The 61846-nt window shown below is 34.0% G+C and overlaps 13 protein-coding genes and 2 long non-coding RNA genes across 26 annotated transcripts in view; 4 read left to right on the top strand and 11 right to left on the bottom strand.

Annotated features, from left to right (window-relative positions):
• Positions 1-2188: 2188 nt before the first annotated feature.
• On the bottom strand, positions 2189-6447 carry LOC123192644 (probable inactive receptor-like protein kinase At3g56050). 4 transcript variants are annotated; one of them, XM_044605270.1, is made up of 10 exons: positions 6150-6447; positions 5888-6026; positions 5396-5467; positions 5172-5315; positions 4940-5083; positions 4317-4668; positions 4146-4233; positions 3498-3688; positions 3287-3419; positions 2189-3047 (listed from the first exon to the last, which is right to left on the bottom strand). In XM_044605270.1, exons 1-10 carry the CDS (start codon positions 6241-6243, stop codon positions 2449-2451), a joined length of 1956 nt encoding a protein of 651 aa, XP_044461205.1. In that variant the 5' UTR covers positions 6244-6447; the 3' UTR covers positions 2189-2448. The 4 variants fall into 4 exon arrangements, with proteins under 4 accessions (XP_044461205.1, XP_044461206.1, XP_044461207.1 ...); XM_044605271.1 differs by having other exon boundaries at positions 5888-6023; positions 6150-6446; XM_044605272.1 differs by lacking the exon at positions 4146-4233 and having other exon boundaries at positions 4253-4668.
• Positions 6448-7730: 1283 nt separating this feature from the next.
• LOC123193709 lies at positions 7731-8533 on the bottom strand. Its single transcript, XR_006497122.1, has 2 exons — positions 8132-8533; positions 7731-8035 (listed from the first exon to the last, which is right to left on the bottom strand). It is a non-coding gene; the product is annotated as an uncharacterized LOC123193709 (long non-coding RNA).
• Positions 8534-9402: 869 nt separating this feature from the next.
• Positions 9403-11288, top strand: LOC123193535 (peptide-N4-(N-acetyl-beta-glucosaminyl)asparagine amidase A-like). Its single transcript, XM_044606566.1, has one exon. It carries the CDS (start codon positions 9403-9405, stop codon positions 11143-11145), a length of 1743 nt encoding a protein of 580 aa, XP_044462501.1. The 3' UTR covers positions 11146-11288.
• Positions 11289-11540: 252 nt separating this feature from the next.
• Positions 11541-16149, bottom strand: LOC123193534 (probable methyltransferase PMT23). Of its 2 annotated transcripts, XM_044606564.1 has the most exons (8): positions 15456-16147; positions 14699-14848; positions 14231-14501; positions 13927-14037; positions 13554-13725; positions 13004-13258; positions 12132-12326; positions 11541-11979 (listed from the first exon to the last, which is right to left on the bottom strand). In XM_044606564.1, the coding sequence occupies exons 1-8, from the start codon at positions 16089-16091 to the stop codon at positions 11775-11777; spliced, it is 1995 nt and encodes a 664-aa protein (XP_044462499.1). In that variant the 5' UTR covers positions 16092-16147; the 3' UTR covers positions 11541-11774. The 2 variants fall into 2 exon arrangements, with proteins under 2 accessions (XP_044462499.1, XP_044462500.1); XM_044606565.1 differs by lacking the exon at positions 13927-14037 and having other exon boundaries at positions 15456-16149.
• Positions 16150-16574: 425 nt separating this feature from the next.
• Positions 16575-19776, bottom strand: LOC123230357 (eukaryotic translation initiation factor 2 subunit alpha homolog). Its single transcript, XM_044656548.1, has 7 exons — positions 19173-19776; positions 18059-18115; positions 17891-17977; positions 17666-17812; positions 17432-17536; positions 17076-17174; positions 16575-16921 (listed from the first exon to the last, which is right to left on the bottom strand). Exons 1-7 carry the CDS (start codon positions 19554-19556, stop codon positions 16766-16768), a joined length of 1035 nt encoding a protein of 344 aa, XP_044512483.1. The 5' UTR covers positions 19557-19776; the 3' UTR covers positions 16575-16765.
• Positions 19777-20638: 862 nt separating this feature from the next.
• LOC123230356 (multiple inositol polyphosphate phosphatase 1) lies at positions 20639-25505 on the bottom strand. The gene is made up of 11 exons (XM_044656547.1): positions 25120-25505; positions 24531-24618; positions 23767-24060; positions 23290-23448; positions 22884-23024; positions 22710-22766; positions 22205-22343; positions 21539-21643; positions 21243-21433; positions 21056-21097; positions 20639-20963 (listed from the first exon to the last, which is right to left on the bottom strand). Exons 1-11 carry the CDS (start codon positions 25230-25232, stop codon positions 20802-20804), a joined length of 1491 nt encoding a protein of 496 aa, XP_044512482.1. The 5' UTR covers positions 25233-25505; the 3' UTR covers positions 20639-20801.
• Positions 25506-27576: 2071 nt separating this feature from the next.
• On the bottom strand, positions 27577-29846 carry LOC123230358 (ferritin-2, chloroplastic-like). Its single transcript, XM_044656549.1, has 8 exons — positions 29414-29846; positions 29222-29305; positions 29080-29140; positions 28892-28979; positions 28268-28329; positions 28070-28135; positions 27899-27962; positions 27577-27787 (listed from the first exon to the last, which is right to left on the bottom strand). Exons 1-8 carry the CDS (start codon positions 29740-29742, stop codon positions 27735-27737), a joined length of 807 nt encoding a protein of 268 aa, XP_044512484.1. The 5' UTR covers positions 29743-29846; the 3' UTR covers positions 27577-27734.
• An 817-nt stretch (positions 29847-30663) lies between these two features.
• LOC123192918 (DEAD-box ATP-dependent RNA helicase 18) lies at positions 30664-34669 on the bottom strand. 4 transcript variants are annotated; one of them, XM_044605625.1, is made up of 12 exons: positions 34278-34662; positions 33918-34112; positions 33764-33805; positions 33340-33600; positions 32968-33047; positions 32755-32860; positions 32526-32639; positions 32342-32440; positions 32159-32248; positions 31861-31967; positions 31631-31774; positions 30664-31452 (listed from the first exon to the last, which is right to left on the bottom strand). In XM_044605625.1, exons 1-12 carry the CDS (start codon positions 34536-34538, stop codon positions 31182-31184), a joined length of 1770 nt encoding a protein of 589 aa, XP_044461560.1. In that variant the 5' UTR covers positions 34539-34662; the 3' UTR covers positions 30664-31181. The 4 variants fall into 4 exon arrangements, 3 of the variants coding, with proteins under 3 accessions (XP_044461560.1, XP_044461559.1, XP_044461562.1); XM_044605624.1 differs by lacking the exon at positions 33764-33805 and having other exon boundaries at positions 33876-34112; positions 34278-34660; XR_006496961.1 differs by lacking the exon at positions 33764-33805 and having other exon boundaries at positions 31222-31452; positions 31861-31990; positions 33876-34112; positions 34278-34669.
• Positions 34670-35853: 1184 nt separating this feature from the next.
• LOC123192919 (RNA-binding protein pno1-like) lies at positions 35854-37892 on the top strand. The gene is made up of 2 exons (XM_044605628.1): positions 35854-36006; positions 36850-37892. The coding sequence occupies exon 2, from the start codon at positions 36866-36868 to the stop codon at positions 37511-37513; it is 648 nt and encodes a 215-aa protein (XP_044461563.1). The 5' UTR covers positions 35854-36006; positions 36850-36865; the 3' UTR covers positions 37514-37892.
• A 620-nt stretch (positions 37893-38512) lies between these two features.
• Positions 38513-41960, top strand: LOC123192515. Of its 3 annotated transcripts, none has more exons than XM_044605097.1 (7): positions 38513-39076; positions 39618-39673; positions 40042-40095; positions 40236-40291; positions 40540-40596; positions 40872-41295; positions 41602-41960. In XM_044605097.1, exons 1-6 carry the CDS (start codon positions 38831-38833, stop codon positions 40940-40942), a joined length of 540 nt encoding a protein of 179 aa, XP_044461032.1. In that variant the 5' UTR covers positions 38513-38830; the 3' UTR covers positions 40943-41295; positions 41602-41960. The 3 variants fall into 3 exon arrangements, with proteins under 3 accessions (XP_044461032.1, XP_044461033.1, XP_044461034.1); XM_044605099.1 differs by having other exon boundaries at positions 38519-39076; positions 39618-39659; positions 40228-40291; XM_044605098.1 differs by having other exon boundaries at positions 40872-41960.
• LOC123192516 lies at positions 41356-42387 on the bottom strand. The gene is made up of 2 exons (XR_006496891.1): positions 42280-42387; positions 41356-42145 (listed from the first exon to the last, which is right to left on the bottom strand). It is a non-coding gene; the product is annotated as an uncharacterized LOC123192516 (long non-coding RNA).
• A 1199-nt stretch (positions 42388-43586) lies between these two features.
• Positions 43587-46892, top strand: LOC123192576 (protein trichome birefringence-like 33). The gene is made up of 6 exons (XM_044605171.1): positions 43587-44017; positions 44105-44321; positions 45539-45710; positions 45806-46005; positions 46084-46242; positions 46337-46892. The coding sequence occupies exons 1-6, from the start codon at positions 43834-43836 to the stop codon at positions 46674-46676; spliced, it is 1272 nt and encodes a 423-aa protein (XP_044461106.1). The 5' UTR covers positions 43587-43833; the 3' UTR covers positions 46677-46892.
• A 2584-nt stretch (positions 46893-49476) lies between these two features.
• On the bottom strand, positions 49477-50666 carry LOC123192654 (abscisic acid receptor PYL4-like). Its single transcript, XM_044605285.1, has one exon. The coding sequence runs from the start codon at positions 50425-50427 to the stop codon at positions 49828-49830; it is 600 nt and encodes a 199-aa protein (XP_044461220.1). The 5' UTR covers positions 50428-50666; the 3' UTR covers positions 49477-49827.
• Positions 50667-55694: 5028 nt separating this feature from the next.
• LOC123230338 (dehydration-responsive element-binding protein 2A-like) lies at positions 55695-58072 on the bottom strand. Of its 3 annotated transcripts, none has more exons than XM_044656522.1 (2): positions 57721-58072; positions 55695-57249 (listed from the first exon to the last, which is right to left on the bottom strand). In XM_044656522.1, the coding sequence occupies exons 1-2, from the start codon at positions 57744-57746 to the stop codon at positions 56148-56150; spliced, it is 1128 nt and encodes a 375-aa protein (XP_044512457.1). In that variant the 5' UTR covers positions 57747-58072; the 3' UTR covers positions 55695-56147. The 3 variants fall into 3 exon arrangements, with proteins under 3 accessions (XP_044512457.1, XP_044512458.1, XP_044512456.1); XM_044656523.1 differs by having other exon boundaries at positions 55695-57225; positions 57721-58071; XM_044656521.1 differs by having other exon boundaries at positions 55695-57288; positions 57721-58070.
• A 2532-nt stretch (positions 58073-60604) lies between these two features.
• Positions 60605-61846, bottom strand: part of LOC123192675 (laccase-12-like) — a 2465-nt gene continuing 1223 nt past the window's right edge. The window contains exons 5-6 of the mRNA XM_044605309.1: positions 61066-61846; positions 60605-60979 (exon numbers count right to left, since the gene is read on the bottom strand). The exon at positions 61066-61846 is cut by the window's right edge and continues 176 nt beyond it. Coding sequence (XP_044461244.1) covers positions 60849-60979; positions 61066-61846 — 912 coding nt within the window. The 3' untranslated portion in view covers positions 60605-60848. The remainder of the gene's footprint in view (positions 60980-61065) is intronic.

The following is a 61846-nucleotide window of genomic DNA, read 5'->3' as shown; positions in this document are numbered from 1 at the left end:
GTTTTTGCGGAAGCTAAATCACGGTTTGTTAATGCGATTTAAGTTACCAACTAATTCACGCAATTTAGAATTTTGGATAAAATAAATTATGATAATTACAATTAAAATATGAGAAAACTCAAATAAATTTATCATAAGTGTGTGAAATGACGAGTTGAGATGACAAAAAAAATAGATAAGACATATGAATTTTTATGTGATTCAATCTGATGATCAAAATGTTTATATCTATCGTATTTTTACTAATCTTAGTATAATACAAGAATGATACAAGATGTGTGTAATGTATTTTATCCATGCTTTAAATTAATGGGAGAAAGTTATATTTATATCAACAACATCTTCATATTAGTATAATACTAAACAATTATTATAATGGCTCTATATGAGAATCCATATGAGACCTTCTTTTGATAACCATACGAGAACCTTATTTTTTATAATTTATAGAGTTAAAGTTGTTTTTTTGTTAGTTTCTTGAAGAAATGCTTAGGGTTTGGATCCATTGTAAGCTTTAACTTGAAAAACACTTAGTTGGTGTTTGTTGGTCGTTGTATTTGATTATATTTAGAGAGTTGATTTTGAGGTACTTAGTTTGACCGTATAACATTTACCCCTAATTATTGAAGGGAGAGAAGGACTTCAAAAACTTTGAGAATCCCTTATCATATGAAGATATCATTTTATCTTTTTAGATTGCATAAGATAGTGCAATCATAATTGTAAGTTTTAACTGAAAAAACACTTAGTTGGTGTTTGTTGGTTGTTGTATTTGATTATATTTAGAGAGTTGATTTTGAGATGCTTAGTTTGACCATATAACATTTACCTTTAATTATTAAACGGAAAAAAAGACTTTAAAAACTTTGAGAATCCCCTATCACATGCAGGTTTCATTTTATTTTTTTAAATTGCATAAGATAGCGCAATCATAATTCCATATGTTTTAAATAGTATATCCATTTGTCAAATATGATTAAATATACATTATTTGTATCACGGGATAACTAACATGTGTTCATAAATACTTTTCTTGTATAAAATGAGGAACCTAGAGTGCAAATTTCCCATAAGGTTTTCTTCTCTTTTTGAATACTTCAAAAGTTGTCTTTGACTATTTTTACTTGAATATGATGGAAAATGAAGTTTGAAGTACGAAGATTCTATAGAAGAAGAAGATGGAGAGAGTGGTCTTCACAATGATTTCTTTTTTTTTTTTTTTTTTTTTACAGGTTGCATATATTTATTTGTCATTGCATTTGTTCTTATTATTCACCTCCCCTAAAGTAGTGGTGATGTCATTCACTATGATGCATTTGTTGCGGTATAAAGTATTAAAGAAAAGCTCCTCTGAGTATTCACCTTGGTAGGCAAAACGCAAGGGAAAATGAGAATCTAAATCGACAAAGAGAAAAATGAGTGAAAGCAAATGGTTAGATAGGTGAAAAAAGTTGTCAAATAGTTAGTAAGAAAATAGAAAGGAGACTGAAAGTGAGACATTATAAAATCAAATGGGTAACAGAGTTATCCTAAAAAATAATCGAAAATTACGTCAATACTTTAAGATTGATCAAGGTGTTGAAAAGATGATAATAAATATGTATGATGCTAAAAATAACAAGTGTAAAAAACAACAATACTCACAGAATAGAATCTTAAAAAAGAAATTAAGAGTTCAATTTTGATAACCCACCTAATGGATATTTTAGTGTATTTGGAGAGAACAACAAATACGAGATGAGTCAAGGATGAGGACAAAGACAAAGGTGGAGGATATATATATCCAAAGAATTGAAATAATGAAGATAGCATAGATTAAAGAGCAATACTATGTGTACCTACTTTGGGTACACAAATATATACACACTCATATGTGTCATCATATGATTGGTTATTGTTTTATTCTTAATTCAAAATCATCCAATCAAATGATGACATATATAAATGTGTATACATTTGTGTATCTAAAGTGAGTACACATAATTTTATTGTAGATTAAATGCTTTGACTTTGATCAAGAACATTAAAAAAAAAAAAAAAACTTCTGCCACCAAATCAGTCTTCTCTGAAATCTGATCGTCAGATAAATTAATAGGCAATTACATAATCTCTCTACTTTTCAAACTTAGTCATGGTTGAAATAGTCAATATTATTAAGACGAAGTCCTCTACATAAAAACAACTGAAAGATTGGCATTATGTTGATTGATCATTTCAACATATGGTAAGTAAAATAAGAATGGTGTAATGTAATTTTCTTATACATTTTCACAGACAATTCAGAGAGAGAGAGAGAGAACCCAAACAAGGAAGATTTACCAAATTTCCACGGATTTGTACAACTAGCATTTCATTGGCCTACAATAGATACAAGAACTATCGACCTAGAGTCAACAAAGAGGAGGATAAAATTTGAAGTTCTCATACTTACAGTGAAAATTTCATGTTCTAGACTGCATCTGTGGACAAAATCTCGAGCTCTGCCCACCCAAGAGGAGAAAGCCTGGGGATTGCTACGTCTTGAGTAATTCCAGTAATATCTCTGAGTCTTGCAGTGACATCTCTCATTGATGGTCTCAGTTTTAGGTTGGGATTGACACAAGATTTTATCAATTCACCGATATTCTCCAGCTGCTCCACTTCAAAAGTGTGTAGAATTGGATCGACTGTACTTTTAAGGGGCTGATCCCCTATCAGATAATCTGAAGCCCAATCTTCAAGACAACCATTTTCTACCATGTACGGCATCCTGCCCGTCATCATCTCAAATAATAATAAGCCAAAGCTGTACACATTACTTTTTAGACATTCTGATGGTGTATCTGAAAGCTCTTTTTTAGCTGTTCCCATTTCAGAAGCAGCTATCTCATTCTGGAAGCTGAAGTCAGACAATTTGGCTGCAAAGTCCTCAGTGAGGTAGACAGCCGAAGAGTTCAAGTTGTTGTGAGCTATGGGCGGGTTTAGCTGGTGCATATACTCTAGGCAGTATGCTGTGCCCATTGCAATGCGCATGCGCATTCCCCAGTTTAAGTGCTCGGACTCTCTAACTGCAGGACCCAAAAATATAACACTCTAATCAGCTGAAATAACGGGTTATCAAAATCACATTACAAGTAATTCTGAGAATAATGCACCAACTTATTTTTTTATTTTTTCCACTATCTGTGTAGATTCCATGTTTATTAACAAATAATTTACCATCTTCAGAACAACTAGCACTTCTATTGAAATGTAAACATGGTTTGCCCATCAAATTGCCTAATATACAGCACAATCAACCACTTACTGTGTAGATGTTCAAAAAGAGTTCCATTAGGAGCATATTCAAACACCATCATTCTAGTGAAAGTTTCCTCTTCCTCGCAATACCCAATAAGGTTGACAAAATTCTTGTGGTTCACTTTTGATAATGAGACAATCTGCAAAACATAACCATAAAAATATTTAGAACAATCAGATAGCATAAACACCACTTTGGCTTGTTCATAAAGTACTACCTTCTTCCTAAACTGTACTTCTAAATTCTTTGACCAATCCTTGGCTGATGCAGCTTCAACAGAGACAACAGATATTTCAACTCCACTGGACAATGTCCCTTTGTATACCATACCAATTGGTGAAGAACCAATTACATTACTGAAATCTTCACAAGCTGATTCAAGCTCAGATCTCTTAAGCTTTGGAACGCCTGAAATGAATATTGAATTATCTAATTACACAGGCACAACAACATCAACATGATAAAAATACTAAACCAAGATGCAGGGAAGAAAGATGCAGTTCTCCTCTCTCTTTGCTTGTAATGTACATGCAAGCTGGCAAGCATTTACTGTATATACTTCTCCCAAGAATGAGCATATAGACCGGATCTAAGTCAGGTGGACAATTTCAGTATGCAAATTAGAATTTTTGAAGAAATTTAACCAAATCAGAGAGCAACTAAAAACAATTTTTTAGCTCCCGAATTCGAAATGAAATCAAAGACCACAACCATTTGACTTGTTTTGCTTCTGGCCCTAGAATATCTCCTTGTGATTGATAACTCATAAAACAAGTGAGGCTACTGATCTATGGAGAAAGATGAATTGCCATCTCTGGTCTAGGATATATTGATAGGTGCCAACCATTGAAAAATACATTTCAACCTTCTGAAAGTCTCCTCTTTTCAGCCACTGCTCGATTGTTTGTGTTCAATTGATTGGCACCAGAGATACCCTTATAAATGATTTTCACCTGAGAAAAGAATAAGTACCAGTTACAAATGCTTTCTGAAGCTGTCCGCTCAATCCTGTGGTCCAAGGTTTGACAGTAGATACCTTGTGACTTCTGTAGAGATATATGACTATGATTAAAATGAGGAGCAATATGGTGCCCCCAATGATTCCACCCAGCATTGCAGACTTTGAATAACTCCTTTCTGATTTTGAGGAGCTTGGAAATGATGAAGGAATTAGGGATGGAAGAGGAGGTGGGGAAGGAAGAGGAGGTGGAGCAGGAAAATCGTTAGTGGTATTATCTGATGGAGTAACAGAAGCAGGTGGAAGAGGAGCTTTTAACGGAGATTCTGCAGGAGGTGGTGCAGTTCCACCATAAGTACCACTAAAATCAATTCTGGGTACATCTTGCAGCAGTATCCTACGAACAACATCTTCATTTTGGACATTATTCCTAGCAAAGACAAAGGGATCATTAGCAAAGAGAGAGAAACACAGAAACATAATGTAACTAACATTAAGAAACATAAAGAAACAACATATATTAGTCATTATGAGGTCTTATGCACAAAGGAGGCACTTACGTTTTCAAATTCATGAAAATTAGAAGAAAAAAATTACACAGAAAACACTTCGATGGTGTAAGAACAATGCACTGATGAACCATAATTTGGGATAGCATATTAACCTCGAAGGAATTAATCTCAACTCTACAGCCAACATACCAAGAAATGAATCTTCTGCTGCAAGATGATCCTTTTTTGGCAGCATGAGACAGGAGCGCTTCATCTACCTGACTTTCTGATATCATTTGAAGTCCATAAATTTCAGGAGATAGGCCACCAAGAAGTTCATTGTTGTCCAGTAAACTGTAATGCGAGAAGAAAATTGAATCACTATGCATAATGAAACAAGGTGTCTGTAGCAATAATTAACCATTAGATATTATCAGCCTACAGGATTGCCAGTGACTCATTGATGCCAAGATCAGATGGAAGTGGTCCACTAAAGTTATTGTAGCCCAAGTCCAACACCTCCAATTCCTTCAGCTGTCCAAATCCTTCAGGAATAATTCCAGTGAAAGAGTTGTTGCGCAAAATACTGAAAGAAGACACTGAATCATTTCGAGCAAGAGAAGAAGGCACATCATCCTCATGTAACCACTAACTGTAGCTACTTACATAGACTTTATATGAGTCAATCTTCTGAGCTCAGGTGCCAATGCTCCTTCAAGGCGAAGATCTTTCAAGTTCCTGCATATTAAACACATTCATCTTTATAATCAATTCAAATATAAAATAGGTGTCCATTAAAATTGCAATCCCTTTTATTTACACGCAGAGGTTTAAAATTTAATAAGATCCATTTCTTAATAAATTCTTAAAACCAAAACTATTCTAATTTTTCTCCTTTCAAGTTCTTACCCACTACATTTAAGATCTATTTTATTATCTCCATCAATTACCCAAAATCATTTACAAATGATAAATAACGAACAAAGTTGATCCTAAGCACAGCCAACTCTGATAATCAGCAACCGTCCGTTCGGTTAAGTAAAAATATGAGGACATGAATAAAAATTACTAAAGAAAACTCAAATTCTTCTGCACATTTCTCCGAAGCTGACCCTTAAAAAGAAGTTTTCCAGAAAAGAAAAGAACAAAATTACTCACAGAATGACAACTTTGCCCTCAGAACACTCAACGCCAAACCAAGAACAATGGTCCTCCGTACCACTACTCTTCCAATTCCTTAAAGCACCAGACGGATCACTCACCACTCTCTCTCTCAACTTCAACAACGCCAAACCTGCTGTGTTCATAACAAAACGACATAGAGGAAATCACAAACTTTCCGCCATTGTCCCGAGAACCAAACAGAAAATAAAAAACAAAAGAAAAAGAAAGAAAGAAAGAAAAACTCGTGATCAAGCACCTTCATCATTCAACGACCAACACGAACACAGACTACGAGAAACGAGAACAATAAGCAAAACTTGTAATCCACCGAACTTCCAATGCCCGTCCATCGATCAAAACTATAACAACTAAGAAAATGAGAAATGAAATAGCAGAAAAACTTAGCAGATAGAACGAAAAAACTAAAGCTTGAAACACTTTCTGAGAATTGTATATAAAACTGAAGTCATGTTGGCGTGGTGGCGAGCTAATTTAGACTGAAACAGAAGAAGCAGTTAGAGTTTTGAAAACGCAAATGGTAGTTTTATTTTATTTATTTGAAGTGGTTCAGTTATAAATTAATATAAGATTACTGCGGTGATTAAAACGACAAGTCGTCCTGTCCTGGATAAATTGAAAGATGGTGCCGGCTTAGATTAGACTATTGAACAATTCGTCTTCGTAGTTGTAGTACCAAGTCTACTGGGCCACTTGGGCTTGGAATCAGTATTTTTTAAAATAAAAGTACGTGAGCGTATAGGTAGGTGGGTACAAATATAACGTCTAATCTATTTATTTATGTATTAAAAAATATTATTTATTTATTTATTTTTTATTAGATTGCTTCCTACCTACCCTGATTATACGAAATCAGATCTCTCCATTCTCCTTCTCAGGTCACTAAAAGTTTATTGTAATAAAATTTGTAAAAAATAAATTTGACTTTTTATTTATTTATTTATTTAATTTTGAGAATATAATATTATTCTCCGAAAATAAAGCCTAATTCCGCTCTTGTAATTTTTTACTCTCACATCAGAAATTTATTTTGAATCCAGAAAAAGGACAATTGGAAAGGTGTTTGTACGTGGGGAAATACACTTCTCTGGGACGCTATTATTTAACAAAAATGGACGGTTAAGATTGTCCAATTTTAGTTAATTATATATTATGTAGGCCGAATAACCATTACCCACCCACCTTTGATGAAATGACTTTTTTATCCTTTAAATTTGAGAGACAAGTGGCGGTGAGAAATTAGAGGGGCATTTTGTTTACTGTTCCTGTTTATTAAAACTATTACTTCATCTAATGGTGAGAAATCTTTTGAATCAAATTTTTTTAAAGTAAATTTAATTTTGATGATCAATCATATAATTATTAAATTAAATAAATAAAAAATTCGTATTTTTAAAAGTGCATCCCTCCAGTCTTCACAAAATTCAGAACTTTGAACTTAGCATCATTTTTCTGAAAGATGCGTGCTTATGACCTGCCTTTTACGCAGTATAAATATGAACAGAAGGAAAAGGTCATCAGTTGATTTTCCTAAAATCGGAACCCAATACCTTCGGTGAAGCTTCATCGAAATCATTTATCTGGATTTGAACCAGAGCGATATGTAATTCCTTCTTGAAAGTTTCTTAGGAATAGAAATGCTCTATAGCCACACTGACAAACCTAATCACTAGGCCGCCGGTCTTATTCAATCCCATTAGAAAGGAAAGAGTAAACGTTTTTTATTTTGCCAGTATAGTACTGTCATAAAACAGGAAAGAGTGTTTAATGAAGTTAATAAGATACTTTTGGCCATGGACGGGAGATAGCACAAGGTATGGGAATTAATAATTAATTAATTAATTCACATAATGAAATAGAGACCAAGAAGTACAGTATTTATGTGCTGAAGAAGCTGAACTTTTGAACCCAGATATAACTTGTAAAACTTACCCAAAATTCTGTTGTTGCTTCAGAATCACTCTCAAGTCTTCTCTCCCTCTCTTATCCTGTTTAATATGGTTAATTCAAACTGAAGAAACAATCAATTTAACAAAATTCTGGGACCCTATTATTCAATAAAAGTGGACGGTCAAGATTATAAATGGGCACCGCCCTCCAACACAAGCTCTTGCTCTGTCATTACTGCAAAAACAGAAAGCAATAATCCTTGAACAAACAAACAAACCCTAATTTTGGCACCACAATTAATTAAACTGGGATGTTAACTAGAGATCATACCGGTCTTCACAAAATTCAGAACTTTGAACTTGGCATCATTTCACTGAAAGATATGTGCTTATGAGCTGATTCCTGCAACGATCATATTATCTGTCTTTTACTGAGAGTATAAAAAAGAACAGAAGGAAAACGGTATCAGTTGATCTTCCCTAAATCGGAACCCAAAACCTTCTCTGAAGCTTGATCGAAATCATTTATCTGGATTTGAACCATAGTGATATTAAATTCCTTCTTGAAAGTTTCTCAGGAATAGAATTGCTGTATAGCCACACTGACAAACCTTATCACTAGGTCACCAGTCTCATTCATTCCCATCAGAAAGGAAAGACTAAATGTTTTCTATTGTGCTGGCATAGTGTTGTAATAAAACAGGAAAGAGTGTTTAATGAAGTTTATAAGATATTTTTGGCCATGGAGGGGACATAGCACAAGCCACAAGCTATGGGCTACTCTGGTAAGTCAGGGCTGATAATGAACAGAATGACTCATCCATATATTCCTTGTTGTCATATGTGTCTACAGAGGCCACAAGAATCTGGATACAGAATGATCTTGATTATTGTAGATACCTTGCAACTCCATTTTCTGAAATTTTTACTCTGTTTGTACATCATTTGGAATCTATTAGATGGAACTTATTTCAGAAAAATAAAATCAAATCAAATACTGCAAACTTAGACCCCTTTGGTTGGAGAGGCAAATGACCAGACAAGTGAAGCTTAATCCATTTGAATATTTGAATCGTTACATTTGGTTGGGCTGACCCGATTTGTTTAGAACCCCATAAATATCTACTCGGTTTATCAATTTAAGTAATTAACAATTAATTGATTCACGTAATGAAACAGAGACCAGGAGGTACACTATCTATGTGCTGAAGAAGCTGAACTTTTGAACCCAGATATAACTTGTAAAACTTACCCAAAATTCTGTTATTGCTTCATAATTACTCTCAAGTCTTCTGTTATTGCTTCATAATTACTCTCAAGTCTTCCCTCTCTCTTATACGAGGTTTTACCTATTTCGTGTAATTAATTTAATATTGAATAAATAATTAAATTCAACAATTTAACCAAAATTTTATTATAATGTTAAAATCACTTTCAAAACTTTATTGTTTTTATGATCGTAGGTTTCATATTTAGTATAATCGGTTTAATTCTATATTATCGATTTAGGTTATATAAAGTTTTCTCATAATAAAAAAAAATATTGAAAACTTTTTCTATAAAAAGCCCACCAAATTTAAACGCCAAACCACACGAACAAAAATGCATGTTCATATTCTACCTTTGGCTCTCTTCTTCCTCCTCTCCTCCTCCTCCTCCTCCACTCCCCACCACCTTCAACGTACTCCCCCCCGGGAGTATATTGAGCTTACTCACCCTCTTCCACCCTCTGATCGCGTGACTCCCGCATGCACTCGCAATATAATCGATCACTCCTTCACCAGCTTCCTCAACAAACGTCCCTTCACCATCCCTTACTTTCCACCCTCCGATTGCCCCCACCCCTGGTCACACGTCATCCTGGAATTTCACGCCATATCCAAAGGTCAACAGTACGCCCACATCGCCGGGTTGTGGCTTGGCGGCTCCGAGCTGCTTCGTACCAGTTCAGCCGAGCCTTGCAAGTCGGGTGATTTCTGGAAAGTACGTAAAGACATAAGGAGGTACTCTTCTCTCCTCCTACAATCCAACCTCAATGTTACCATGATGTTTGAAAATATCGCTAACGACGCTGTTACCGGCGCCTACCACGTTAACGTCAATCTCTTTTTTGTGAAAGATAAACTAGTTTCTCTTGCCGCTCCGTCTACCCTCTCCATCCATAATTTTAATCTAAACTCAGGGCTTGAATCCGATAAATATAACGACCCTCCTGCTGATTTGATCATTCCAATATCTCAAGAAGACGGTGACAAGAGAGGATTTTGGTTTCGCGTTGAGAAAGAATCGGATTTCCATTACAGGAAAGTTAAGTTCCCGCGTAATACTTACAGAGCAATCTTGGAGTTGTACGTTTCATCTCATGGAAACGATGAGTTTTGGTATTCGAACCCTCCAAATTCTTATATAGAGTTGAATAACTTAACGACTAGTCGTGGTAACGGGTGTTACAGAGAGGTTTTTGTCACAATTGATGGGAGGTTTATCGCCTCAGAAGCCCCGTTTCCAGTTATATTTACTCATGGTGTTAATCCATTGCTTTGGGCACCGGTGGTCGCCATCGGCGCTTTTAGTTTGCCTTCTTATGACATCGATTTGAGCCCGTTTCTGGGTTATGTTTTAGATGGAAAGAGACATAAGATTAGCATTGGAGTTGATGATGCCATTTCGTACTGGCTCACGAATGCGAATTTGCATATTTGGTTAGACCAAAGCTCGTCTGAAGTCGAAGCGAGCTCTGCAGTATATCATTATCCAAATCTGAGCCTTGAAACTAACGAAGGTTTCGAGTATCTTGAAGGAAAATATCAGGTTACAGCTCAGAGAAGGACCATGTTTGTGGGATGGGTGAAGTCAAGTTTAGGCAATTTGACCACCAGAGCTGTGAGGCAGTTCAGGTACAAAAATCACTTAAAATTTGACAAAAAAGGAGCTTATAAATTGGTGCAACAAAGGGTCAAGGTAAGGAGATCAGTGGAGGTGAGAACTGAGACCGGTCGTTTGGTCAGCTATGTTCATATTCGGAGACGGTTTCCTCTTGAACTGGCGACTCTAAATGTGGCTAGATCGAAGAAGAAGGATAAATATGTGCTTTATACGAATGTGAGTCATTCGTTTGTGGAGCAACGTTCGATTGGGAAGATTAAGAGTTCTGTTAATAACAACCAAGTTTCTAGTGGATGGATGGAGATTAATAAGGATCAGAATTCTGTGAAATCTGGTGAAGGCTTGACAGAGCAGAGCTACGGTTACAGAGATGAATCTGGATGTTATTCAAGGAGTGTTTCAGCTAGTAATGGCAAGCTCATAAAGGACAAGACCGTTCCATGCTTGTCTTCATCCTAACATATTGTCTTTTAGATTACGGTTTTCTGGTTTCTTGTTGCCAGTCTAAATAATCTATGTAATAATTTGAAGTTTATGTGTATCTCAGTTACAAAATAGTGAATGTTTCTTGGATTGGATTGGACCGTCCCTTCGATACTAAATCACTATACCAAGTCAAATTAAAATATTGTCGGAAAAGTATTCGAACCCTTACTCTTAAAACCTCACTCTTTTGTCGAGTAAGCCATCTATCAAGACAAATGTTTCAACTATTTAGCTTAAACTTCCCAAAAAAGTAGCTGATTACAAAGCAAATGAGCCAGACTTTGGTTTTTACGAATACCAGCCATAATGATATCTTCGTTATCTTCAGTGAAGCTTCCACGAAATCTCACTAGTTTGGATTTTGGACAATAGTAATTCAGTAATTCCTCGACGACGTTGCTAAAAATTATTTTTAAAAAATGGATTTTGTTATTTCTTCATACAAATTGTCCCAAAAAAAAAAAATACAGGGAGAGCATATCACAAATTTATATGTAATTGCGAACTCTTACCATTGATAAGGAAAGGGATAATTTCTCTGTAGTTTTACCTCAACGTGTTGAAGGATTATCCCGAGCTCATAAGCAATGTCATAAAGCCATTCAGGTTTTGGGCTCGTCATCTGTTGGACGCCAGAAACCCTTCTTACCAACAAGAAATTGGTCTTGAGAAACATTCACTGACCAATGAAGTGACAGAAAAATTGGCCTAAGCTTGTTAATCATGTCCATGGTGTCTTGAACCAAAAGGTATCCACCTGGTCGCAATATTCGATCCATCTCTGCAGCTACACTGATAATGTCACATCTGGAACGAGAAAGTTGTGATTCATTTAGATACCATAATAACAATTTAAACATGCATCATAGCCTGAATTTGCAAAATTGACAGGGAAGCATATGAAAGAACAAAGTAGAAATGTACAGAGGACGAGATGCAACACTTAGAGAAAGGACTACCTTTGTGTTAGAGATCTGAAGAGAAAACTGGAATGTAGTAGATCATATGTTCTAGGGTAGACGCTAAAAGACTCACACCAGTCATGATAGATTCCAATCAGTCCCCTATCAAAGATGGTGGATAGAGTATCTTGAGCATCAATGGGGACAACATTCATCACCCATAAAGGTTGATCGATTAGTGCTGCAGCAAATCTGTTAAAAAGGCAAGATCTTGATATCAGCACAAGGTTAAAGCATGACCAAGTAGCCATAAGACAATTTATCTGACCAATTTCAATTGGTAGCACTAGATTGTTAGAATGGTAATATGAGTTTCTCCTATGTGTATAATTCAGTCATTCATATCAAGGAAAAAACAAGAGAATCCACCTTCTAATATGAGTCACTAACCAAAGACAAATTCAGGCCTTTAGCCACTGCAAAAAATTGAAGTCCTAAAGCTAAACTTATTTGGAAATAATTTCACTGAAAACTAGTACAATTTTGAAATTTGGTTTATTTTCGATGATCTCTCCTTACAAATTTAAAACTCTAATTCTTGGATATATTTTACAAAAAAAATATCACAACAGAATTTGCTAGCTTTCCTATGCAATTTTAGTTTCACTGGATGAAGTAATTCCTTCAACACTTCAGTATCTATAGAGCAGGTCTCAACTAATATGTCAAAAACTAGGCCTACTGTTACTAAATTATAAAGAAAAGACGTGTGACACAATAACACACAAAATAATAACAAGGCAGATAGAAAATGCATGTGTAGAAAACAAGAATAAAGAAATTTAAGAATAACTATATATCAAATCACTGCAACTAAAGGAGAGTAAGAAGCAGCAGCTTGACCAGTTAACAAACTTGATATTTCTTACCCTCCATAACTGGCATTCATGTCCATTACATTCCGCACATTTGACCAATCTATGGCTAAACCCCGCAGATAAACATCTGAGACAAGTGCTGACCAATGTGTACTATCCTTGATATATGTTTCCTCAGCATTTAGTTTAGATAAAAGTCTTGGAGATTTGCTGCTAAGCCTTTGGGGCCAGGGTGCAGGCCATCTGAAAAATTTTCCCTTGCCATCAACTGGAAGTCTGGAAAGACAATTACTAAGGGGTGCATACCTAGCACAAAGAATGGGAGTATTAGAAGCAATTTTAGTATAAAGTGATAATAACAAGTGAATATAATATTACAATTTTAGTATAAAGTGATAATAACAAGTGAATATAATATTACAACCGAACTTATAGGTTTACCTGCTCCTGTCTCAAATAAAATATGAGAATAACTTACCTTTTCTTTTAAATCAATGGCTGCCCAAATAACTCTGTGCACGTGTGTGTGTGCATGTGTGACCATATAGACATGTATGTATGAATAATATGGTGACAGTATATAATATATTCAAACATATACCATGAACTATTCAATTCATCTTTCTTATCACATAAAGGAGGGTAATTTTCTCTCCGTTTTTCATAGCAGGAATATGAAACAGGCTTCTGAAATACTACAAGTCCAATTCTACTTCTGTCAACACCCCTAGCCACAGCTTTCCAGCACATTGATTCCGTCAGATTTACCATAGCTGCAAAAACATGGATATGAACATCCAAGTTAACTAACTTAAAAATTATAGCCCAAACTATAAAACATAACTTATTATTTACTAACCCAGATAATCAAAGGAAAAAGAGATGAATAGCACAAGTCATCAAGAAAAAATTTTGTTAACCATGTTTTGTTCATGTGCTTGAGAGAGAGAGAGAGGGAGCAGATGCTAACATACCCTCCCAAACATTACGATGTCTTTCGTCATGACGATAAACTGGTGTAGCAGACCAAACAAAAAAACCCCCAGGCCTAAGAATTCTATTCATCTCTATTAGTGGTAATCCACCTGCGTTTTCAGCCCGAAGCATCACAAGAGTTTTAGGATATCTATAATGGTTCACAATGCAAGAGAAATAAATATTTGTTCTATAGTATAATACTACACTACTAATATGATGATGGCAATCATGAAAATGATGACAATAAAAACATAGCAAGAACCTCGAAACTTAATGTTAAGAAAGCATAATGCCACATACCATCTCCATACCAATGAACTCTGCATCGTGCACAATGAATCAAATCATATGCATCATCTGGAAATGGTAGCTTTTGTGTTCCAATAACAGAAAGTGTGGCAGGAATGCCACGCTCTAGAGCAAATTGTATTTGGGCATCATGCTCATCCTTTGGGGCAAACGACATGGTAATGACATCTTTGTCCAACAAATAGCCACCAAAGCTTGCAACACCACAACCAACATCTAAAGCAATTCGTACATGCTTCCCCCATTCAATAGTTGAAAAAGTCTAGAAGAAACCAATAATTGAGAAGAGAAAAAAAGAAGGAAAGGGTAAAAAAGAAATATATTTCAACACATTAGAATACAAATCCATGATGACACATCAAGAAAAGAATTTTGCTGCGAAGATGTTCATGCAATACAAAGCAAATGTGACAAAACAAATTTACTACATAAAGTGTACTGATCATCTTTATATCATACCTGTTGTACAAAGTCAATGTAGTGAGTAACTCCTTGCTTGAATTGAGTACCACCCCCAGGAAAAACAAAATAATCATCAGTCTTGCGCACCCAATTTTGGTCTTTCTTGTAATCAACAAGCTTAGGGTGTGGAACATTGTTGTACCAAATCTGTAAAACCACATCAATAATATCATGATATTTTCTAATCTAACGAAAATCATCCCATAAAATTTCCAAAAGTAATCATATGTACTTCTTTTAAAAGACTGAATTCTTTCATTTAAAAGATTAAATTCTCTTTCTTCACTTCACATTTATGAGATTTAATCAATCACTTATTCAAATAACATTTAGCTTTGTTTCTTCTTATATCTCATTTAATTATTAATTTAAACCTCAACTTAACATCATACTTTAACAGAAACAGTATGATCCACACCAATAATCCAGCTAATTTAGGTTTAGAACACTACTTCTGAACTACCTCTGAACTGTAAAATAACATTAATGGTAAAAAATTAATGAAGGACAAAATAAGAAAGAAACACTAAGAAAATTTTCCAAGCTAAACGATAATGAGCTTCTTACCTATTTTTTTAATTAACAAATCTGAGCTTAGTTAATACAACAGCGTAATAATTAAGCTAATTTATGCTTAAAATGCTACCACCATAGATGAAATTATTTAATCCTCGTGATCTATTCAAGAGGAAAGAAAAGACAAAAATCTTAAAAATAAACAAATCTTACCAAAAAAAGTATCAAACAATCTCACCATGTCCCTGCTCTTTGGCCATGGAACCGGAAGCTTATAACCGGAAGGTAATGGCACCAAACATCTAGGACTCGGGCTGGGGCAGTGTCTCTCATGGTGCTCCATCCGTTTCCTTGACTGTAACTGTTTAATCGCCTGATAATTGTCTAAACACGGTATATAATCCACCGCCTCTGGTCTACACATGTTCCATTTTATTAAATCCAAATCCGATTGACCGACGGTAACAGTGCCAGTATTATTACCGTCACTTGTGCTATTGTCAGTAAATGAAGTGGGGACATTAGGGAAGACTGTTGAAAGGGAGGGGTTATCAGACGGAAGTGGTGGTGGTTCTTCTGTTTCAGTGATGGTTTTAGAAACCAATGGAGGAGGTGGCGGTGGTGTTTGTGTCCGAGTGATGGTTGTTGAAACGACGACGTTTCCAGATGGAAATGGTGGTGGTATTTGTGTCTGAGAAATGGTGGCGTTTGGGATTAGAGGGAGTTGTTGAAAGTAGTAGGAGATGAGGGAAGAGGCGGGGCCGGTGGTGGCAGTGAAGACAAAAACGGCAACTGTTATAAGCAGAAGCGAGAGAGCGAAAATGAAGGGGAATTTACGCTCTTTGAAGAGATATTGTACAGAGAATGTGGCCATTTTAGTCGAAATGAACCAGAAGATCCAAGATTTAGATTGGCAGAAAGTTAAGAGCCAAACGGGGTACTGTCGTTATCGATGTGAAGTAAAAGTAAACGGAGACTTTAGCTTCAAATTTCCGTGTTTAAACTGTTAATTAAAATGTTTTTTAGTTCAAATTCTAACAGTATTTCACCTAAACCCTCGACTTGAAAAAATATATAATAATCCCTCAAAATTTAAAAACTTAACATATAAAAATACCATTTTTCTCTTTACCTTTTGATATATTATTATTCCAATAATAATGATAAATTTGAAATTCTAATAGCCAGAGTCGGTGGGATATTTTAAGGCTATAATTCCATGATACATGGGCCAGCATTTTGACTCGAGCCTCTTTACTTTTTCTTTTCAGCCATTATGGTTTGAAAATGAAATGAAAAAGCTTACATGCATGAAAAAGATCCCGGTTCAAACCAGCAATGAAATGCAAACAATAAATGGCAAACATTAAGATTGAACTCTTAAATGATTAAATAATGAGGTTTCCTGAATCCCCTCCTTACTCTTACTCTAAGATCATTTCATAAACTGGCAAAAAGACTCAACAAGACGATTGTTTTGATATGGGTTCCATACATGCGCAAAAAGCTTGTTTAATCGACCAAAAAAACAAAAAATTAATGTATTTGTCACTCTGTAATCCCAGGACCAGAATTTTCCAAATCGACTTCTCCCATTCCTGTGTCTTCCTCTTCTTCGCTATCTTCGTCACCACTTACCTCCTCGTTTTGTTGGTGTAGCTTAGCCATGTGCTCAGCAAGCAATTTGTCATCTCTTTCACTCACCTGAACCAGTGTACCACAAATCAGACTAAAACAGAAGAAATAGCAAGCCCCTTACAAAACAATTTGTTGATAATGAAGGTTTCCATGCTATGCCTTGGAGTAATGCTAATTAGAATCATAAGATTAAATTTAAAATCAAAGAACAGGCACTCACCGCTCTTGGTTCTTCTTTCACAACAAGCTTTCCCTTGTGCTTCTCTATTGCTTCAGTACAAGCAACAATTGCTTTAGTAAGAACTGAGATCCCTTGCTCCTGTCCATCAAAAAAATTATACATAATTACTTTTATATGATAGTGGCTTTCAAACTAAACTTTGCAGTTGCTTCTGTATTGCGGGCAAAGATTTAAAGCAAACTTTGCAGTTGCTTATGTATTGAGGCAAAGATTCGTACCCAAACATCATGCTTCTATACAATTCTAGCCGTCAACTTGACCATTCTTATTTCTTAAACCATATAACATTAGCTTCCACTATAACTGCCTTTCAAGAAAATAATAATTCTGCTAACCTTGTCAAGGGTCTGAGTGGTGAGGACATAAAGTGGAGGTGCAACCAATTTGATTTTTACAGGACAATCATTATTCCCAGCAGCCTCAGCTTTTCGCATGGCATCCTGTAATGCCAAAAATACACCTTTAGTGAAAAATGAAGCAGCAATTTGAAACAAAATTATGATCATTCATATAAAAGTCAGCCAAACAAAAACTGTTGAGGAACCTAAAGATAAAGATCAAAATAAAACCTTAATGTGAAGAACACCATCAAACTGGAAGCACTTCATTTCAATATCAGCTCGAATCTTCAATGGTTGTGGGGTCATTCTTCTCCTAATATTCTTTACTAAAGCATCTTTCACCTCTTCAGTCACGGCAGGAACCACCTTAGTGATCTGTGCAATAAAATGAGGGAGGACCTTAGTCATCAATGAAGCGAGCATGGTATTAAACCCTTTCAAAAGAAAGTTTACCTCCTGTCCATCAGGGCCAGTTTCTTTGACTTCACGGGTGAGGGTATTCAAAACGGAATCAGGGTCAGTAACAATGATTTTGAATGCCTGCATGTAAATAGGTTAAGCAGTTATATCTCCAATTTTAACTTGGAAAACACACCTCAAGAAAGGTGTTAGCATTTTTACCTCAAAAGCATGACCATACTTGCGGTACAAGGGCCAGCCAATATGGATATAAAGATCCTGTGACACAAAAAATGCATTTAGCATTGACCAATCAAAGGTTAAGCATATTATAACTTGGAAACAATTCCAGTGCTAGAACACATGAAAAATCACAGGGAAGGATTTAAGGTTTCGATAAGTCAAATGAACAAGAAATAATATTTAAAATATCTCAACAAGCAACATCAAAGTCTTCATAAGGGTGTAAATGATTCATAGTCCAGGTTGCTCCTTAACTTTTGGTCAAGTGAAAAGAAATTAAATGACACGGCTTTCCTTTAAATTCATAATCTAATTTTTTTCTCACCTCTCTCCCACCCCATGATGATATTCATTGTAATCCACAATTATTAATTACTACAAAATGTTATAAAACCATCATTAGAAAATTTATCTCCATTTTATCTGCTTAATGAGCCCCCATAATTTACAAAGAGAATCCTCCTCCAATCCTTCTTAGTTGGTAAGCAACAAAAACTTAAGCTAGAGCTATGTTGCAACATGAAGGCCTTCAAATGTTCCTCCAGTTGATGTCACTAGGACACCTATGACTGTGATCAGCATAAAACTTCCAACAAGCAACTAACGAAAAAGTACATGATAGGTCACTATGCTTGGTTAAATTTCTCCACCTAGCCACACCACCTGGTCATGATGGTAGGCTCATAAAAACTAAACCAGCAACTAACCCTATCTCATATCGGTTTCTTTTAAAGTATTGTATGTTAGATCAAAGCCAGTAACAAGTTCATAAGATTCACAACGGCAAATCAACAACCATAGTCCAGCCAAAAGCACAAAAGATATTCTTCATTGTACCAAACATTAAATTATTCATCTAAGCATTCAAAGAAACCAAAGCCATATTTAACTTTATTCATAAACTATATTTTATACTAATCCATAATTTACTGAGAAACTCAAACAGGCTTTACACATTTTCCCTAAATAGCTCTAACATTACACATAGAATAATTTTACATTTCTAGGGAATAATATATAAAATTCAAACTTATATAAAATACCCCCCAAAAGACAATTATAGAAAAGAACATACATCAATCAAAATTACTACCTCCAAATCGATGCTCAAAGTCTCAGCCACGTGCCGCATGATAGAGTGAACGAGCTTGCTCTTATTGTACCTCTCTTCACAGGCCTGTATATCCTCTTCGCTAACCCTTCTTTTACTCAAATCAATGTAGCCTTTTTCCTTATCAACACGCAGCACCATCACGGGCTCGATGCGCCCGACCTTGATGAGGCTACTAACGCTACGAATCCGGCGGCGAGAAAGCTCCGAGAAAAGGATCATACCTTCAATGTTGTTGTATTCTAAAAGGGACACATAAGCGCCCATATCGGCGATGTTCTTCACTTGGATCATTACGGCCATGTCCACCTCCGGATACTTAGCCTCGTACATGCGGCACTCGAGATTCGGGGAGTGGCTTGCCATGTTTGGTAGCTCGGAAAGTTTTTCTTTACTCGGGAAAATTCGAGGAGAGTGAAAAATTAGGGTTTTACGATATAATCGGAGAGACTCTTCAAGACGTAGACACAAAGTTGTGTCTAGATATGAACCTTATATAGGATAAAGTAGACAAATTTGTGTGTTGATGGGACTTCTACAACCTACGAAACCGTCGCATTATTCCCTTCCCCACACTCTCTTTCACAAAACCCACAAATATGCTTATGATAATTCGAATGAAAAACCCAATTTAATTAATTTATTGTTTTGTTTTGTATAATAAAGATTTTTTAAGTTAAGAGATTGGAATTCTCAATTTTTTAAGATTTCAATAAAATATAATCCTAATTAAAAAAATGTAAATGAGCTCTATACACTTAATTAATTGGTCATGATTTATTAATTAAAACAATAAGTTTATATCGTAATTTTTATCGGTATTAGATAAGATTAACCTCTTTAATAGAAAAAAAAAATTAAGATTTTTTCATTAAAAAAAAAAAAGATAATTCAGAATATCCAGTTGTTGTTATGCGTTATACAGGCAATTAAAGGCTAATATGTAATTAATAATGCTACCTCTGGGCATGGAGGCCTGGATTAAATCCTGAAGATGAGTGGCAATCTGAGCTTGAAGACATGCGTCTTCCTTGCGGCGGAACATTTTCGAGGACAGCTGATGCGGTGTCAAAAGGAAAGATATGTAATTTCAGTTGACACCATAATGCAATAATCATTCCCCAGTCTTCTCTTTGATAAAACAATTAGATAAGGCTCAAACAATCCTTATTTATTAAGTCAATTTATACTATTCATGTATGTGCCACTCATTTTCTGTCACATAACTTTGCACACAAAAAATTGTATGCAAAATTAGTGTCCTATTTTCACAACTGTAAACTTGTATCAATGAAACAGATTGAGCTGAGGGAAAAAGCACCACGCAGGATCTGTTCTCTAAAACTGTCAAATATACAGCAAACAAAAAGGGGAAATATGAATAAATAAAAACGGCTAAAGTGGTCAACCCAGGCTCAGTGCCCAAACAAAATTTCGGCGCCAAAATATGGAACTGAACAGCAAAGTCTTATTGTGAGAAAATGTGATTGTCCATTCGATAGGGGAACTCTGCTACAACCTAGATGGAGCTGGCCATGACCCAAAATCATGATAATGAAGTGCCAACGGAAAAACATGTCAGAATAACTATAGTTTTACTTCAAAACTAAACTACAACTCAACTTTTTGGGACCGTGTATCACTGTTCCATAGCGACGACATCCAACTGAACAGGGATGATGGCTTACTGGGTTCACTCTTCTGAACTGGTTTTGTCTTTGGATTGCAAAGGGTATCGTAGTCGTGCTTCATATGAGGAGAAACAATTCTTTCCTGCAGGAAAGTGAAACAGAAGCACAAAAGATTAAACATAAGTAAGGATGAATTGCCTTAGATAAACGTACAAGTTTTACAGATGTTAATACCTTAAAAACATCGAATGGGCAGAAATCAGTACCATCACAGCCCTATTCACAAAAGCAAGAAATATTAATGTCAAGCCACACAAAAGTTAGAATAATGTTGAATGTTGAATGTTGAATGTTGAAAATACAAAACATAAAACATGAGAAATAGTAACAATGCAAAAGTAAGAAAGAATCTAGAACTTACAGGCATTGGAATGGGATGTTCATTGTGCAGTACTTGAACAAAGTACTTGTTTGAGAGGTTAGCAGGACAACTATGCAGAACCAGCATATTATTCCCAGCAAAAGGTGCCACAATGCTGCCCCTCCAATTTCTACTCTGTGGAGGTTTTGGAGGGAGTTGCAAGGGTTCTTCTCGTTGTATTTGGTGAAATTCTGAAAAATGTGTTAAGTTCATTAAGAAAGTGGATACACAATTTTATACTCCAACACATCCAAGTATCACACAGGAATTTTGAGTATGCATGTTAAGGTCTTCACCTGATCTTTCAAGGAAAAGCCCAAGCAAACAAGTGAATGGAACAACTGTTTCTGCATGTGCAAATCTAAGTCTCGCCTTTTCATAACTTCCCGGAGCATGTTTTTCTACACAGTTAATAGACAAATTTGAAAAGCCCGAGATAGAAGCAATAGCAAAACACATTCAACAGGTGAACCAACTATTCATGCAATTCTTTTAGCAGAATGTTTCAACCACACAAGTTTCATTGATGTATGACTGGACATATTTTATTCACCAAGTCATCTCCAAATTGATACCAACATTGTTTTTGAGCCCAAATCAGAGGGAAGAGGACTTTTGCTAATTACTAAAAGATCACATTGAAATATACATTTGGTACGAATAGTAAAAACAAAGACGACTATGGAATAATTTTTGAAGAAAGTGAAGAAAAGGATTATTGGGAGGCAATATGGAAAAACAAATGATAATATCACTAAGGCATCCACTATTGCTGGGAAGATTTATAATGATCATTGAAATGCTATCCCAGTACTTTTATACAGTTCTTCATGAGGTTCCCAGAAGATCCTCATCAACCATAACATATATAAAGTCCAAACCTCCTCCTTCCATTAAAACTGAAGGATGTGAAATATTGACAAGCAAGGAAAAAGAGCATATACTTAAAATTTTGATGATACCTTCTTTAGCCTTAATAGCTTCTTCCATCGATTCAACAACATCCCCGAGCAAAGGTGCTCCCATTCGGTAGTTTAATGACTCACCATAACCTTTCAATATAAACACCTCCAAGTCATCTGTCCACTCCAGCAAAGCAATCTACAACATGTTTAAATATTGGCAAGTGAAAAAAAAAAAAAGCAAGAAAATAAAAAATCATTCATGTATTCTAAAGTAGTATTAGTTAACAGGCTTCATGAAAACATTTAATTATTTGACCAAAAAAATATTTATTTTTCAAATCAACCCATAAATTGTATTAATTCAGGAGCAGACATGAACATAAACTTTTACACAATTTTTAACCTAGGATAAAAAAAATTGATGATAGAGATGCAATAATAGTAAAAAAAAAAAAAAAAAAAAAAAGAAGGAAGCTCTACATTAATATGCAAGACAATCAGTGAGCTTACAGATCAGCAACTCATATTTCAATTTCAATCAGATAACATAAAAATTTTATACCTCAGAAGGACTGAAAAGACCACAAGCTTGATCGGTTACATCCAACAATGATGCTTCCTGTCAAAAAATGAAACCGATTCAGATATCAACCCAAAGGTACATCTCAACTGTGTATCCATTGTGGACTCAACAAGCAAATGATTTGTTAGCAACAAAATTTGGAAGGGCAATCACCTGCTTACATAAAAACCAGAGAGAAGAAATATCCTGTCTAGTGAAATTCAGTTCATATCGCTTTCTCAATGAAGAAGTAATTTCATCAAAAGTTGGTTCCTTGAGCTTGTCGACAGCAGGCTCCCGATTTGTCCTAAAATCCTACATACACAAGATTTCTAAAGCAATCAAAAGAAATTTAATTTCTATCAACCAAGACCTAATTTACCAATTTTTAAGGTGCATTTTTTATTATTCACATTTTGTGAAACTTAGGATTTCAAAGAAAGAAAAATGAACACCAAACACTCCCCTTCATTTACAAAATTCAGAATTCGCCTTCAAAACTTCAAACTTAGTTACCAACAAGTGTTCATGGGCAGGTGTTTAAATCCAAACAAAAAAAAACAAGATTACACAAAAATACCTTATAGTTGTCACAACAATCATAAAACCTCAACTTTATATCGCTTGCACGACTTTCACTAGTAACAGCAAATGCTCGATGATGCCCAGGTCCTAGACTTCCTCTCTCACTAAACAGGCCCATGCCAAATGCTACCGCACTGGCAGATGCCCGAGGAACCTATATCATCAGTAAGAATATAAATGTAAGAACAAATAGAGAAAAAAGAGTACAGGAGTGCAGGTAGGGAAGAATATATAACAAAACTAGACCTACATCACTGACGGTTTTTCTATAAAAAATTAAAAATCAATTAAGCACAAGCAAAAAATTGAAAATATAGGGTATACAAAACAAATAAATTAACAAGATTGATAAAAAAAAAGGTAGAAGATAGAGGAATCTCCCATTAACCACTAGTAGACATCACATGGCAGCATCAAACAAAAAATATAAATCTCAATATAAGGCATGGTACATGACTAGAAGATAACTTGCCTGAGTAGCCCTCAGGTTATAGATATCTGGATGATAATCATCGTTGAACAAATCAGGAAATCTTTCCCTAATCCTGATTCCAAGATCATACAATTCATCTTCTCCTTTGCCGATCAATTCTCCACCCTTCAATTTTCCCCTCCAAGGAGACTTCCATCCTCGTAACCAAGCAGGAAGTTTCTCTAGAGACAAATGATTCTTTTCAATCTCCCTCACAAGTACCTCCAAATGATCAGCCAATCTATCCAACTCTCTCATCCGTTTTTTTGTGGGAGCACGAGTACCATGCCTTGCCTAGGACAAAATCGATTAGTTTCTTTTTTGTCATCCAGGTTTATGATAACACAAATAACTTTCATCTTATCACTCATTAATTCAATAACCATTTGACAAGATAAAACATAAAAATACCTTAACTAAGAAGGTACGTTGCCAAACAAAATATATTGCCTCATTATTAGTTTTACTTATAACAACATATCCGTTTTTCTTGTCACCTGTCATGTGTGACTCATGACTCACTGTGCTGAAAGACGCAACCTTACTTAGTGTATTAGCCAAGGCCATCATATCATTATACTCTTAAAGAGGGTTAGGCGACAGTGGTAAGATTTTCTGCTCACAAGGATATAATTATACAAATAACTTCGTTATTTAAGATTCTATGGTGATTCTGATCAGCATTTTATGTAACAATCAAAATGGAAAACCAAACCAACAGATATGGAACAGGAATCAAAAATAAATTTTAGAAGTGAAGTTACCACTAGGTTTAAGTGTATAGGAGTGCATCCATCAGGAATTTCAGAAGGTACAAAGTTTTTATCAGTAACATCTTTTACCACGTTGTATCTGCACAGAAAATTAACAAAAAATTAATGAATAAAACAATTACACAGAACTAGCCCGCTCGTTTCTTCGGAATAATAACACCAAGTATGTGCCTCCACTGAGATTAGTCATCGGTCATATATGCCTTATACTGTATTGCTATATCATTCGTTGATTCAAGGATCTACACTCATTTCTTACACAAAACATTCTGTTCAAACTTCCTTAAAAACAGGAGCAAAATTATATCAAAATCCAAACTTTTGAACACATTTCGCTTTCTCGTTATTTTTGAAGCCAGACAGATGCAAAATACCGCACAAGGAATAGATTAAAGCTTAATTTAGTTCCATTTATGATTAAACTGTAAGAACAATAAATAAAGTAAATCAAGAAAATATGTTAGCCATTGATCACAATTCAATAGTTGAGATGCACATTTATACATTTCAAACTCTATAATCTTATCTAAATATAGGCATACGCAACTTTCATACTTAATTAACACATGAAAGAACGGACCTTGTAACAGTAGAGACGTGCTGCCGAACATCGAAGCCTTGAACGACATCTTTGAATTGCAATAACAAAATTAAGAACATAATCAACATAGAAGAAGCCATGGCTATCTTCATGGTTACTCCGTCTGGCCTTCCTTCGCTTTTGATGCTGCAGAACTCAATCGCAAGCCCTCTAATGAAGAACAGGGTCTGGTACGACGCGGTTTACAGTATCGATGCGAGTTAGCGCTTGATTGACGGTAGATTTAAGGGATGAGGCCACCGTTATTCGCTTAGATTTACGCTTTGACGATGACGCCACCTAACTTTTGCCAGAGCGCCGCGTGGCATTTGCTTTGGAGAAATTGTTGAAATTCCCTACAATGTTTGCGGGCTTCATTCTGAACAAAACAACAGTATATCGTGGGCACGTTAATCTTGAAAAACTTAAGCCGACCTTCGTTAAACTCACCTATTTGATATGGGATTACCCATCAAATAGTGATAAGTTTCATGTTAAGCTTATAAAATTTCCATTTTGATAAACTTACAAATATGATCAACGAATAAACATTATTTTAGTTTATAACTCAAAGAACAAGTCTATGTTTCATTAAGGTCACAACAGCCATATGCCATTACATAACTATTTCTTATTATTCGAGAATTATTCTTTGTAAAATTAACAATCAAGATTGAAATGCAATTATTCTTCCATTATATATAACCTCTTGAGATGGAAAAAATGGAAAGAATTGAGGAATCTCGTACTACCGATATGAGCACTTGAGCATGGTGCTCTATCATAGGGAGAGGAATTGACAAGTGCAAGATTAGAGTCCAAATCATAAATAGAGTTAGTATTGTCTGGCTGGTTGGTAGAACTAAATACGGTATACACGGCAATTGGCTATTTGTAGATTAATTAAGTTATGTTAATTAAAGGTAACTATCTAGCTGTAGATCTCCAGCTATTGCTATTAATTATCAAGAAGCAAGTTTCTTTGGATTGATAGTTCATATCTCTAGCTTATATGTCAAAGCTGGTAATAGGAGATAGACAGCTAAACATGTCAAAAAGGATATGTTTTCTTATGTATGTAACTCTTCCATATACAACTAACCTTGGCTTTTCAATTTTCAGTAATCCTCACTACAGTAACTCAATCTATCTATTTACCAGGTATAATGCCTTTATTAACCTCTCGTTTTGTTCTCTCAATTTACTACAATAGCTAAGATCAAGAAGACGACGAGGAAGTAGTGACACAGTCAAGTCTTTGTAAGACAGAATCAAAGGGCTCACCATTTTTGACTTTGAAATAAGCTCTTTCCTAGTACGATTTTCCACATATGAAATATCATCATCAGTGTAATAGAAAAGCTGTCATGACTGCTTAAGAGAAGGAAACTCAATAGACATGAATTCATACAAACAAGAATCATTAATGAAGTTAGGAAAAACAAAAGAGACCACTAAATATCAATTGGAAACTCGAGTTTTACAGCAGTAAAATGCAACCTTTTACCCTTGTTAAATTTATTTCCGTGGACTTTTACATGTTTCTTAAACACACGCTTTTCCCTTGTATACTGTTTAGACCCCTCAACGTTTTGGGCTTCTCAATTCCTAAATTAGTCATTCTTAAAAAAGATATGTATCATTTTGGCCCATGACACTTTCGAAATATAGAAGCTAGAGCAGTCTACATCACGTAGCACAAGCATAGAATCCCGGCAATTATTCTCAACAATCTTATTAATAATAAGAAAGCAAAATGAAATCAACTCAGAAGAGATTATAAATCATTGTAATTAACTCTGTGGACCAGACAAAAACCAGGAGTCAGAAATATCTGGTTCAAGCAAAAGGGTATTTAATTTGTGTTTATATTTTTTTTTAAGATGCCTATTTAACTATAGATGTTTTGAAAAGCTTTTGATGTAAATTGTCTTGAATATGGACCGACAATGACAATTGAGAGTCTGGGCCTGGAAGAGGACCGCCACTACGTGTACACTTTCCCTTGAATTTGTGACCTGAAAAGATAGGGCCACACTATTATTATTTTTTAAAAAAAAAGAGAGATGAGCATCCAATGGTGGGCACTCAGGAATCTTCTGGTATTATCTAGCAGAGTGTGATTTGAAAAGTATTTGAGGGCCATGTTATGGGTCCCTTTCAGGGGTCACGTCATAGTGGGCTGTCAAATATGGCAAATACTAATTTCTGGGACCTTTACAAGTTAGGCACCAACACCAATCCGGTCCCATTACTGGGGACCGGGAGCCCCCGCATAAATTTGATACTCAAGACTCTTGCAACCCCGAATTTGTTGCCCCCCTTTCGAAGAGCAACATTCTTCCACGTAAAAAGTAAATCAACAGCAGTACGGTAAAAATCACCCAAATTGCTATAGAAAAGGATTCCTATAGACAAAGTGTAATTATTCAATTTCTTAGTCACCAAACTACGATATGCTTGAAAATATCCCATATGCATTTATCTATCAACAATATAATTTTTCTCACAAGCTCCATGCCCAAGTTTTCTAAAATAAGAACTAAAAATAGGAAAAACCGCATAGAACAAGCCTTCAAAATGGTAGCCAGGTACCAGACGAGTTGTCTCCATCATCAAGCAACAGCTTCTGCCTCATTAAGAAGCATTCGGTCGAAGTGCCAAACTCCTGAATCCCACCATAATAATCAATTAGTTCAAGCAGACAAAGTTGATCTGAACCCTTCGATTAAGATGAAGGGGAAATGACCAAAATTAGATAAGAATTTTCGTTTAATACCATGTCCCTTGCCCACTCTTCTCAGCTGAGCAACATATTCTGAGATCTTTTTGATCGCTTCTACCTACATAAGGAAACAATTGAAAGGCCAAACCAATATCATACAACATTCTTTCCAAGCCATAAAAGCAAATCCTTAGAAGAGAACTGAAGGTAGAAGTTGAATTCTACCTGCTCAGTTAAAAACTCGCTTTCAACAAAATCTGCCATCTGCACATCATTGTTTTGGTCGGCTACCTATTGACCCAACATATAAAGCCATGAGATGAAAGTAATATCCACAGGCAGCAACATTAAAAACTTCACTAGGCACTTTTAAACACCATGTTATCAAAAAATTGCACACTATTAAGTCAAGATATGGTTAACCTGGTGCAAGTTGAGGAGCTTCTCATTTGTTAGCTTCTCCAAGGATAATGCAAGCTCCATAGCTGAATCAGGCAAAAGAAAAACAATTAGGATCAACAAGTAAAATTAACCATGCAGTAAGTGCATCACAATTGGAGATCATCGACTTTAATAAATTTATACACATAGCATTACTTTATGTCACCCAAAACAATGAACTGCTTAGTTTGGTTCTTGGCAAGGTAACACAATTGCCTGTTCTGAGAAAATATTCAAATATCATATAAACGCCTCCCTACATGTATCACTTAAATACGCATGAAGATTCATACAGATTGAACATTTCATATATATCCATTAGTCCTATTGGAAAAATAATAATAAATTCATGACCATCGATATAAATTGGCATAAACAAGTATTCAGCACCAAAAAAAATGGTTATAAATGAGATATTAATTACAAATCAGAAGATATGCAGCTCCTTCATGCCATATGCATGATAATATTTGACTAAAATAAATATAAATGCGTTAGGCTCATTGCCCTAGAGTTCAGTCCTTAACTTAATTATACAGAATAGCAAATCAAGTTACTGGTAACTATAGTATCATATAACGTAGAGCTTGGACTGCTAAATCTCACCATACAAAGCGTCTCCCTTCTCCGCGTGATCAAACTCGGTGAGTGGCATCACTATTGACGCCAGCTTCACTTTTCCACCACGTTTGTTCTAATCGTTACAAGATTAATGAAAAATTAGAGAAAAAATCTCTCAGGATAAAGCTAACCACAATTTAAATACAAATCTAGATATGCTATGAATAAAAAACCTGATATTTCATTAGTTTCTCAGCGTGTTCTCGTTCTTCAAGGCTCGATTCCTTGAAAAACCTAATCAAAACGCAAACAAAAAATAAACAACAAAGAAATATGAAAACTAAAAGAACTAGAAGATATTTTAGAAGCAATTACTTAGCCAGTCCCTTAAGTGCCACGTTGTCGCGATCAAAATAAGCAAACATGGCGTGGTACACATACGACACATTATACTCTACGCTGTAACATAATATCACAAGAGATTCAGGATATACACAAAAATATTGAAATAAAAAATAGAACATATTTGAACACAGATGAATTAAAAAGAGAAAGTTAGAAAAAAACTTGATCTGTTCATTAATTGCAGCCTCGCAGAGCTCGTTGTACTTCTGTCTAGCGAGAGAAACTTGAGGTACACTCGGCACCAAATCGAGCTCCTTCTTCACCTCTTCAAACGGCTCAAAAATGACACCGGTTAAGGGACTGTTAATAGCGCTATTAGATGCACAAACGATAAGGCCAGTTCCATTTTTGGCTCGAAGGCTGGAGTTCAAATGGAAGTTCGAAAAAGAAACAGAGGAAAACAGAGGATTCAGAAGTTCTTTGTGTGGATTCAAGAGGGAGAAAGCCGGAGCTACTTTGAGTAACATATTGTTGTTGTGCAGGGCTTGCATTTTCTCAGATTTTGGTTGTTTTTGAAGAGGAAACGATTAGAAAGTGGAAAAAATGATTACAGATTGAAGGAAAGGGTACTGTGCCTGTGCGGTTATGATGGGAAGGAAGATAAAAGGAGGCGGCTAAAGTGGGGGGCTCCAACGATGGAGACACGTGGACGGTGGAGGTTGAGAGGTTCAGATGGGCGCGTGGCGTGCTCGTGGTGAGTTACAAGACATGGCCCTGGTGCGGGCGGTAGAGTTGTTGACTTAGTGCCTTAGTAGTCGCGATACGAGGAAATTGTGACTCAAATAAATTTTTTAAAAAAAAGAATGTTTCTTTTTTCTTCATAATTTCTTGGTCGGTCAGTGATTAACATTTTTGTAATATATGGTTTTTTTTGAAGGTTAAAAAAAAAAAGAAAATATTGATTAATATTTGAGTAGGATAAGATTAGATATATGTATAATATATGGTTTTTTTTAAGGTTAAAAAACAAAGAAAATATTGATTAATATTTGAGTAGGATAAGATTAGATATATGTATAATATATGGTTTTTTTTAAGGTTAAAAAACAAAGAAAATATTGATTAATATTTGAGTAGGATAAGATTAGATATATATATATATGGACTTAAAAACATATTAAAGGGTAATTTAATTGAAGAAATTGTTTAAAAAAAAAAAGATAGGATTCGATAATTATGAATAAGGAAATTTTATTCTTTAAATTTCAATTAGGAACCTTTATACTCTATTTTATTATTCATTCCAGGAGTTTAATCCATTCAAAAAAAAAAAAAAAAAACGTAATATTTTTCTACAATCTTAACATAGAATTAGGGATAAAATAGTGCATGTGCATATTTTAAAACTTAAAATTTTAGTCAATATTTGTATTTCGATTTTGTTTAATTTTTTAAAATGAAATGGAACTAAATTGGATCCTAAAATCTTCACTTGGTAAATTTTGCAAGTCCTTGAAGTTGCATCCAGATCTCTGTTCTTTATCAACTTCAATAACAATGCCCAGTTTAACCAGGGCTAATATTACAATCAACAATTTAATATACCAATTGAAAGAGTGTATAAATATTTTTGCATTCAGTGCCAATGACTAAATGCTGAGGCACCTTCTTGTGTCAAAATCTCAACTTTTGCCGCATATCTCTTATGTCTGACACTCTGACCTAACAACACCATGCATGAAATTACCGGGAAAAAGAAAAGATCTCTCAGCGCCAAAATTTTTTTACTCACTTGAGCCTCACAAGGTAAGAAACAGTAAGTGTAGCTCCGTCTCTAATGAAGTTCGTTGTCAGCAGTTTAATGTTGATGGTATTCATCTGTGTAAGTGCAGGAACCTGACTATTGATGGGTTTAAAGACATCTCTCATTTTGAGTACCAGCAAAACCTGGACAACATCTAACCACAACCTGCTTCGTTTAGAAATGCACTTAAAGTAACTCTTCAGTTCCAGTTAATTTCGCAAATTCACTTTCATCTATATTTCCCCTTTTCAGCTTTTTTAGTAGACGGTAATCCCGTGCCAGCTCATCATCGTCTTCAATTGCCTGGGACGCACGTCTCTGTTTGGCTGTTTTCTTCCTCATAACACTAGATTCAGCTTTTGGTGTTTTGTGGGGTTTCTGAGATTTCGGATCTTGTTGTTGTGCTTCTTTCCTTGCTTGCAGATTCTTCTTCCTTTGTTTCTCACGAGATTTATCCCTAGTTGGAAAATGATTATTTTTAGCTATCATAGAAGGCTTGGTATTATCACAGCACAAGTTGAAAAACACATATTCAAGAGACAAATGGCTATAAGATTTGTTGAAAATCATACTTTCCTTCATGCTCATAATGATGAAGAAAAATATCAAATTGATAAGGGATTGTCAGTTCTTACATATACTTGATGTCCTCCAAATTAATATCCTCAACCGGAGTGAAACCCTCAGTGGAAAGTGAATGGTTCTTTACCTCTGACATTGAAGGAAGCTGCAGTAAGCCATATCCCATAGCCAACTTACCAATCTCAAGTTCTTTCCACCTGTAAGATACAAGAGAAGAAAAAATGTTATAATAAAAAACAGAAAAAAGAAAACAGCTATAGAATAAAAGAAAAGCAGAAGTAACCTGAAAATGTAGGAGCAATGATGCTCTTTATATGCACGAATATAAGAAACAAATGCTCTGAGTCCTTTTTCCATCACATCACGATCTTTTTTTGCAGCAGACCGTATCTGAAACAAGTAATGCAGATCAACTGCCATAAATAAAAGTGAATAACAATGAAGATACTATTTCAAGACAGATAAGCCATGTGTTTCCACCATTAATCCTTTTCTTTTTGCAAACAACAAATCATATCCAGAACAAATACAAAACATGAGCATAACATGTAAAGAGTCTCTAAGGTAGGAATTGTGCTTACCTGAGGAACTACATCAGAAACATTGTCAGTGCACTTTTTCTCTTGAAGAGGAACCCTTCTTATGCGTAGGAATTCTACATAAGCTTCCTCCTGCACAAGGACAGATGATTATTCACCTCCTAATTCTCTCTAAAGGAAACCAAGTATACCAAATACATCAACAAAGAGATACATGAATGACACCTTTGGGGATAAAAAAACAATTGAACTTCCTTGTTTACCCAACCTAGCAGTTCGACCAACTCGATGAACGAAAACATTTGGATCTTGAGGTGGATCATACTACAATAAGTAATGAATAAATAAATCAACATTCATAAAATACATGAATCACAAAAGTGTACTTTTGTGTGTTTTGCAGAGCTACCTGAATTATACAATCAACACCAGGAATGTCAAGTCCACGTGCTGCAACATCAGTACATAGAAGAATGCCACTTGAAAGCGATATGAATGAAGCTAATGCTTTCTCCCTAGCAGTCTAGCAGTGCAAAAAAAAAATAAAAAATAAAAAATAAAATGTCAGAATACAGAATGGACACTACAGAATAGTAATCTTAGAGGCTAACAAACTATTCCAGAATCCAGAATATTACCTGCTTCATCTTTCCATGAAGGGGGATCAAAGAGAGACCCTTCAAAACAGCCAAACGTGGTAGAACAACTCCCCAGTAGTCAACACAAGCACAAGTCATAAAATATCTGAAGAAATAAGGAAACAATTTTAACAAATTATGATAGCTCGTTGGTCCTTAGCTTCAAAGAGATTGCACTAGCCATTCTTTGAAAAATGTCCCTTTAGAACTTACATTATAATTTTTTTAGAATTGTTCTTAATGAGGAGATCAACAAGTTGTGATGGTTTCTTATCTTCTTCACATTCCAAATACTGCAGAATCAAAGGAGAAATCAATTTTAAAGCAAATTACAAAGACTGAATAAGTCTTGAAATTGGCCAAGAAAATGAGCATTCACTATAGCATGCAATCTTTATGGCTTTGAGAGGCAGGAATTTCATAATTCTAAGTGAACTCAAAGTTAAATACATATTGTGGAATTCAACAGAATACATATATATTCTCACTGCAATTCTATGACTCGGTTTAAATTTGAATTTGATTCCAATTCTGAGTAGCCAAATTCAACATAAATGTCCACAAACAAATCCACATGCACCATACCTCAAGCTGAAGGCCTGAAGGTGTTTTTGAAGAGGCTGGTGTTTGAGATGATGCTGAACCAGGCTGTGATTCTGCTTCTGCTCGAACTTCAACCCTCACAGGATTCCTCAGCCCTGCTTTGGACAGCTCTTCAACAGCCTCGGTTTGAGTAGCTGAAAAAAGACCAGTTCTACGAAGCTTTGGTAAACGAGATATTATGTAACTTATCTGTTTCTGGAATCCCATATCCAAAAGTCTGTCAGCTTCATCAAGAATCAAAATCTGCATTGACCAAAAATCTGTAACTCATCTAGTCATCTTCGTGTTTAACAAAAACATCAAGGCTACTTCTGCATAAGGCAAATTCTCAATTGCTTATAGGAAAAATTAAACTCGCTACATCTTGGTATTTAGCATGAAGAGATCAAATTCTTGAGAAAACTACCTCAAGGTTCCTGAAATCTAAAACATCCATACGTTCCATTATGTCATATAAAAATTAAACTCGCTACATCTTGGTATATAGCATGAAGAGATCAAATTCTTGAGAAAACTACCTCAAGGTTCCTGAAATCTAAAACATCCATACGTTCCATTATGTCATATAACCGCCCAGGCGTACCAATCAATAAATTTGCTCCTTCCTCCTCTATCTTCTTCATATCTGATTTCACCTCAACACCCCCCACAAGAAGCATAGCCTTAACATTCGATAACGTAGAAATGAGAGGCCGAGCAACGTGATAAATTTGCGATGATAACTCCCTTGTTGGCGATATAACCATTCCCATCACCTGTATCATAACAAACAACCACAGCTAAAAGAGCGGCAATTAAATTAATAAGAATACAATTTATAAAACTAAACTCTCCAGGTAACAGAAGTTAAAGCGTAATCAGCTCTTAGAGCTCTTCTTAAAATTTGTAACTTTTCTAAGTATTTCAAGCAAGAGAGGGACCTGGTGAGGTTTTGGAGGAGAGGTAGCGCGGCGGAGGATCTCAACGACAGGGACTAGAAAAGCTAGAGTTTTCCCGGAGCCGGTTGCAGCGTCGACAGCAACGTCTTTATAGCTGCATAGCAAAGGGATGGTGGCGGCTTGAACTGGCGTACAGAACTCGAAGCCTGATTGTGTCAAGGCTTCGAGAACGGGCTCGGAAAGCGGAGGCTTAAGATCTGAAAAACGAGTGTCCGTTAACGCTTTGTTGTGGTTAGAGTCCATAGCAGTCGCAGCAGTCCCAGACTCTCAGAGAAGAGCGGCTTCGTAATTTCGTTGAGGCACCGATACCTATTATCACGAACCAAAGCGACATATATCTATGCCGTTTTATTCGATAAAGTGCGTAAATATTCACTAGGAAATTCCAAGAAATTGTAAAAAACAAGAGACATTAATTAATTAACAATAAAACTATGTGTATTCATTTTGGGTATATAAATATGTACACATTTATATGTGTCATCACGTGATTGGATGATTTTGAATTAAGAATAAAATAATAATCAATCATATGATGACACATATGAGTGTATATACATTTGTGTACTCAAAATAGATACATATAGTATAACTCATTAATTAAAACATCCAAGTATATAGTCCAGCAATTTAATTAAATATAATTTATCTTCGTCTGTAATTTTTCAACAAAAACCTCAAATCACTTAAAGTGTCAATTTTTTTAACTCATAAATTCATATTCAAAATCTTTAAAATAAAAATCGAATTCTGATAATTAATCTAGAAAATAAGATTGATACTTACTTGTTTTTCTCTTCTTAAGTTAATGGCTTTTGATTGTGTAAAAAAATTTGCAGAATTGTAAGGTTTTCACCAGTTTTATGTATTTTCCAAATGTTTAGTATACACAACATAAATAGTATATTATCATATAATTGAATCATTAAAAATTAAAGATAAAATAACATCTAATTATATAATAATATATTTTTATTTGTGTATAAAATTATACATATAATTTTATTTTATGGAGTTTAGGATATTTTCACTAGCACTTTTAATGATGTAGATATTAGACTAATAGAAATGTTATACATATATATTTTTAGTATATAATTTAAGTATATAGATTATATATTATCATATGATTAAATATTATTTTATTTTTAATTTAAAATCATCTAATCATACGATAGTATATTATCTATATATATATAAATTATATAAAAAAAATATATATATATCCACTATTTTTATTTACATATTTATTATATATCATAAATAAATATCATTAAAATAGTAAAATATTTGTAATTATAGTATTCTTATGACGAAAGACATTGATAATGCGGATAAAGCAGCGTAAATGGCCTATCAAAGAGTTGTTATGTAATTAATTTTTTTAATTAAAAATTATTAAATTATATAATAATAAATATCAAATATATAATTAAAATGGATAGTCTTAATTTTATTGCTCAACTAATTATACAGTGAACAAATAGCAAGTGATAAACTGATTTCACCATTACCCTCCAATAGTTATTATCAAATCCGGGTCCAGAGGGCTAGGTTAATCATAAAACGTTGTCGTGCCAAAGTAGAGAGCAGTATCACCTACATATAGTTGGAAGCCCTCTGCTTCTAGCCCCTTTCAGCTTTTCTTCTCTCGAGCCTTACCCTGCGCCGTTGGTAGCCGACATCAATCGGAGAAGAAAGCTCGTATCAGGTAAACTAAATCCTCTAGTCTTCGTCAACATCCTCTCATCTTTTTTAATATGAAAAAATCTATTAACCGTTGTATCGCAGTTTTCTATCTTGCTTTTATGCTTCAGTTGGAGCCGATCTCCCTATTTGTTTCTCTGCATGATGGAGGAATGTTGCTTTAGCTTAAAAAATTGAATTTGAGGGCGTAAATTTGGTCTGACTTCGTTTTTGCTTTAGTAATTCATTGATTTGATGGATGGTTTTTATTTCCTTTGACACATTGCATCACGGGATAAGATTTTTTTTTTTTTAATGAATACAATTTTGAAGCCCGTATGTGTTTCTATTTTGCTAGTTTTGGTGATAGGAAGCAATTTTCGACATATTTATTGTTATGTATTGCAAGAGTTATAAATTTTTTATGTGAAGGAACATACTAGGATACCGGCTCTGTGTTAACACTGTGCTGCTAATTGTAAGTGTAGTTATGATAAACAAAGTTTGGTTTCATGTAACTATATGGTACTATATAAAATATTTACCTAAAAAAACAATAATAAAATCCTTTGGGGTATAATCAGAGCTTTTGAGTAATGTTAAGAGTTAGCGTGGCAGATGTTGGGAAGTAAGCGGCTATTCTTTGATTGTTCGCTGGGTTCGTTTAAAGCTGGTTTATGTGTTACTCTTGTTTGGTTATTTTTGTTGGTCATTACTTTTCTTCTTATTTTAATGTTAATAGTGGATTTTCAATTGGAGTTTTGAACATGAATGGAGCCACAACATAGCTAACAGTACAAATTTTTTATTTTTGCTGTATCTATTAGAATTTTAAAGGGAAAATCTGCTTTTGTGCTGTACGTTCCAGATAAATCCTAGCTACCATGGAAGTTGAAACAGTTTCATCTCAAACCCAAAAAGAGTCTGGTTCTTTGCCACCAAAGCCACAGTTTGAGCCTTTGAAGGCGCATGAGATGTCTGATGGTCGAGTGCAGTTCCGGAAGGTTTCTGTCCCACCTCATCGGTATTCACCTCTCAAGAAAGCATGGATGGACATCTACACTCCAGTTTATGAGCAGATGAAGATTGACATACGCATGAATCTCAAGGCTCGTAGAGTTGAATTGAAGACTAGACCAGACACACCAGACATAAGTAACCTACAGAGGTGTGCGGATTTTGTGCACGCATTCATGCTAGGTTTTGATGTTATAGATGCTATTGCCCTTTTGCGTATTGATGAACTGTATGTGGAATCTTTTGAGATTAAGGATGTCAAAACACTTCGTGGTGAGCATTTGTCTCGTGCTATCGGAAGGTTGTCTGGTAAAGGTGGCAAAACAAAGTTTACCATTGAAAATGCCACAAAGACCAGGATTGTGATTGCAGACACAAAAATTCATATACTTGGATCTTTTGCTAGCATTAAAATTGCAAGGGATTCACTTTGCAGCCTCATTTTAGGGTCACCTGCAGGAAAAGTGTACTCAAAACTTAGAGCAGTTAGTGCTAGACTGGCAGAAAGGTTTTGATCATTTTTATTTCTGTTGTCTTTGATGCTTTTCTCTGATTCATCAATTGTTGGATGTTCTATTGTAAGATTGGGTATGAGGAGAATAACTACATAGATTTGCGGCTAGGATTTTGTTCATCGAACTTTAGGAGACAGTAGTTCATGAAATGGTAGTGGAAGAAGTGTTCATCAAGTATCATTATATCAAGTTTGTCAAAGGACCATTGTGAGGATTTATTCCCCCACCCGTTTTTTTTTTATTATGTGCTATTATCTTTGCATTAGTAGTGATTGTATTTATTTTGTTGGATGTACAGATTTATAATGTGTTAAACCCTATGGTTGCATGTGTGTGGTTATTAGTTCAAAATTGAACCTGTTTTTATTCTTTGTTTTCACTGCACTCTCTTGCTTGGAACTTTTATCTATCTAACCCTACCATCATCTAATCAAGGAACCCGATGTGACTTCATTTTGCATAATGATGTGTGCAATGAGTGTTACACTATGAGCACGAAGACGCAGAAATGTTCAATTTTTGAACTTTCCAAGCAACTGGGGAGTGGTAAATTATCCAGTTCATCTTCTGAAAAATTGTAGATGTACTTGTGTTTATCTAGGGAAGACTTTCTCTATGAAGATATATGAAGAATTGTAACAGAAGGTTTAGCAGGGACTAGCAGAATTGATTGGTCTCTCTATCTATTGCATCTTGTATGCCATCCAGAATTAAGACGAAGCAGTTAATATAAGTGGCATTTTTCTCTGGCCTCAGATACCAAACCATCATTAATTAACATTGATGAACGACAATTTCATTACTATGGCCTCAAATTTCTATATACAAATAATAAATATAAATTATTCCTGCAGAGGGACTGTATATATAAAAAAATATGAGTTTAAGTCTTTGAAAATTAAATTTTTGACTTATTTAGTTTAACAGATTGGGTTTTATTTTAATCAGTGTAATTGATTCAATTATTCAAAAATGATATTTGGTTCAGTTTTTCAATGTAACTGATTTAGTTTTTCAAAAGTGATGTTCTCCTAGAGTGTCGATCTGGTTCAGATAAGATCCCTCTTAATCTCAAATTCAAAAGGAGCAATTTGAGCCATATCGTTTCTTTGAATTCTACGAGCACTCAAAGGGGTAATTTTAGGCGTGCCAAAAGTCTCTTGCAACTGTGAGTTTTCTACAGTTTAAGCAGTGAAAAAACAACTAAAACTTAAACAAGTCATGTCGTTAATTGTTTTCTTCGTCAGTGCCATTCCCATCTCGGTCTTCTTCCCGAGTCCTTGTCTTTCTGCAACAATGAGATAGTCATAAAATAATATGTCAGGAAAAAAGGTTAAACAAATACCTCCGAAAAAGAATCTTAGCTCGTTGGTTTCAGTGGTGAAGATGGGAGGCGATTTGTTAAAATGGTTTCTCATAATTCCATTAACTCTTATTCTTCGTCGTGTTAACTCGGTCCCCTCCGTCTGTGAACTCAGTTTCACCGACCATGACAAGCGCATTAACTACAGCTTGGCCACTCCTCTCGCTATGTTCCCTCATGGTGTCCTGAGTGAAGACGGGGTGCGTATTTTCTCTCTATATAGTGTTGTAATTTTGTTTTTTGATCTGGGCAGTTTTTATTTTGCACGAAATGTGATTTCCAGCTAAATGAAATTGGACTCAACGTAACTCGTTGTTTTTGTTATCTTTTTACTTTGTTAGTAGAACGGGAATCATTTGTAGATAGGTTCCCTTTCTTAATGATTAAAATAATTTTGTAATTAAAAATTCTTTTGATGTGATTTGCAAGAGTTATTGGCATAAAAACTATTGCAATTAATTAGTTGATTTTTTCTTTTTTGGTCAATGCTCGCTGGTTCAGCTTGTTGGATCTCTAGTGACTTTGTAGGATTGTAGAGTTGAAAAATAATTAAAATAAAATGATTCTGTGCTTTTTAAGTTTGAAGGTTAGTCCAATGGTCAGTCTCCAACCTGAGGTGGGTTTACGGAATTTATACTCAATCAACAAATGGATAATTGAATAGTATTGGGTTTTGTTTTAGAGTATTTTTAGTGAGGCAGATGTGATTTAATTGAAATGCATTTATGTAATTGCTGCAGGTTCTATAAGGTGGCCATGAATGAGACTGTGCTCTGGTTTCAGGTTGGCTCCATCAGGTCACATTTTATTTCTTTGTTGTATTAGTGATTTTTATTACAAGCTTTCTTCCATATATTTTGGGCTGTCAAACTGCTCTTCCTTGTTTGATTCCTATGTGCTTATGGGAAAATACCTGAGTGGCTCTTGTGAAAGATAATGGACTTGTTCATGTTAACTTAATTAAGTTGTGAATTTTGATGGTTCAGTGCTGCAATGGATTGTACTAGAACCTTGTGGAATTTAGGCTCAATGGCTTTTAGATTAGAGTTCAAATGCCATGGTTGGTCCAGCTAGATGATGGCCTTTTATAGACAATTATTCACTTGATATGGTTTTACTTATGGTTGATTCATGATGATTTTGTTTTCTTTGTTTTTTGGAGCAGCTTTGCGACGAGATGTTATTTAATCATGACCCACCTAGATGTGTTGACTGCTTGGTAATTCCTTTTGGAATCTTATTAGAACTATAATCTTAATATTGATGAATTTAAGTAGGCTATAATGAGTGTGTTATTCATTATTGATTCACTCATTTCATGTCTTGTTTTGACTCTCTCTTGATTTTGTAGAACTGCAGGGGCCCATCATGCTGTGGATCAGAATGTAGTGCACTTGTGGCGAACAACATCGGTGGTAAAAGAATTATATTTTAATTTTGGGATTTCAATTAAATTTCTTAGTGGTAGAATCAATGAAGAATGGGAAAGTGATGTGAAGAGTTGTAAATCACAAAAACATAACATGACTCAATATATTGTCTACCTGGATGCTCTCCTTTTAGATTTATTGGGTCCTTTTACTGTTGGAACATGACAGACAGTATTCTAGAGTTAGAGATAAACATTCTTAGGATTCTAACAGAATCTTTGTGATATATTCAGGTTATGATGCATGCACTGCTATTGGGCTTGTATCACACACAAATATAAAGGTTATGGGTAAGGTCTATATGCCCCTATCTATCTTTTTGGGCCATCTCTTCAGTCTTACCAAAAAAAATTGATGCTTCTTTTTTTAAAATTCTGTGCACGATTTCCTGTAGTGCATTTTAGTAATGCATAATCTGTTCTCTAAAAAGTTTGCTTATAGCATTATGTGTAAATTTGTGTATGTCTATATTTTTTCATCTCTTTTGATGTCATGGCTTAAGTAGATAGTTTATTTATTGATTTCTGGCATACTAATGATTGCTCTATTATTGTGAAAATAACAGATAATAAGAATCCACACATGGGTGTCATTGTTTCTATGTCAACTATTGGCCAAAAGCATAATATTGTATGATGGTAGTCAGATTTATATGTTATTCCTGATTGCCGGTTGTGTTTATTTTATTGTAAATTTTTCCCTTAATATTGCTTTCCTCACATTTGATATAAATTTCTTCTGATTTTCTTTTTGTGCCTTGTGGAGTGAATGCATCATTCTTGTATGAGCAGGAAATTAATTCTCTTGCCTACAGATATTGATAGTAGTACATGTACAGCATACATGTTTTATATAATATGTGAGACAGATCAGACCCTTGGCATCTATATGTGCAGTATATGTGTTATTCTAATTTTGCTCTTCTCCTCTAACTACTTCAGGCAATTCCAAACTTGGATACTTGGGTCAGCTTACCACACAGAACACAGGTTCTCTTTCCTTTTCTTGTAATTTATATAACTTGAGCTGGTGTTATGGGAAGGCAAAACTTGAAATTGAAATTCAAATATTGTGCTATGCATGTAATCTTAGCCTTTAACAAAACTACTGTTACATGGGAGCAATATCATAGGGTAATATGGATATTTTAGTGGTCGGGAGGAACAAAACCAATGCAACTACCAGATCAATTGTTGTGATTTTACATGTTTTATATTCAATTTCTATATCTATAAAACTTGATTGTGGCACTTATTAATGTTATAATTATGTGAGCTGTTCTCCTGTCCTTGCAGAGTTTTTTTTCATCTTTGGTATGGAGATTTAGAGGACCTTCTGAAGGCAATCGAAGCTCTTATTCTCGTGCCAACTTTTGAGCAAATTACAAGCTTGCTCTTGATGTAGTCAATATATCAATTTTGAGATATCTCAGTCCTGCAATGCAATATCTGCCAGCCAAGTGCAGTTATGCATCTGGGCACTATTCTACAGTTTAGCTTGATTGCTTTATCATGGCAGATTCTTAGTGTTGGCTGCCACATTTCTGTATGATTTGTTTGGTTAAAAAGAACAATTGTTTACTAATCATTTAATTGTAGTCTGTTAAAATGTTGACTAGAAAAAAGTGTTACCAATATAGTTTCATTTCCCTTCTGAACTTTTTGTTAGATAGACATTGATCGAGTTTTACCTGTTGGTGACCATTTTTCTGCTGAATGACCTGAGTTTCTGAAGCTTGATCATTACATCATGCCTGGAGAGTCGGGTAAACCATAAAATCTACAGCTTGAAGTTGATGGGAGAAAGAAGTTAAAATCTACCTTCCATGCAATCCACTTCCTATAATGTGAAATGTGTAAGAACTTATCAATTATATGAGGACATATCATCTGTATACCTATTTGTGTATTCAAAAGTGTATGTACATAGTTTATTGTAATCAAAACTATGGCTAGAGTAACAATGTAGCATACCTCTGCAGTTTCCCTTTCCCTTTTCCTTTCTGATGTGAAGGGTTTCAAGTGGTTCAGCATATTATGCGGGAGTTTCTTTCTGGGAAGAGCTGAATGGCCACATTCAGAGGCTGGTCCTCCCTTTATACATGTCACCTGATATCAGCTGTTGGAAATTAAATTTAAAATGTCATTTAATTCAATGTTAATTGTTGGTTCCATTCAAACCAACCCTTCATCTGCAAGTCATAAAAAATGGTTACTGCTGATAAATTTGTAATTGAAATTTCGTCAACCAGCCGTCTATCAACAGATCAACTACTCCATTGCTCAGAGAAAGAAAGCGACCACTTAAAATAAATAATTAAGCACCCAAAATCTCACACTTTAACAACTAGTGCTCACATCTTTGACATCTTCAATTAATTAATTAAATAATTAATTAAATTAAACATGTTCTTAAATTTTTAATTACTCATGTCTAACTTTTAATTTCAGCCATTGAATCAAGAAAATTAATTCTTAAGACAGATCATGCATCATCTTAAGAACTAATGCAGGATAATTAGAAAACAAACACAAAACAACAATCACAATTTGCCAAATGCATTTTTTATTTATCTTTTACGAAGTAGTTATACACTTATTATATTAAATATAGTAGTTGAAGATTCCAAAGATTAGTAAAATTGGTAAAATACTATAACTTTTAAGAAGAAAGTTTGAGTTCAAAATTTCGAGTCTTTATCATGTTTGTGACTAGTTACGCTACTTCAAAGTTTAACTATCTAACCAAGTCAGACCAGATTCTCTCTATTTATAATGTAACCATTAATATGTATTTCCCAATTTTAAAACATCTTATCTATGAAACCAAGAGGCAACTAATGAGGATTCTTAAGCATATAATAAAATAAGTAATCTTCGGTGGGTGAGGTTATTAGGGAAAATGAAGAAATTAACATGTGCGAGGCAACAACTTGAAGCTGATGTGATACCAAATACTTACCTAAAACCCATTAAAAAAAAAAAAAAAGGAAAAAACATAATTCAAGCTGGCCACTCTTTTCCAATAAAGGCTTTGCAGAAATTATGAAGCATAGAAAATGATTTGAAACCTTTCTAAGAACTTCACTTAACTTAGAAGCCAAGTGAAATAATAGCTTCATTAACAATCATTCAGGGGCACCCACTACACTTTTTCACCACTCAAAACAATTATTTGAAGCATTAACATTCAGCAGTTGGATTAATCAATAAATTACTGATTAAGCTTTAATCTTGAATCTAATTGCCAAAAATGACCTTAATTAGCTTTTATTCAATATCATGGTGGTAAATATCTCCAAACAAATCAAAACAGCTACAACAGACAAATCAAACAAGAACTAAGATTAAAGACATCTTTTTGTATATTATATTTTTTAGTGATTTCTTCAACCTAAACTCTTCCTATATTAGTTCAGATAAAAGAAGCACTAACAACAATTCTCCTTAAACCCTCCACCATTTTTGTTTTTTCTGCTTCTTCTTCTTCTCCTTCTGCATGTCTCTACATTTTTACAGATTAACAATATGAAGCCTCCTTTGCATTGTTCTTCTTCTTCTAATTATAATGCCCTCAGAAAAACTCGTTTCTCTCCTTTTCTCTTCGCCTTACTCACTTTCATCGTCTTTGTTGTCATCCTCTATGGCGAAGACTTCATGTGCATCTTTGGCCAGCCCGAGCCTCTGCCCGGCCGACCCATCTCCGCCGCCAGTGAGTCCATTTTTATTACTATTAGTAACTTTTTAAGAATTATGTGCCTACTGTTGGTCGACTGATTTGGTTTTGTTTTTTGGTTAGGGAAGAAGCTGGTGAAGCTACCATTCGCTATAGGGAAGACCGAGGAAGGGTGTGACGTCTTCAGCGGGAGGTGGGTGCGGGACGAGTCGACTCGGCCGCTTTACGAAGAATCGGAGTGTCCGTATATACAGCCACAGCTAACTTGTCAAGAACATGGACGGCCTGATAGAGATTATCAGTACTGGAGATGGCAGCCTCACGGCTGTGATCTTCCCAGGTTAGTTGCCGACAACTTTAAAAAGACCATTAATTATGAAACTGTTCAACAATTTAAAATTTTTTTTTAAGGTGTTCAACAATTTAATTACTTGATAAATTGATTATATGTTTCGGAAAGCTTCAACATTCTGAACAAATCGTAAGTTTCAAGAACGAATGAAATGAACTCTTCTGTGGTTTGGCTTTGGTAAGGTGGCGTGACGGCACGCCGGCAGCGGCTGATGCTGCATGGTTAGAGGTTAGTTTAGTTACGTGGCCATTACTGGTAGATGGCTGGTTGCTATTACCACCATGTCTTATAGTGGGACCCACTCTCTTTTTAACAAATAACATCACCGCGTAGGGTTTATACCACATCCTACCGTATATTATTTGCATTATTTGATATAATATAATAAGTAATACTATGTGTACCCATTTTGAGTACACAAATATATACACACGCATATGTGTCATCATATGATTGGTTATTGTTTTATTCTTAATTTAAAATCATCAAATCAAATGATGACACATATAAATGTGTATATATTTGTGTATTTAAAGTGGGTACACATAGTTTTATTGTAATATAATATAAAGCCGGCCGTAGCCTCTTCGGAGTGGTCGCCGGAAAATGCCAATTAAAAAAGTCGAACCTCAAAGGAAAAATATAATATCTTAAACTTGGAGTGAAAAATTTTATTAATTTTTAAAATTAAAAAAATAAAATTTTAATTATTTTTAAATTTTTAATTAAATGAAAATTTTATTTTTAATTCTGTTTAAAATTTTGTAAATAAGAGTTTAAAAATACACTAAATAGTAAATGGGAATAAATCTTTTAGCCTATAAATAATAAAACTATGTTTTAGATGGATTAAATTAATACAATAAATTCTTTTTCCAACAAATAACAATGGACCCATTGGCAATTTACAGTGAAATGGTTAATTATTATTTCACTAATTTGTGATTAATGGAGTAATAAATGCGCGCTTCATGTGGGGTTGCATTGTGGTGGTACCATAATCTCTGATTTCATTGTCAATTGACCTACCAAGCTGAGCATATTTATTAGTAATATCAAGCTAAAATAATAAGCAAAGTTATTTTCACTCGTCTTTGCCAGTTGTACGTACTGAGTATTATTTACCTATTGAACATTCAACTCCGCAAAGACTGTTTATTAATTAGCTTAATTATGATTACTGATCGATGTTGATATAATTACAGTTTTAATGCAACATTAATGCTGGAAACACTTCGAGGAAAGAGAATGATGTTCGTTGGTGACTCATTGAATCGTGGGCAGTATGTTTCCATGGTGTGTCTTCTTAACAGAAACATTCCTGAACATGCCAAATCCATGGAAACCTATGGTTCTTTAAATGTCTTCACGGCCAAGGTGACGACGACACCTTAATCAATAGCTTTTATTTCACTTTGATTAATTAATATCTTCTGTATTGATTTGTATATCTATGTATGTGTTATGATCAGGACTATAATGCAACAATTGAGTTCTACTGGGCGCCATTTCTTCTTGAATCAAATTCGGACGACGCTGTGATTCATAGAATATCTGATAGGATTGTTAGAAAAGGTTCCATCAATAAGCATGGCCGCCATTGGAAAGGAGTCGATATTTTAGTCTTCAATACTTATCTATGGTGGATGACCGGCCTTGACATGAAAATATTGTACCTTCTTCTTCTTCTTCTTCTTCTCATTGCTCATAACTTGTTATTCTGTTAATTCATTTTTACTTTGTTATACAGAAAGGGATCTTTCGACGACCAGGAGAAAGAAATTGTGAAGCTTTCAACTGAGGACGCTTACCGAATGGCGATGAAAAGTTTGCTCAGATGGGTGAAGTTGAACATGGATAGAAAAAAAACCAGAGTCTTTTTCGCCAGCATGTCACCCTCTCATGCAAAGTAAGTCAAATTAAAATCACATTTTCTTCTCTTATTTTTTAACACACTGACTGCCAAAACTTTGATTGCTAATTAATAGTTTGAAGTTTTGCAGGAGCATAGATTGGGGAGGTGAACCAGGGATGAACTGCTACAATGAAACGACATTGATAGAAGACGAAAACTACTGGGGTTCAGATTGTAGAAGAAGCATAATGGAGGTGATTGGAGAAGTGTTCAGTCAGTCAAAGTATCCCATTACATTCCTCAACATAACACAGCTCTCAGGTTATCGAAAGGATGCGCACACATCGATTTACAAGAAGCAATGGAGCCCTTTGACGCCTGAGCAGAAAGCTAACCCTGTCAGCTATGCTGATTGTGTACATTGGTGTATGCCAGGCCTTCAAGATACCTGGAATGAGCTCTTGTTTGCCAAGCTATTTTATCCTTGAAATATCTGTAAAATATAACCATCCCATTTCTCACATATGCTGAATCCTCTCGGCTAATGAATTCAAGACAAGAGGAGTCTAACCTTCTTCATTGCAACTCAAAGATAAAATCAAAGTGAAGAAAAAAAAGAAAGAAAGAAAGAAAGAAATCTGTGTAAAATAAAAGTGTGATTGTTGCAAAGGATATTTGGTTAATAGATTCTGAGATTGGATTGATTTGTTTTTTCTTAAAATAAAAATACTCCAAAAAATGATAAACCCCAGCTCATTGCGCGAGGCCCATTTGTACTGTTTGTGGCTAAGAGCAGGCCTTTTAAACTGCTCCATCTAAAGCAGGTCTGTTCATGGGCCTAAAGACCATATAAAACCTTTTTACTTGGGATTCTACAAGTTTTATCACTCAAATTATCTTTCGAAGACTGAGATTTTGATATTTCGTTGTCTTTGATTCCAATATGAAATTTTGATTCAGAAGCAATAGAAATGGTGAACATAATACATAGCTTACAAGAAAGAACACCAAATAATAATTAAATTAAAACTAAATATAGCATTAACATTTGAATATCACTCAGACTAGCCGCATCAAAAGTCTTATCCAAACTCAAAATTCAAACTCTGATTAGTGTTAATTATTTATCTAATCAAGTATTAAGGTGACAAAATTAGCCTAATGAAATCACGATGCTTTTAAAAGAACCCAACCTTTGTCTCCAATTTGAAAACAAATTAAGCCATAGAGAGGGCATGGCAACAACATATATATGACATCGATTTAATTATAGATCAGTTGAATCTTCTCTTAATTATTGATATGCTAGTTCAAGATAGATTTGATAATACTTTGACCAAATGTCTCCTCCATGCCATAAATTATGGAAAAAAAATTGCCCAAAAGACTTATTCTCATCCAAAGTTTAGTCCATTGATAATGTTTCACCCGTTAGTTTTAAAAAATTTAAATACTGAACTATCATTATTTGAGAGTTTATATCCATGATTATAACAATATTGGTTTTAAAAGAATGGTTCGATAAAATGTGTGCGAAAATAACACGGAGTATGTCCTTAGAAATACAACAAGAGGCCTTGAGAGATTATTGTATTTTATGAAAGTTTCTGTGTTTAATTTATGATGAAACTAGTCTAATCTTGAGAATTAAATAAGGGTAGTTACCATTCAATTTCTTCTTATATTTAAAATTTATATTTAAAGAATAACTTTTTAATAAATTATTAATAAAAATTAAGGATTGAGAATTAGTAAGACATGAAATTATTGCTTTTCTTCCAGGGTAGATGGTATAAAGGGAATGTGAATTGGCAAATAACTTTATATGGGTAAGGAATATCTATTAGTAGAACAAAGCAGAAGATGTAATTGTTGGTTAAAAAATCTAAATCTATATTTGTTAATTTTAAAACATCTAAATACCTATTTATTTGTTAAAATTTATTATTATAGTTAAGCGTAAATATGTGATTTAATTAAAAATATTAAAAAATTATCATATTTCTCTCTTAATTTAAAAATCTATCAATTTTCTCTTACCAAAGTTTGAAAACTTACCTTTTTTCCCATAGGGTTTCATTTTTACTTATCTTTTTTGGTGAGCTTTCTTCGGCTTACTTTGCATAGATGACCACCAATATCAATTGGAATGGATGGCCTGAAGATCGACATTTCTTAAAACTTCATCGACCCATCTTCGTGATAAAGATTGATGTGAAACGCCAATCTTCAACATCCTTCGTCTTCTGAAAACACCGATTATCAATGTGTATTTGAATTTTTTAAACCTTATGTGGAAAAGTTTGAGAATACACTAAAGCTTGGTTGGGAATAAGTCTTTTGGCCTAATAAGAACTACAAAAGTTGCCTTGTGGATGATAAATTTGGAAAATTTAATGACAGTCTATATGATACAATCCCATATTAAAGTCCACACTTGTTCTAAGGGAATCTTAACAGCTGTCCAAACAAGAATTTTCTCGGAAATTACAACAATTGCGAAAGCCTGAAAGTAACTTCTACAAAATTTGAACGAGGAAGCCAAATCAAGTAAAGATGGAGATGGAGACAAACGAACCAATGGAGTCGGCATTTTATTATCATTATTTGCATTCAATAAAGATGGAGGATAACGAAAAGCTTGCCCACTTGCATACCAAGTTGCTTCACCGTCCTTTTCCAATTACACAAACACAAATAATACAGAGAGAGAATATAAACACAATCAAAGGAAGAAAATTCAATAAATCAACTTGCCTTGTTTTATAAAAGAAAAAGAAAAGTTTTTTAAAGTCAAGTTGCCTTGCAGCTGTTTGATGTTCTTCTCCATTTTTATCGCTATTCAAGCATTCCTTCCCTCCACGAGTTCATTATTATAAAGAATTCCCAATTAGGGTTCCTTTTTAAAATGGCCTGGCTGATTCATTCTTTTCATGTATTTCCTTAGTTCATTATTACCAACATCCACAAGAGATTACAAAGAAACCCGCCCACGGAATAATCATATGTACTACTTGTCATTTTTATACTATAATCTTCATTCAAAATATATTTAACAAATTGAGATTTTATAATCAAATTAAATTGAAATTACAAGACAAATATGTGACATTTCTTTAGATGAATCTCACATCAGCAAAACAGAAGAGATTTATTAGATTTGTATATACATCATATATCAGCAAAATATGAAAGATATGTTGAATTAATATATGTATCTCATATTGTTTGTGATGGATTGTGCGTTAGACAATATTTTAGCAATAAATCAAATTATTGAACAAGAGATATTATAAAATATATAAACCTAATTCTCGTGTTATTATGATAAATATTTTCGGAAATTACATACAACAAGAACAGGTGGAAGGGGAAACATCAAAGTAATTATATACTAAAAGGTAATTAATTAATTATAATTCACAATAAAGTATCTTTAATCTCCCTCCCCTATGAACTCAAACAAACAAAGAGCAAAATGAAGCTATTACATATACCATATCATTTAAGTGTGACCTAGAAAAAACTGATATATAATTTCCAATAAGATTTATTTGAAGATCAAATCAATCCGACCCATATTGGAAACAAAAAATATTAAAAACAAGTTTAATCATAATTAATTATTGTTAATTATGATTAGGGCTTGTTATTTCGAGCCATTTTCTCAGCAATCTGAGCCAAAGACTGTAAGTTGCACCGTATGATAGTATCAACAAACGTACACGTGTCCTCCCCGGTATTCCCCGGCGGTATGTCGACGACGTACGATTCCACGACGATCGTCGCAGTCCCACATGGAGAGGTATGTAGCGTTGTGACGGAGCGGTAGTTGTTGAGCCTGTGGTCGCCGCCGACCACACTGAAGCTCAAAACTTGATGTTCATCGTCTAGAATCTCGAGCCTTTCGGTGCTGTTGACTGCGGGGAGTCCGGAGACGACGTGGACCTCACGCAGAGTCCCCACGTGACCATCGCCAACAATGACGTGGCAGCTCTTGACGAAGTGTTTATAAGCCTGTGGGTTATCGAAACGCCTCACCACCGACCAAACCGTCGACACCGACGCGTTTATCGCCTGGACAGCGTACGAACAGCACTGGTTCGGCCCCACCGTATGTTTGTGGTAACGTGGCAACATCTCCGGCACCTGAAAATCACAACATTTCTGGGATATCTGTTTCTGCAGTGGCCCTACAGTGGCGGCAATGCTTCTATGAACCTGTAAAGAAGAAGGCATATCTCGTTTTTCTTTGTTTCTCTTGTGTTTTTGCTTTCAGTTTGTTAGTTTGGTGACTTCGATGAACGGTTATATGAAGAAAGAAAGAGAGAAGAAGGGTTAGGGATTGGATGTCAAGTTGCATTAAAATGGCGTTTGTGTGAGTGATTTGAGAAGATAAATTGAGAGGAAAATGAGGATAATGCAAGTGGATGAGCAAGTTGCAGGTTCCTTTCTTTGGACTACGTTTTGGTGAGATTGAAAATATCTACAAGCCTGCCATGCGACTTTGTTTATGGCATGTTGTTTAATATTTAATTGCTTAATTTTTTATTAAAAAATAAATAAAAGGTTATCACAAACATTATCTTATTTTATAATTATTGATAGGAATAAATAATTATTTTATTTGAATAAATATAATAAAAGAATATTAAAATATTTTTTTATTAAAATATCTTTATGTATAATTATTTTAAAATATTCTCATATTACTTGTTTATTAATTAAAAATGAGGGTATTTCTATTCCTAAAAATTAATAAATTAGAAATATAAAAGGTAACATGTGGAAGACTAAATCATATCTAATAAATAGAATATAAGAAAGTGGTATATAAGTGTTGTGGATTGGACCTTAACACAAGCTAATTGATTTTATGTCATTTGAGTTTCAATATTCACACTTGTAAATCCAATATATATTTTCGACATAATATTAGAGTACGAGCTAAATGAGAGGCCTAACAACTAAAGTATTCATAAATACAAATTATAACACATCCAACCAAAAACTGATTGAGTCAATGGTAGGTCTAACAGTTTAGGTGAGAGTGGTATATAAGTGCTATGGATTGAACCTTAATATAAGTTAGTTGATTTTGTGTAATTTGGATTTCAATCTTTACACTTGTAAGTCTAATATATATTTTTGACATAACAAAATCAAGATTAATTTAGTAATATTTTAATATATAATATGAATGCAATTCGATTACCTTTATATTATCTTCTGCATCATATTAATAATGTAAAATTATTGAAATCTTTTATTTATGGACAAATGAAACAATATAATATTATAAATCTTTTATTATTAGACAAACCAAATAATAAAATGTTAGTAATAAAAAATAATATATTATGAGAGTTACCAAACAACCCATTAATTTTTTTTTTCTATTTAAATTAATTTACTCTCACAACCTTGTAGATTATTTATTATTAATATTTAATTTAGGTTATATTAAATTTCAATGACGTCGAAATCGGGTCTTAGGACTTCACTATCATCTATATATTACCAAGATTTTCATTATCTTATAAAAATATTTTACCATCATAGTGAGGGTAAAAAAAAAAACCCTTTTGATCATTGAAGTTATATATTAATTAATTAACAGGCTTATCGCATGCACATTTTGAATATCTAATCAAATTAAAAAATGTCTTGCCCTTGGAAAAAATCAATGTGTTTCCTTTGAAATTTGGTGCACCATTCTTAAGAATTAGTCCATTGAATTCTTCCTTAATTTTTTAGGGATTTAAAGTCAACAATAATCGACTGTATAATTTGATACTGATATTGGAAACTGTATGATTAATTAGGCTCCCAATTGGCCAGTTTTCTATATTAAATATGGAAAAATGAGGCTGCATGGTTCAGACTGGAAACAGGATTATCAGTTGCAGACTTGCCTTCTCTCACCAGCTTTCAAGTTGCAATATTTTGTAACTTTTATTGATTCTTCAATTTTAAAATCTTCCCCAATCCATATTTTCTTTGTCAATAAAAAAAATACAAAATATGGTATTTAATTATAAGATTATTTCTCACAATCTGAATGTGGGTCTCTCTCAATGCCCAACTGGGTAAGATTTCTACAGTTTGAAATAATTTTTGCACCTTTTTAGTGTTTCTTCTTTCCCCTTGGGCCATTCTTTTTCTTCCCATCTCACCAACTTCTATCAACTTGGTCTTTTTTTTTTGGTTGGAAAGTTGGATACTACTGTATTCACTTTATGATATTTTAATAACGCCCTTCAAATCTTTCAGTTTATACTTTATACTTTATAAGATTATCATACGATTCATCAAACTTACGATGATGAATAATCAACATCCTCAAACTGCCCTTCACCAGAGCCTGCAAATCATTCCATTGGTTGTCGTCTTAAATAGTCAAATTTATTTACATGTTCCTCTCAATGATCATCTTAATAAATTTACCTACATTTTTGTCTCAATATTTGTGTTTTAGTTCAATTTTTAGAGATTATGTTAGAGTGGCAAAGATTGAAGATACGTATTTTCTTTAGATTGTCAAGCATATTACTAATGATTTAGAGATAATTTTGTTAAATTAACTCGACCGTTGACTTATGTCTTTCCTTGAAAGATACCTCAATCTTAATGATTCCTTATGACTTGTAATTTATAAAATATTTTGACAATTCTACGCTTTTTAGAATGTTTTTAGAAAACCATTTTGTCTCCTATCATGTCGGAAAACAAGTTTAAATTTATAAATTTGATTTCAGTCATAAAATTGATCCAACAAAAACCCGAGACATCGAAAATCAAGAATTCTTATTCTTATACCTAAAAGTTCACATTAACATTTGAATATGTTTTGGCTGATGTCTATGAATTTATAGTGTCTTTAGCCGGAAATGTATACCCAAATGTCAATCGATGCTAGGAGAGACAAAAAGTACAATACAAAAAAACCCAGGTGGATTTGAATTTCTAAGGCCTTTAATATTTGTTTGGGGGAATATTTGAGAGAGAGTCTTGACAAGGACGTACATTTTTACGTATTAATTACAACTATATATACTTTACAAATGTATATTAAAATAAGTAAAGGGTAAAGTGTATGTGGCTAGTAATTAACAGGAGAGTGATATTACGTATATATTTTCTCTTTTTATATATAAATAATAATATATTATCATATAATTAAATAATTAAAAATTAAAAATAAATTAATATATAATTACAAAAAAATACATCATAATTTATATCTAAAATTATAGGCATAATTTTTTTATTGTTAACCGAAACATCCATTCATTCATTCATTCTAACTTAACTTATGTTAAAGCAAGTGGAACCAATTGGAATAAGGGAAACAAATCTATGAGGGCCAGCTTATCTAGAAAGATTCCAACTGTTACCTGAATAAAAAACAATGAAGATGTTAAAGAATTTGCCAAGTTGACTCATAATTGCCTACGTTTATTATTAATAATAATGTGCATGGATTATGGCCACAAAACCTAGTCAAGGACAAGAGTCTAGTTGGGACTCAGTGTAAGAGAAAGAAAAGATCAAGTTTTCTACCTTCAAGTTGGATATTTTTTTTTTAAAGTTTTAGGTGTGCCGTTATTAAAAACTTCAACCATATTTTGACATATATATATAAATGGTGATTGGTTAGACTTATGTGTGTGGAACACGAAAATTCTTTTGTAACCAAAAAACATATATTTTTAAGTTTCTAATAAGAAATAAATCATATGGAAGTTTAATTAAGATTTTTAAAAGTTCTTTCTTTAGTACATTTGAGTGTGTATGATCTCATCTCATCTCGTTCTTGTATGTTTGGACAACCAATCGGCGGAAGAGATAGAGAGAGAAACTATCAGAAAGAGAAAAAATATCGAAAATAAGAGATCGTCAAAGAAAGCGTTAGAGGGAGTGATTGAAAAATGAAAAATAAACTCTAAAGATAAATTGTTATTTTTTAAAACTTGACATGAGAAAATTATTACTTTTTACAATTTAGAAAGGGAAATAAGATAAAATTTTAGTTTTTTTTTTAAATGTTATTGTTTAAATAACAATTATTTGGTTTTCAGTAAATAAAGATTCTCATGATAATATATTTTTTATAACTTACGTTACTTTGTTTGATTTGTCAGTTATAAAATATTATGATAATATTCTATTAATAATGGTGATGTGAAAGATAATGTAAGTGATACTCTGATTACTACTTTCACTTTATATATTAAAAAATTATCAAGATAATTTTAATCTTATTATAATTATATTCTTATTTATTAATTTCTTTATTTTTAATTAATATAACAAATAATATAAAAAATATTTTAAAATAATTATTTTCAAAGAAATTTAAGTAAAAGAATATATTAGTATTTTTTTATTACTTTTAAAAAACATAATAATTATTTATACATATAAAATTTTATCAGACATAATAATAATTTATATTTAATAATTTTTTAAATAATATATCTTTAAAGTAATTTTTTAATTTCAGTAGTATAATATTATTTAAATTAAATATCTTTTTATAAGTAATAAATTTAATAAATGGAGGATGAGTATTTAAATTTTTTAAGAGTAGACGAGGGTTTTTGAAAAGAGTAGATCTGCTTGGAAACAAATCCTCTGGCCTGTAAATAAATGATGGTTGAAGGAAATAATGGGCTGCTGTGATTGATGCCTTGTGAAGGGAGACATGGTTGGTGGGACCTATCTTAGGGTCAATATTTCTTAGGTAGATTGTATTTAAATTTTACATTTAGCTGAATTGTTTATTGAAATTCTAATTTTATCCATTATACATTAAATATTGCATTATATTATATGATAAAATTTTTAAAAAATAAAATAATAAAAAAATATAATTGATATATTATTATTTTAAAAAATATTATAAATATATTTAAAATTTTTTATTTACATATTTACTATATTATTATTATTTTTGAAATATATTAATATATATTATATTATGAGATACGTATCATATTATATAATATGTCTAATATATAATATTTTTTATTTATATTATATTATTTTATATATTATATATTATATATTATAAGATACTAATAATTATAATTTTAATTCGTGTGACTAATTACCAACATCATCAAGTCAAGCCATTTTCACACTAGGTGTTTGGTGTCATGAACAGAAAGCAGAGGCAACAGAGTGCTCAGGGTGGCCAGGGCTCTCTTCCACATGCTTTCCAACTAAGGAAATAGGAGAAATTACCAAATTTAATCAAGGGTTTTAAGAAATATGATCATATTTTGAAGGTAGTGTTGGAAATTGGTTAAAAGCCAGAACTTTTTCCTCCGTCTTTTGCACATTCTATCACTTTGATATATTATATAATATATATGAAAATTAAAGGCGAGGAAGAAACAATCAGTGATGAAATCGCTGGCCCTGGGAGTAAACTTTTAGTCCGACTGTTGGCAACAGAAAGCATAAAGTACAAACATAATGCTAAAACATCCATTGCAGCATTAAAACCAAACAAGCAGAAACGCCACTATTGAATAAGAAACCTGACGAACAACAGTTAAACAACCAGAATTTCAAAATTCCTATCCGGTATAGATTACATTGAAATCTTTAACTACTTAATAAGATCACAGCATAAACTGAGTAATACTGTGTATCTACAACAAAGAATTTGTATCTCAACCATTAATAACTTACATAAGCAATCCCCAACCCCATCAGTAATGGCGCAAACAAATATATCGGCTCAGTTCTCTTGTCTAAAACCCTATAGAGAATAAGCACCTTTAGTCCAAAACTAACTCAGTAGCAATTCATTCTGCGGAGCACGTCTATATGGTAGAAAACATCTTCAGTTCATCTTGGACAAGACCTATTAGACATATTAATCACAAATGACCAACACAGATTTTCATATCGGATCAGCTGCAATGCGCATCCAAACTGGGATGTCCTCAGAATCCAGAGTCATTGCTATCCTCTAGTTTCAGGAATTGAAGGCCATAATCTGAAGCCCCCTGTTCTGTATGCAAACCACCAGACATATCCCCAGATTGATTTGACAGCTGGTAAGACAAATCTAATGGCTTCTCACACTGCATATGGCCATAGTGAAGTAGTCCTAGTTGATCATGAGTGTCAAAACTCAACTCATCCACTGGTTCTGGGATGCAAAGAGGATTACTATCTATCATATTCAGCAGATCATTCACATCAAACATCTCATCAATTGGCATATTTTGCCATTCTTGTGCATCCATCCAACAGTAGTCTGCTAGATTCATAGGCTGCTCCTTAAATTCGGGTTGAGAGGCACAAGTAGTACCCAAAGCAGCCTCATCTCTAACTTCTGGCTTCCTATCATACTGTTCATCATCCACAGGTTCCACTTTAGTTTTGGGGTTCTCTGGAGCACTTGACAATTTGACTTCAGGCTCAGTATTGATTCTAGATTCAGCTTCCCTAACATCATTTCTCAACTTATAATCCTCAATCTCAAACCAGTTAGATGTAGTTTTACTTTTGGGTTTCTCTGGAGTATTTGACAATTTGACTTCAGGCTCAGTATTGATCCTAGATTCAGCTTCCCTAACATCATTCCTCAACTTAGAATCCTCAATCTCAAACTGGTTAGATGTTGCGGAGTCAGAATCCTTTGAATACTCATTTGAATTAGAAACATCTCGCAAGTTAAGTCGTGCACCAGAACCATACATTGCCCTGGCAGCTTCATCATAAGCAAGAGCAGCCTTAACAGCAGTGGGAAATGTGCCAAGCCACAACCTCTTTCCCCTGTTTGGCTCCCTGATCTCCGCAACCCACTTGCCCCAAGTCCTCTGCCTCACACCTCTATAATTACACCCTGCATTCTCCGGCCCTCCCTTGCCTTTCATACAGCCCTTCTTCGAGCCCTTTGCAGGAACTTTCCGCACCAGTTTATTCCCACCATCACCAGATTCAATAAGGGCATTATATTGCTTCCACTTTGCGAGAGTCTCGGCCACATTAATGCCGTCTCTCCGCTTCCTTTTCCTGGATAAATCAATGGCACCCACGCTAGAACTTTGATTATTATAGATACCCATATTCAAAAATCTGCACAATGTAATTTATGAAACCTAATAAGACAAAACTAGACTTCAAATCTTGGTATTAGTTTTAGGACTAGGAGATTTCCTAGCGACCAAGTAATCTCTGAATTTCTAATTTAGAAAGATTACTTCATCACCAAGTTACAGAGAAAATATCTATAATAAACAAAAAGAGAACAAAACGAATAGAAACTATATTTTTAAATAACACGATTTTGGCAGTTTCTGGGTAAACCAAGCAGATCAGTGAGAAAACAATCAAACTGAAAAAAGAAAAAATCAAACAAAATTAATCAAATTGAAAGAAATGCTCATTAACCTAAGATGCAAAACCAGAAAATAATTAAAAAACCTAAAAATTTCAAATCACCTCAGAAAATCCCCCAAAAAATAAATTAGAAACCTTCAACAAAAACGAGATAAATAAAAAACATACCTCTCACAACAACTTTGTAGCGTCATAGAGAAGAAGAAACCGTTTCTGAAATTTCAGTAGTATTAGTATTCGTTCTCTCCAACAGCGTTTTCGTTTTTCTCGCTTCTGCTTTCGTTGGGTGAATCTTTTTCAGAGAATTTTTGTTTTAGGGATTTTAGCTTTTCAGAGTGTGCTCAGGACAGAGAAATCTTTCAACGAAAGAACTGTGAGAAATAATATTTATAGCCTTCTCTAGATATTTCTGATAATATATTTTATGGGTGATGACCTGGAGGATTTCTAGTCCTCTCGTGGCGCTTCGGTCTCCGTACTCACGTGATGCGCCGGCGATTTTCGAACCACTAGCCGATATCTATGACTTTTCTTTGTGCCCAAGTAATTCCCAATTTTGGTCACCCTCGTTACTGTTTTGCCCTCGTCTTTCTGGTGGATTCTCGATTCTACCACTCGTTAAATAATAGCACGTGCCAACTGCCAACTGGAGGTGAATGGGTTCAAGCCTGGTCTCTGTTGTAAATTTTGCTTAATTTATTAGGACACAAAAAGAGATTAATAAGTAATTTTCTTTTTCTAGTAAGTAGAAATAATATGATAATTCTATCGAATCTAAATGTTGTTGGTCGGAGAAAAAGTGCCGGAGAAAGAGATATCATCGGAAGACGGAGAGATCAACCATTGTTTTTTGACAAAAATTGAAATCTCATATAAAAGAGAAAATATTATATTTTAAAATTTAATTTTAAAGAAAATTGTTAATTTTTTAAATTAAAAATAAAATGATATAAAATTTTATTTTTTAGATATTATTATTAAATAATAATTTTATTTTTAATCTTAATTAAAAATTTTTTAAAAAGTTTGTCTATAAATTATTATTGAAATTTTTTAAAAATTAAAGAATAAGGCTTATATTTTCACTACCAGATATGGAAATAAGTCTTTCAGCCTGTCAACAATTATAAATCGGCCCGGCAAAATACAATAAAAAATTTAACAAATCATCCAGTGCCACTGGTTGAAAATTTTAACGGTCAGGTAATTCTAAATTTATTATATTAAAATTTTATATTAAATCAATAAAAAAATATTTATGAAAGATATTTAAATACAAAATAATATAAAATAAAATTATATATATATTTTTTATATATAAATAATGATATATTATTATATTATTAAATAATTAAAAATAAAATAATATCTAATTACACTATAATATATTATTATTTATGTATAAAATTATATATATAATATTACTCAAAATCATATTATTTATAATTTATTAAGTCTAAAATCCATTTGTAGAGAAAATCTTTTAATATAATTCTGTGATAAAATATGAATATTGATATAATAGAAAGAAGGGTTTAGAAGAGGGATTTGGACTTATCTATATTATATTTATTATATTTTATTTTGATAAATTATAAATAATAAAATATAAAATAATGTTATGGGTATTTATTTTTTAGAATATAAATACATATATATAAATAATGTGTAATAATATTATTGAATATTTTTTTATTTTTAATTCAAAATTCTCTATTTATTTGATAATATATATTAAATATCTATTTATTTATGCATATATATATATATAATTTTATTGTAAAATATAATAAATCTGACTAGGAAATCAGAATTTACAATGTTTTCTGTTGACTGTTATTGATGTAACCTGAACCTTTTTCTGCTTAATTAACTTTGTACTTTGATTATGACCGCGGCCAAAGACTTAACAATTCTTTGGCACTACTTCTCTTAATTCAAGTGAATTACTATTCGGGTTGCAAGTAAAATTTCCTTTTCTTCCAGTACTGTAATGCCTACGTCCCACCTGCTTCCTTCTACGAACCTCTTGAACGTGACATACTGTAAAGTTTCCCTGTTATTGGTAATGTCCAATAATACTGTGGTTTATCAGGAAAATCCCGGAAGGAAAACCAGTGAAAGAGATTTTCATTGTAGGATTAGGAATTCTCCCAATGCTCAATGGAATCCTGACTGACATGATAGGTTTAACGTTTTGGGTGGGCGCTGCATTGATTGGGTTTGTGATACCGCCGGGGCCTCCTTTAGGTTCAGCTATAGCAGAGAAATGTGAAGCCATTAACTCTAACGTTTTCTTGCCTTTCTTTTACATCAGCATTTTTCTGCATGTCAATGTATACTCGATACAAGATTGGAAGGCAGTTTCAGGAATGTTTGTGCTCTTTTCTGCGCCCGTTTAATGTAAGATGTTCGCAAATTTGATCTCCTTGCTATACTTCAAAACAAGTGTTCGAAATGCTATCTTACTCAGCCTCCTCTTGAACTTCAGGGGGATCAATGACTTCTTATTAGCCTTACGATGGAGAAGATCGATTTGGCTAGGATTCTTTACCAAGTAGATTATGAGTAAAAAGAGAATAAAGCTGAGAGGATTTTTAATGACTATGTAGTCAATAAGTTTATGAAAAAGAATATTAACAATATGCGTGTGACATTCAGAGAGGTTGAGGCAGTAGACAGTAAGGAAGCCATTGAAGCAATTCGTTCTACAAAGAAGGATTATGATCTTGTAATAGTTGGAAAGCTTCGAGTTTCAGGGTCACAGTCGTTGGAGGTAGAAATGAAGCCTTGGGTTGAACACAAAGAGCTTCGAGAGTTGATGATTTTCTTGCATCAGGAGATTTTTGTGACGGGATGATGTTTGTTTTAGTGATACATTGTTTTCGCGTTAAAAAATTAGAGTTTAGTTGTTAATGTAAAAAGATTTGCAGGAAACTAATCGTAAGACAAAGAAGAAGAAGAAAGATGGAGATCTAAGCTATCAGAAGAAGACAATTATTAGTGTTTTTTTTTTTTGTTTAATTTAAGGTTTTTGCAGAAAATAAGATAATTAGAAGAATATACTATTTGAATTATTGATTGCTGTTTTAGAAATCTAAACACTGTTGCAACCAAGGCACCATCTCCTTTAAGTCCACTTTATCTATCAAAAAGAACATTAAAAAGGCAATTACTATATCCCCAAATGCAGGGAAAACAACACCGAAACATAATAAGATTACCCTTCTTGCAATTGGGATTATGAATTCTAATATAATGATGGTGTATTGGAATTAACTCTGCCGATCGTGTTTTTAACATGGAGGCAAATCCAGTGGTGGTGCTTCCAGTGCCTCCAATTCTCCTACTCCATTCTCCACTAAGAAGGCCATGGCCAGGCCCCATGATATATGAACATCCAAGTGACAGTGCATTATCCATACTCCTGAAACAAAAGTTTGGTTCAAGCATCATATTGATGAAATTGTTTTGGAAGAAGAAAAATGTGAAGTTGATTGTAAATTTAAGTACCTGGATTATCTGCAACAAATCTTATGACTGCCCATCCTCCCACAGGCACACCAACGGTGTTTCTGAGGGGTGGATCAACGAGGTTGAATTTAGAAGTATCAGTCCTGGGATTGAAGTTTCCGAAACCCTCGGCAATGATGTAGAAATCATATCCATGGAGGTGAACTGGGTGGTTTTCTGGTGTGAAGATGCTTGTGCCTTGTAACACAATCTGCACTCTTGAGCCATACTTCAACTTGTACACTTTGGTTCCTGGAACAGGTTGCCAGAGTGATTGGCTAACGTTTCCTGTGTAATCGAATTTCACTTGAGGGTTTGCTGGAAAATCAGTGGTGAAAACTCCTGGAATGCTTTGGTGATGTGCTTGCAAGAGAGAGAAGTTTGCTGGTAGCACAAAGGATACATTGTTCATACTGGCAGTGAAACGAGTACCATTGGGTCCTTGGCATTGATTGGAGTTAAAATTTGGAGGACAGTTGTTGAGTCCAAGGCTAACAGTGAAGAAGAGGCTCTCATCAACGTCAGTTGGGACTTCAACTTTCTGGGGACTTCTAAACTGGGTGGTGAATGCAGTGACAGTATTTGTATCATTAAAAGCCGGTAAAGTTGGCATAACCGGTTTAACAAAAAGACCCTTTGGGGGACAAGGCGCAGATTTGTACTCAAGAATAGCTGTGGTTGTGGTGTTGTCAAACGGGGCAGTTGGGGCGCTGGCATAGGCTCGTGCAGCCATATAGTACCGAGATGGAGGCTGATCACCTTGAATTATAACATCCGTGGT

The sequence above is a fragment of the Mangifera indica genome, chromosome 12, assembly GCF_011075055.1.
Source record: "Mangifera indica cultivar Alphonso chromosome 12, CATAS_Mindica_2.1, whole genome shotgun sequence".
In the NCBI taxonomy this organism is placed as follows: Eukaryota; Viridiplantae; Streptophyta; class Magnoliopsida; order Sapindales; family Anacardiaceae; genus Mangifera; species Mangifera indica.
The sequence above is the reverse complement of the archived record's forward strand: the minus strand, read 5'-3'. Positions and strand labels throughout refer to the sequence as shown.

Coding starts and splice junctions, on each gene's coding strand:
- LOC123192644 (XM_044605270.1), bottom strand. CDS start 6,243: ATGGACGGGCATTGGAAGTTCGGTGGATTACAAGTTTTGCTTATTGTT. Junction 4,234..4,316: donor ATCTCTACAGAAGTCACAAG/GTATCTACTGTC, acceptor TTCTTTTCTCAG/GTGAAAATCATTTATAAGGG. Junction 3,689..4,145: donor AAAGAGGAGACTTTCAGAAG/GTTGAAATGTAT, acceptor TATTCATTTCAG/GCGTTCCAAAGCTTAAGAGA.
- LOC123193535 (XM_044606566.1), top strand. CDS start 9,403: ATGCATGTTCATATTCTACCTTTGGCTCTCTTCTTCCTCCTCTCCTCC.
- LOC123193534 (XM_044606564.1), bottom strand. CDS start 16,091: ATGGCCACATTCTCTGTACAATATCTCTTCAAAGAGCGTAAATTCCCC. Junction 14,502..14,698: donor ACATTGACTTTGTACAACAG/GTATGATATAAA, acceptor GGTTTCTTCTAG/ACTTTTTCAACTATTGAATG. Junction 13,259..13,553: donor GATGAATTGAATAGTTCATG/GTATATGTTTGA, acceptor TCTTTGTGCTAG/GTATGCACCCCTTAGTAATT.
- LOC123230357 (XM_044656548.1), bottom strand. CDS start 19,556: ATGGCAAGCCACTCCCCGAATCTCGAGTGCCGCATGTACGAGGCTAAG. Junction 17,537..17,665: donor ATGGTGTTCTTCACATTAAG/GTTTTATTTTGA, acceptor TTGGCATTACAG/GATGCCATGCGAAAAGCTGA. Junction 17,175..17,431: donor CCACTCAGACCCTTGACAAG/GTTAGCAGAATT, acceptor TTTGATGGACAG/GAGCAAGGGATCTCAGTTCT.
- LOC123230356 (XM_044656547.1), bottom strand. CDS start 25,232: ATGAAGATAGCCATGGCTTCTTCTATGTTGATTATGTTCTTAATTTTG. Junction 23,025..23,289: donor ATTGTTGTGACAACTATAAG/GTATTTTTGTGT, acceptor TTGTGTATGTAG/GATTTTAGGACAAATCGGGA. Junction 22,767..22,883: donor TCTGGTTTTTATGTAAGCAG/GTGATTGCCCTT, acceptor ATTTTTTGACAG/GAAGCATCATTGTTGGATGT.
- LOC123230358 (XM_044656549.1), bottom strand. CDS start 29,742: ATGCAAGCCCTGCACAACAACAATATGTTACTCAAAGTAGCTCCGGCT. Junction 29,306..29,413: donor GCAATTAATGAACAGATCAA/GTTTTTTTCTAA, acceptor ATTATGTTACAG/CGTAGAGTATAATGTGTCGT. Junction 28,330..28,891: donor GAAGGGAGACGCTTTGTATG/GTGAGATTTAGC, acceptor TGCCTGATTCAG/CTATGGAGCTTGCATTATCC.
- LOC123192918 (XM_044605625.1), bottom strand. CDS start 34,538: ATGGACTCTAACCACAACAAAGCGTTAACGGACACTCGTTTTTCAGAT. Junction 33,806..33,917: donor CGCCTGGGCGGTTATATGAC/ATAATGGAACGT, acceptor TTTTTATATGAC/ATAATGGAACGTATGGATGT. Junction 33,048..33,339: donor CTTCAGGCCTTCAGCTTGAG/GTATGGTGCATG, acceptor TTGATTCTGCAG/TATTTGGAATGTGAAGAAGA.
- LOC123192919 (XM_044605628.1), top strand. CDS start 36,866: ATGGAAGTTGAAACAGTTTCATCTCAAACCCAAAAAGAGTCTGGTTCT.
- LOC123192515 (XM_044605097.1), top strand. CDS start 38,831: ATGTCAGGAAAAAAGGTTAAACAAATACCTCCGAAAAAGAATCTTAGC. Junction 40,096..40,235: donor CTAGATGTGTTGACTGCTTG/GTAATTCCTTTT, acceptor GTAGAACTGCAG/GGGCCCATCATGCTGTGGAT. Junction 40,597..40,871: donor CACAAATATAAAGGTTATGG/GTAAGGTCTATA, acceptor TGAAAATAACAG/ATAATAAGAATCCACACATG.
- LOC123192576 (XM_044605171.1), top strand. CDS start 43,834: ATGAAGCCTCCTTTGCATTGTTCTTCTTCTTCTAATTATAATGCCCTC. Junction 44,322..45,538: donor CACGGCTGTGATCTTCCCAG/GTTAGTTGCCGA, acceptor ATATAATTACAG/TTTTAATGCAACATTAATGC. Junction 45,711..45,805: donor TAAATGTCTTCACGGCCAAG/GTGACGACGACA, acceptor TGTTATGATCAG/GACTATAATGCAACAATTGA.
- LOC123192654 (XM_044605285.1), bottom strand. CDS start 50,427: ATGCCTTCTTCTTTACAGGTTCATAGAAGCATTGCCGCCACTGTAGGG.
- LOC123230338 (XM_044656521.1), bottom strand. CDS start 57,746: ATGACGCTACAAAGTTGTTGTGAGAG. Junction 57,289..57,720: donor CTACAAAGTTGTTGTGAGAG/GTATGTTTTTTA, acceptor TACATTGTGCAG/ATTTTTGAATATGGGTATCT.